This window comes from Apium graveolens, chromosome 5 (assembly GCF_009905375.1).
Source record: "Apium graveolens cultivar Ventura chromosome 5, ASM990537v1, whole genome shotgun sequence".
Lineage (NCBI taxonomy): Eukaryota > Viridiplantae > Streptophyta > Magnoliopsida > Apiales > Apiaceae > Apium > Apium graveolens.
In genome coordinates, this window is record NC_133651.1 from 225,175,746 (window position 1) to 225,247,834 (window position 72,089).

At 34.4% G+C, this 72,089-nt stretch overlaps 2 protein-coding genes across 2 annotated transcripts; one reads left to right on the top strand and one right to left on the bottom strand.

Annotated features, from left to right (window-relative positions):
* The first annotated feature begins 23,346 nt into the window (after positions 1-23,346).
* Positions 23,347-26,912, top strand: LOC141724888 (auxin efflux carrier component 3-like). The gene is made up of 6 exons (XM_074527183.1): positions 23,347-24,841; positions 24,993-25,260; positions 25,412-25,497; positions 25,962-26,119; positions 26,236-26,312; positions 26,413-26,912. Exons 1-6 carry the CDS (start codon positions 23,620-23,622, stop codon positions 26,477-26,479), a joined length of 1,878 nt encoding a protein of 625 aa, XP_074383284.1. The 5' UTR covers positions 23,347-23,619; the 3' UTR covers positions 26,480-26,912.
* Positions 26,913-44,063: 17,151 nt separating this feature from the next.
* On the bottom strand, positions 44,064-46,746 carry LOC141724889 (uncharacterized). The gene is made up of 5 exons (XM_074527184.1): positions 46,508-46,746; positions 46,291-46,378; positions 46,109-46,179; positions 45,960-46,016; positions 44,064-44,617 (listed from the first exon to the last, which is right to left on the bottom strand). The coding sequence occupies exons 1-5, from the start codon at positions 46,613-46,615 to the stop codon at positions 44,402-44,404; spliced, it is 540 nt and encodes a 179-aa protein (XP_074383285.1). The 5' UTR covers positions 46,616-46,746; the 3' UTR covers positions 44,064-44,401.
* Between the last annotated feature and the right edge of the window lie 25,343 nt (positions 46,747-72,089).

The window sequence follows — 72,089 nt, forward strand, 5'->3', positions numbered from 1 at the left end:
CTGCATGAGGCTACTATATAAACAACTCTAGGTCGTTTTAAATAAGTAATCAAGCCAGAGACATATCAAGGAGAGCGTAAGAAGACTGATTTAGCACGAATCAACGAAGACGAAGAAGATCTTGTTTTTACTTGTGAACCTTTGTTTTAAGTTGTATTTGGATGCTAGTTTTCTTATTTGTGAACCTTAATCTTGTTTACTACTTGGTTTTATTTAGTCATTATAAAGACTACGTTTTATATACCATGATATCATCGGAACCCACGTTAATGATGAGTCCGATTATGGGCTAATCGTTATCGTGGGGTTCTAGTGGATTTATTTATGGATTTCTTTAGTTGAATTGTTTGATGCCTTAGTATGTGGTGATTGCACGATATCCTAGTATTGGATGTGCGTAATTGTCTTACGAGCGTCGTGAACTTATAAGATAGTATTTTAATTCTTAATGAAGTGAAAGTGAATTTAAGGATTTAGAACTTGCCATGCTAGCATAGGTTCATGTATTTGATATACATGATTCATAGGTAATTTTAACCATCTTACTTTTCCCTGTGTAATCAAGATAGATAACTTGTGCTTAAACCGTTATATTGTCAAATTCTATAGACATATAGGGTCTCAATATAATTGGTGTCTATTCAGCTTCTATCTATTTTTTGGATGTCTGATAGTATGGTACTCATGCAACGAAAGTTGGCGTTTATCAGTTTCATGTTGTCTGATTAGTGTCATCACCATTGCATGCTAAGGTTATGAATAATAAGACTATAAAATAAAGTATTTAATGAAGTTAGAATCCCATGTTTGTCATATATATTAATTCAATCAATCTTATTCTCGTAGTTATAATCATTAGCTTAATTCTTAGTTATAAACAACCTCAATTTTTCATCGTCTTGGCATTGAATAATAACCATACATTGTTGCTTAAGTGTGTAAATTGATTAGTTAGCCAGTAAAGTCTCTGTGGGAACAAACTAGGAAAGATTCTATGTGACGGCCTCAACCCCGGGGTCAGGGGCTGACGTCACCAAAAAATATGATAAACTATAACAAAAACTACTAAATATATTTTATTATAATACACGACTCCAACCAGGAGCCGAGACAGGTTCAAGTATTATTTAGGATACAACACACACACTAACTTATTCAAAACCAGACATCCTCACTTATTACAGCAACTCATCAAACCTCAAGGCCTGATACAAACTACCTCAGAGGAGCCGGGACTGGAGGCTGACACTCTACGCTGACCTGGTCTTCTAGACATCTGCAATAAATAAATATAAAACAAGCTGCAAGGGTGAGCAATCCATTGCCCAACAGTACCTCTATATGAATAACCAGTAACAGGATGTATAAAACAGTATAGGAACAAATATTAAACTAGTATACGAAAAATCCGTAAAACAGGTATAAATTGGATATCAAAACTAGCATGTTTTGCAAAATAACATCATTTGTAGTGTCTTGTGTAAAAATACCAGAGTTCAATTTTAGCATGCTATTTATTTTCCAAAACCACTATCCATTGCTGGACCCATAAATCACCTGTCTTGTTACGGGGACCATAAACCATTTATTCCGTTTCGGGAACCATTAAACCTTTATCAGATATAAAAGAGGATGAATTCTAGGGACAGCTGATCAGTCTATCCCACCACAAATTTCGTTCCAAAACTCAAAGACTAGCTAGGTCTCTGTCAAGCTGGACTAAGCAGTCTACCAGTGCGCGCATCTGACTTAGCCTCTTATGCAACCATGCTGGGACGTTACCTAATAACGGACCTCTTACGCCACTGACCATCCAATATCTGATTTATTTTTTATCCAGTTTCCAAAATTATCTACACCTATCTCTTTTTAAACGATTACAGCACACATTTAAAAATCCTTTTTCAATTTTAATCACAATCTAGAGATAGGCATTTTCAGAAGTTACTTTTTCCCCAAAACCTCGTTCAGTAAAACATATTTAAATACGGGGAATACGTAACTTAAAACGTTCTGTTCCAGTACGTAATTTAAATTAATAACTATTCATATATACTGAACTGTAAAAGATTAGTTCAGGGGTACTTGCCTTGTGAAGCTTTGCACTAACTCTAGCTTAACTCTAATTGACTTCAACTACTGGGTCCTTTGACTCGAACCTACGAAATCGAAACAACCTAGGTTAAACGACCGATTATGCTTGACTTTTCCTCACTAATTAATAACCCAACGACATAATTCCCGACTCACATGCATATTAAGAATAATAACATATACGCAATAATAGTGCACATAACAATCAGGGGTTAATTTGTATTAAACGAGATATATATACTCGAATTATAATTTAAGGTAATTTTTAGAAAAATTTGGACAATGACTCCTCTGTTTATAGGCCTATCCGTCGAAACATCAATCGACGTCAATTCCCAACCAAACTAATTCGAATCATCACACAATTAAATTTTTAGTCCCGAAAACAATTTATACAAATTTTATTTATTAAAATATTTAGGACTCAGAACAGGGTCATCACCGTCCACCGCGCGCTCGTAAAATTCATCGCGCGCGGTGGCAAAATTATTGGTGCCCGAAAATATACGGGTTTTCAAATAATTTCACCGATTCTTTTAAAAAAAAATATTTTCCGCACCCACTGAATTTAATATCACGAAATCACTCAACAAAAATTCTGCAGGAAATTAAAATTTGCAAATCAGTAACCAAACAACAGGGCCAAAGATACAACCAAACCAACACAGCACAAACACGCGCACACACGCGCCACCGCACGCGCCACATACACACACGCATACACTGTGCATACACACTCACACACACATAAACACACACATGCACATACAAATAACACTGTATGTATATATATAAGGACGAACACAAACGGAACCCACCGGAAACCGAAGGCGGCGGCCGGAAATCCGCAGAACAACGGCGGAAGGAAAAGAAAAAGAAGAAGGGGAAGAAAGAGAGAAGAAAGAGAGGTGGGAAGAGAGTGTTACAGAGAGAGGGAGGAAGAGAGTTGAGAGAGAGAGTCGGAGAGATTCCGAGAGAGAGAGACGAACGGGGTCAAGAATAGGGGAAGGGGGAGGTTTTCCTCCACTTTCTTCTTTTTTTTGTTAGATTAATCCAGCTGCAGCCACGTATCAACATGTGAAACCACAATTTGACACGTGTCCTTGCCCTGCATTTGTAAAAATTTTGGCACGTTCCTGACTAAAATAACGTACCAGCTACTGGCTAAAATATCCCGAAAAATTTACAAAAGTTATACCAGAATTCTCGAAATATTCAGAAGTTAATAAAAATAAAATTTTCATAATTTTTAAAACACTTTACACACACAACTTATACCCGCATTAAATGAAATAACGAAACAACACGCGAGTAAAATTAATCATGAAAATTACCAGAATAATTTTAAAATTCTCATAATATTATAAACATAATAAAATATGAGTTTCATAATTTTTGAAGAATCCAAGAATTAAATATGGATTTTTCAGTTTAAATGAATTCAGAAAATCATTTAAGAATAAATAAATAACAGAATATTGATTTGTAAATTTTGTAAAATTCCAAAAATAATTAGCAAGATTATAAAATCATAAAAACAATTTTGGAGACAACCCGAATAATTTTGGAAATAGAATTGTCATAAAATCACTTTTTTTTAAAAGTGAAACAAAAATAACATTGTGCAGCAGCTAATCATAAAAACACACCACGCAATCCAGCAATCACATAGAAACAATACTAATTAAACACAGAGACCATAAATACTATAACTTTTTTATTAATTATCTACGCAATAATTACATATTTAAATATTATAGAATTATACGAGTCGTTAATCCTTCCCCCCTTAAAAAGATTATGTCCTCGGTATCTCTACTAATTAAATAAGTGAGGATATTTGTCAAGCATATATGATTCTAGTTCCCAGATAGACTCTTCTACCCTAGGGTTTCTCCAAAGTACTTTAACTATAGGGATATATTTATTCCTAAGTACACGCTCCTTACGGTCTAATATCTGGATTGGTTGCTCCACATAGGATAAATCCGATTGAAGCTTGATCGGTTCATAATCAATTACTTGATTCGAGGCAGGAATGTACGGCTTCAACATGGACACATGAAATACATTATGGATATGCTGCCACTGCGGGGGTAAAGCTATTTCGTATGCAACTTTTTCTATTTGCTTTAAAACTTCGAATGGTCCTATATATGTCGGACTCAATTTACCTTTCTGACCAAATCGAACCAATCCCTTCCATGGCAAAACTTTTAGTAATACCAGTGATCCTATTTCAAAGCTTATGTCCTTTCGATGCAAATCTGCATTCTTTTTTTGTCTATTCTGAGTGGCTTCCAATCTTTTTCGAATTAACACCACTGCTTCTTTTGTCTGCTGTACTAATTCAGGTCCTAACACTTTCTTTTCTCCTACCTCATCCCAGTATAGAGGTGATCTACACTTTTCTCCATATAAAGCTTCATAGGGTGGCATTCCAATGCTGGCGTGGTAGCTGTTATTATAAGAAAATTCTATTAACGGTAAATGATCGTCCCAACTTCCCTTGAAATCCAAAGCACATACCCTTAACATTTCTTCGATCGTCTGAATCGTTCTTTCACTTTGGCCATCAGTTTGAGGATGATAAGCGGTGCTCTTATTTAATTTAGTTCCTAAACACTCTTGAAACTTTGTCCAAAACCTTGAATTAAATCTTGGATCTCGATCCAATACTATAGACACAGGTACCCCATGCTTGGCAACTATCTCATCTAAATATTTTTTAACTAGCTTTTCCAGAGAATACTTTTCATTAATCGGAAGGAAATGCGCTGATTTGGTCAATCTATCAATGATCACCCAAATGGCATCGTGATTCGATCTTGTCCTCGGCAAGCCTACCACAAAATCCATTGCAATTTCTTCCCATTTCCACTGTGGAATCTCCAAAGGCTGCAACAATCCACTGGGCCTTTGGTGCTCTGTTTTTACCCTCTGACACACGTGACACTTACTAACCCACTCCGTAATCTATTTCTTCATTCCTGGCCACCAGAAGTGCTTCTTTAAATCTTGGTACATCTTCATGCTACCAGGGTGAATAGAAAACCTGGAATTGTGTGCTTCATGCAATATTTCATTCTTCAGTTCTGCTACATTAGGAATCCAGGTGCGAGAGGAAAACTTATATAAACCATGGTTATCCTTTTGAGTACATAATTATTCTCCTGTCAGATCTTCCAATTCTCGTTCCAAGACTCCTTCTTAACATCTTTTAATCTTTTCCATTAACGCTGGCTGGAAAGTAATCTCGTATAGCGTTTCCCGATCTTCACCTGATACTCGAATCTCGATTTCCATCTTTTCTAAGTCTCGGGCTAATTCATCCGCGATACGGGCCATATTTAATTTCTCTTTTCTACTTAGGGCATCAGCTACCATATTAGCCTTACCTGGGTGATAATTAATCGAACAGTCATAGTCCTTAATCAACTCTAACCATCTTCTTTGTCTCATGTTTAAGTCCTTTTGGGTGAATATGTACTTTAAGCTTTTATGATCCGTGTAGATATCACATTTCTCTCCGTACAAGTAATGACGCCATAACTTCAAAGCAAACACTATAGCCGCCAACTCAAGATCATGAACTGGATATTTCTGCTCATGGGGCTTTAATTGCCTAGACGCATACGCAATAACCTTATCATGTTGCATTAGCACACAGCCTAATCCTTTAAGAGAAGCATCACTATAAATTACGAAATTCCCGGTTTCATCTGGTAATGCTAACACTGGTGCTGTCACTAGTCTTTTCTTTAGCTCTTGGAAGCTTTCTTCACATTTCTCCGTCCAAACAAATCTCTCATTCTTCCGGGTCAGCTTGGTTAACGGGTTTGTAATCTTGGCAAAGTCCTTCACAAATCTTCGGTAATAGCCTGCTAATCCAAGAAAACTTCTAATTTCCGTTGGGGTCTTCGGTTGTTCCCATCTGGATACCGCTTCAATCTTTGCAGGGTCTACCTTAATACCATCCTTACCAACTATGTGACCTAAAAACTGGACTTCCTCCAACCAAAATTCACACTTTGAGAACTTAGCATATAATCATTTTTCTCTCAACCTTTGTAATGCAGTCCTTAGATGTCCGACATGGTCGTCTTTGGTCTTTGAGTAGATGAGGATGTCATCAATAAATACAATAACAACTTATCCAGGTACTCCTTATACACCCGGTTCATTAAATCCATAAAAGCCGCAGGCGCATTAGTCAACCCGAATGACATCACTAGAAACTCATAATGGCCATACCTGGTTCGAAAAGCAGTCTTCGGTATATCTTCAGGCTTGATCTTCAACTGATGATAGCCCGATCTTAAGTCGATCTTGGAAAAACAATATGCTCCCTTCAGTTGATCAAATAAATCATCAATCCTGGGGAGAGGATACTTATTCTTGATGGTTAACTTATTCAATTCTCGGTATTCAATACACAATCTCATGCTTCCCTCCATCTTTTTCACAAACAATACTGGCGCGCCCCACGGGGATACACTTGGTCTAATTATCCCTTTATCCAAAAGTTCCTGGAGTTGTTTAGCTAGTTATTTCATTTTTACTGGGGCCATACGGTAAGGTGCCTTTGAAACTGGTTCTACTCCCGGAATCAAATACATTAAAAACTCAATCTCTCGATCTGGTGGTAATCCTGGTAACTCGTCTGGAAATACATCTGAAAATTCATTACCTACGGGAATCTCCTCCAATCCGGGTACTCTCTTCTCAGTGTCCACAATATGGGCTAAATACGCTTCACATCCTTATCTCAATAACCTCTTCGCTTCCAAGATAGAAAGAAATTTCTTGTCCTGCTTCTGTCCTTGATAAACTATTCTTTTATCGTCTTCTGAATATAACAAAAATTTCTTTTTCTTACAATCAATATTTGCCTTATGCTGAGACAACCAATCCAATCCTAAAATTACATCAAACTCTCCTAACTGAAAAGGTATTAAATCCACCAAAAAGAGATGCCCATAGATTTCTATTTGACATCTAGGGCAAAACTGGTTTACTGAAACTTTATCCTGATTAGATACCTCTATCAACAAGGGCTCATCTAGATCTTTCAACATCAAATTCATTTTAATTACACATCCTTTAGATATAAAAGACTTAGATGCTCCCGAATCAAATAAAACCTTAACAGGCACGGAATTTAAAGAAAGCGTACCTGCAACCACATCTGAATCTTGAGCATTAGATTTCTTGGTCATTTTAAAGGTTCTGGCTCTTGCTGTGCTAGTTGCTGGTCCTTGAGATTCATTCCCTCATACACTACCTTGAGTAGCCGTTTTGCAATTTCTGGAGATGTGCCCAACCTTACCAACTTGAAGCAAGTGACTCCGATGTTTCCTGGGTTACATTTTGACGCATAATGACCCTTTTTATCGCATTTAAAACACTGGACATCCTTCCGGCACTGACCACTATACTTTTTACCACATAACTTACAATCCACAACTGGCTTAGTGGACTGGACTGGGGTGGAGGAAACCGAGGTGACACCGGAATTTGTATGAGCCATGTCTTGCCTTCTAAATCTCCTATTCTTATTCCGGCCAAACTTCCTTGGGAACTTCTGACTAGACTCCTCCTGGATTGCATTACATGTACCACCTTCAAACTTTCTCTTCCGATCACCCATTTCCTTGGAAGCCAACTTCTGATCACTCTCAATCACCAGGGCGGCTTGAACTACAGAGGTATATGTTTTAAGTTGTAGGGCCACCACTCCACTACGAATTTCCGGCTTTAATCCTTGCTGAAATCTCCTAGCTTTCTGAATCTCAGTGTTCACATATCCATGGGCTAGTCGAGCCAACTCCGTAAACTTGGCCTCATACTCAACCACGCTCTTTTCTCCTTGCTTTAATTCCAAAAACTCTACTTCCAACTGACTCTGCAAACAATCTGGAAAATACTTCTCTAGAAATAACTCCGTAAATCTGGCCCAAGAAACAGGGCCTTCTCCTTCTAAGGCACGCGCAGACCAAAAACTTGCTTCACCTTTAAGAAAATAACTAGCATAATCTGACTTAGAATCATCACTCACCTGAATAAGGGTGAAGGCTTTCTCTATTTCTTTAAACCAAATTCTAGCAGCAATCGGGTCTACCTCGCCCTTAAACTCTAGGGGTTTAACTGACTGGAAAGACTTGAAACTAACAGTCTGGTTCAACTCTTTTGGCTGGGGTTGTTGTTGAAGCTGTAACTGTTGTTGGATTTGTTGATGTTGTTGTTGTATAAATTGTTGCTGCTGTTGTTGCTGCTGTTGTAGGAATTGTTGTTGCTGCTGCTGGAATTGTTTTTGCTGCTGAGCCATCTGATTAGACTGTTGGCGCAGCAAATCTAGTAATCCATCTATGACTGGGCCCCCTTCAGAGTTCCTGCTGGAGGAATTGGACGGGAAATTTTTCTTGGGAGGCATTCTCCTGAAACACAACAAAAAGGTTTTATATGAAAATTATGCCCCCGGGTAGCAACAGCTTTATGCATCAGGAGAATGCGGTCATAATTAAATATTCCCTTCCTTGTTTATTTGGGGTCCACCCATGATGCATAACTAAATTCAACAAATCCAGCAACGAATACAACAATAACAATAACACCAATAACAAAAGTGCAATAGAATAAAACCGACAACCATAATATCAGAAAAATAATAGTACAACAACAATACAAATCCATCTAACAACTACAGTACAACACCCATAATATATTAAGTACACAACAAAATTGGCTGTCATAGCAGCCCCGCCTAATACAAGCTGCAATATATAGAAAACATACATAAGAAAAGCATCTACAGAACTCCTACAACTAACTCCGAGCTCTGTATCTCACTGCAGCAACTCTAATCTAGCCACTGCCACTGCCACCAATGGATCCTAACTTAAATACCAACCAGTTCAAGAGATCCTGGTACTGAACAGCTCTAAACTCAGAGCTAATGAAACGATCAATGGTCCGAGCTCTCTCTACTGCAGCCTGAGTCAAGGATCGCACTCTCTCCTGTACATCTGGGGAAGGGGCAGGAATACCCTGGAAAGGCCCGACCGGAATCTGGTCAAGCTGAGCTGCTAACCCTGGGCTCTGCTCTCTGATCAAAGACTGGTTCACCGCTCGGTGAACATGGTAAGGGATTGGGGAGGATGCACCTGAAGGAACAGAGGGAGGAACAGGTGGTCTCGAGGTGGAGGAATTGGGACCACATCCTGAGGGAAATTTCTACCAGCCGACACTGACCTTCGTACCCAGCGAGGACGGATACTAGGTCCTCACACACCTCCTGATATAACTGGAGGAACAGGTGGAGGAGGCATGGGAGTCTCCTCGGCTACAACATCCAAGGTTCGCTCAGAATCTGAATCATCTAAGTCTGACGGGTTTCTCCGAGAAGGAGAACTGGAGATCACTATAGGCCACTGCCAACCATAACAATATACAGGAAAGACATAACAAGGTTAAGGAAAGTCTATTAAGATGTTAATAGATGCTAGGGTAACGCTGTCGGAACCCTCGACTGACACTTAAGGTTGCTCCTCGACATGAGTTGCTGACTCACACTATAGGACATACTTCCTACACCTTACTGACTCAACTCTTAACCTAAATTAGGGACTTGAACATGTAGCTCTGATACCAACTGTGACGGCCTCAACCCCGGGATCAGGGGCTGACGTCACCAAAAAATATGATAAACTATAACAAAAACTACTAAATATATTTTATTATAATACACGACCCCAACCAGGAGCCGAGACAGGTTCAGGTATTATTTAGGTTACAACACACACACTAACTTATTCAAAACCAAACATCCTCACTTATTACAGCAACTCATCAGACCTCAAGGCCTGATACAAACTACCTCAGAGGAGCCAGGATCGGAGGCTGACACTCTACACTGACCTGGTCTTCTAGACATCTGCAATAAATAAATACAAAACAAGCTACAAGGGTGAGCAATCCATTGCCCAACAGTACCTCTATATGAATAACCAGTAACAGGATGTATAAAACAGTATAGGAACAGATATTAAACTAGTATACGAAAAATCCGTAAAACAGGTATAAACTGGATATCAAAACTAGCATGCTTTGCAAAATAACATCATCTGTAGTGTGCTGTGTAAAAATACCAGAGTTCAATTTTAGCATGCTATTTCTTTTCCAAAACCACTGTCCATTGCTGGACCCATAAATCACCTGTCCTGTTACGGGGACCGTAAACCATTTGTTCCGTTTCGGGAACCATTAAACCTTTATCAGATATAAAAGAGGATGAATTCTAGGGACAGCTGATCAGTCTATCCCACCACAAATTTCATTCCGAAACTCAGAGACTAGCTAGGTCTCTGTCAAGCTGGACTAAGCGGTCTACCAGTGCGCGCATCCGACTTAGCCTCTTACGCAACCATGCTGAGCCGTTACCTAATAACGGACCTCTTACGCCATTTATTTTTATCCAGTTTCTAAAATTATTTACACCTATCTCTTTTTAAACAATTACAGCACACATTTAAAAATCCTTTTTCAATTTTAATCACAATCTAGAGATAGGCATTTTCAGAAGTTACTTTTTCCCCAAAACCTCGTTTAGTCAAACATATTTAAATATGGGGAATACGTAACTTAAAACGTTATGTTCCAGTACGTAATTTAAATCAATAACTATTATGTTAGGTCACACACACTGTAGAGGGGGTGAATACAGTGTAAAGTACAATCAAATCGAACTTTTAATAACTCAAGTAACAGAAAACAAACTTTATTGAAACAATAAACTCTGTTACAGTATGGAACTGTTACCTCTCAGTGATGAACAAATATCACGAGAGGTGCTAGGGTTACAATTAATAATCTTCTCGAATATGATAACACAGTGTAAACCCTATGTCTGTGTTTATATACTACACAGTTACAAGATAATCGCTAATTGATATGGAATATAATTCTGCTTCCTAAAATATATCAATCAGATATCTTTTCTTCCAAGCATTCTATTCTTCATAGAACTCCTTCTTCATGCATATCTCTTCTTATGTTTATCTCGATCTTCTTTCCTTTAATCAGCTGATGTCCTTATCTGAACATCCTTCAGTACTTAAGTTCTGATATCCATCTTCTGATGATTATCTCCTGATAATATAAGTGCTGATATCCTTAAGTCCTGACTTCCAGTAAGTACTGATTTATCCTATTTAAGTAAGATCTGAAAACTAAATATAAATCATATTAGCCATGACATTATCAAATATATCTAACATATTCATATATACTGAACTGTAAAAGATTAGTTCAGGGGTACTTGCCTTGCAAAGCTTTGCACTAACTCTGGCTTAACTCTAATTGACTTCAACTACTGGGTCCCTTGACTCGAACCTACGAAATCGAAACAACCTAGGTTAAACGACCGATTATGCTTGACTTTTCCTCACTAATTAATTACCCAACGACATAATTCCCAACTCGCATGCATATTAAGAATAATGACATATACACAATAATAGTGCACATAATAATCAGGGGTTAATTTGTATTAAACGAGATATATATATACTCGATTTATATTTTAAGGTAATTTTTAGAAAAATTTGGACAGCGACTCCTCTGTTTATAGGCCTATCCGTCGAAACATCAATCGACATCAATTCCCAACCAAACTAATTCGAATCGTCACCCAATTAAATTTTTAGTCCCGAAAACAATTTATATAAATTTTATTTATTAAAATATTTAGGACTCAGAATAGGGTCATCACCGTCCACCGCGCGCTCGTAAAATTCATCGCGCGTGGCGGCAAAATTAATGGTGCCCAAAAATATACGGGTTTCCAAATAATTTCACCGATTCTTTTAAAAAAAATTATTTTCCGTACCCACCAAATTTAATATCACGAAATCCCTCAACAAAAATTCTGCAGGAAATCAAAATTTGCAAATCAGTAACCAAACAACAGGGCCAAAGATAAAACCAAATCAACACAGCACAACACTACACAAACACGCGCGCACACCACCGCACGCGCCACCGCACGCGCCATACACACACACGCACACACTGTGCACACACACTCACACACGCATAAAAACACACATGCACATACAAATAACACTGTATGTATATATATAAGGACAAACACAAACGGAACCCACCGGAAACCGAAGGCGGCGGCCGGAAATCCGCAGAACAACGGCGGAAGGAAAAGAAAACGAAGAAGGGGAAGAAAGAGAGAAGAAAGAGAGGTGGGAAGAGAGTGTTACAGAGAGAGGGATGAAGAGAGTTGAGAGAGAGAGTCGGAGAGATTCCGAGAGAGAGAGAGACGAACGGGGTCAAGAACAGGGGAAGGCGGAGGTTTTCCTCCTCTTTCTTCTTTTTTTTATTAGATTAATCCAGCTGCAGCCACGTATCAACATGTGAAACCACAATTTGACACGTATCCCTGCCCTGCATTTGTAAAAATTTTGGCTCGTTCCTGACTAAAATAACGTACCAGCTACTGGCTAAAATATCCCGAAAAATTTACAAAATTTATACCAGTATTCTCGAAATATTCGGAAGTTAATAAAAATAAAATTTTCATAATTTTTAAAACACTTTACACACACAATTTATACCCGCATTAAATGAAATAACGAAACAACACGCGAGTAAAATTAATCTCGAAAATTACCAGAGTAATTTTAAAATTCTCAGAATATTATAAAGATAATAAAATTTGAGTTTCATAATTTTTGAAGAATCCAAGAATTAAATATGAATTTTTCAGTTTAAATGAATTCAGAAAATCATTTAAGTATAAATAAATAACAGAATATTGATTAGTAAATTTTGTAAAATCCCAAAAATAATTAGCAAGATTATAAAATCATAAAAACAATTTTGGAGATAACCCAAATATTTTTGGCAATAGAACTGTCATAAAGTCACTTTTTTTAAAAGTGAAACAAAAATAACATTGTGCACCAGCTAATCATAAAAACACACCACGCAATCCAGCAATCACATATAAATAATAATAATTAAACACAGAGACCATAAATACTATAATTTCTTTATTAATTACCTACGCAATAATTACATATTTAAATATTACAGAAATATACGAGTCGTTATATTCTATACTAATTGTAAACTCGTATACTTGCGTGTAATATTAGCGCGTGTTTAGCGACTAACATCCCTCAATCTTCTTTATGTATTCAATGATGAAGTGTGGAGTTTCATCTTTTGAATACATAAATTCCATCAAAGTGTACCTTGAGTAGTCATCCACCATCATCAATGCATACTTCTTTCTAGATATGGACATGACATTCACAAGACCAAATAAGTCCATATGGATGAGTTGTAGTGGAGCATTAATGGAGTTCAAAGATTTGCTCTTATGGCTCAATCTCTTCATTTTGCCTTTTTGACAAGCTTTACAAACTTTATTTTGATCAAATTCCAAAGCTCACATATCTCTTACCAATTCAATATTCACAAGAGTATTGATTTCTCTGTAATTTAGGTGAGAGAGCTTCTTGTGCTAGAGTTTGCTTTGCTCACTTGATGCCTTGGTGTAGAAGCAACATATCTTGTCCTTGTTTGCTGAGTTCATGTCTTCAACAAATATGCTTCCTTTTTTCACTCCTTTCAGAGCAACTTCACTAGTCTTCTTGCTTGTGATTGAACAATCTTCTTTTTCAAAAATAACCTTGAAACCTTTGTCTGTAAATTGACTGACACTTAGAATTCACTTCAAGACCTAAAATCAGTGCTACATCCTCGATGATAACATTTCCATGAACCAAACTGTCATATCCCATTGTGAATCCCTTGTTGTTGTCTCCCTAAGGTCACCAAGGGGCAAGCCATCTCCTCAAACTATGATAAGAGGACTTTATCACCTATCATGATCCTGGAGAATCCACTATCAATGATTCACATGACTTTATTCTTCTTGCCTTGCACACAATGAGGTTTAAGTGTGTTTAGCTACCCAAGCAATGTTGGGCACTTTCTTCTTCTTGACAAAGTTAGCAAAAGTAGAAATTGAACATTAAAAAAAACAGCTTTCTTAGTTTGATTAACATTTTCTTCTTTGATTACATATCTAAAATTAACTTTTTTTAGATCTTGTCTCTACTTATGACAGCTAGTCATAACTTTCATATTGCATGGAATGCAATAAACTTGTCACGGAAAGAATAAGGATCATTAGCTTAAGCTTCATTATACTTGCAGGCTCCATACTTTGGCTCACTAACAATCTTTTTACAAAGATGAGTTATGTGATTTATTGAACCACATCTCTGACATTGTTTCCTGGGAGCATCAGCAACATAGGCATAGTTGTTTCTTTTATTGACACCTATCTTTCCATTTCTGTTCCTTTTCTTCTTTCCCGTGCTTTCATTTTTTACTTCAGTTACATGTGTCTTGATGACTGGACTATTTTCAGACTTTTTCTCACACTTAGTGTTATGAGTAAGTTTGGCATTTTTCTTCACTATATCTTCATCCGTAATTTCTTACTTGATGATTAGCTCTTCTTCACTGAAGTTCACATCACAGACTTTGAACAAGGGTATTTTCACCTTTTTAAGCACATCAGGAACTTCTTTGTTCACACTTTCCTTTACCTTGTCAATCTGACTTTTCTTTTGAGATGCACTAGCCTCATAGTTCAATCCAATAGCGATGTTAGCTCATGGCTTGTTCTTTTCATGGTATTGACCAACCAATTTAGATGCATTCCTAAATGACTTAAGCTTAAGATCATTTTCTCAATTTTGTGTCTCAACACAACTTCTACTTTCTCTACACATTTCAGCTTGTTTTTGAGATATTCATTTTCTTTTCTAATGGATGCTAGATTAACAAGCTGTAACTCTAGATCTTGTTTCTCAATTTCAAGTTTTTTATTCACTTTTGAACGCCTACTCACTTCCTCAGTAGCAGCCACCATGCTTGTGTGAATGTAAAACATTTCTACACTCATCTTTTCAACAGTTTTCTTATATTATGAAGTATTCAAATCAATGGTGGTTAGGATAGGTACCTCAGATTTTGATGCAGATGACTCTCGTTCCTCCAATTCCATGAGAGCATAATTTTCATATTCTTCATTGTCATCTTCATCATCTGTGTCATCCCAACTCTTTCCTTCAATAATATAAGCTTTTTCTTGTTGTTTCTTCAGAAGTGCTTCATACTTAGCTTCAAGCTCCAAATATGCCTTATCCTTCTTCACCTTCTTTGGATTCCTGCATTTTGTGGCAAAGTGACCAAGTTCATCATAATTATAGCATCTAATTTTTTATCTTTCCACAGATCCTGACTTGTAGCCACCATTTCCAATTACATTTTTCTGAGTCTTTCCTTTTCAGTTGTTATTGTAAGTGGTTTGACCTTAACCCTTAAAATACCTAGGATTTTTAACTCTTATGTTTGAAAATGTTCTTGCTAGGTAAGCCATAGACTGGTCCATTTCATCAAACTCATCAAGAATATAGTACTCATCCTCTTCCAACTCCAGAATGACTTGTTTTTAGGTTCCTTGTGCTTCTGCTCAACAGCTTGAATAACTTGAGTCCGGGATTCAGTTTTATCATCAGTTATTTTCTTGTCATTTGCTATGAAGGCACTTGACACATCCAAAACATGTCCTTGAATCACTTTCATAACTTTCACTGCATCATTTCCCGCTCATAGGTTTTAAGAATGCCATATAAAATCTTCAAAGTTATTCTCCCTAAATCTCTCCTTCTCTTATTGCAGATATCTTTTGTTCTAGATGGTCAGGGAGAGTAAGCATGAACTTTAGGTTAGCCTCCTCAGCTTCATAGTACTTGTCGTGAAGCTGCAAGTCATTTATCAACTTGTTAAATCTTTCAAAGACCTCAATAATGTCTTCTTTAGGTTTAGCCATGAAACCCTCGTATTGTGAGACTAGAATCCTTCTTTGGTTTGACCTCACTTCTTCAGTACCTTCACACAGAATCTCTATCTTTTCTCAGATGTGCTTGGCTGACTCACAGTTGATAATGTTGTTATACATGACATTATTAAGAGATTCAATAAGAATGAGTTGCAAGCTACTATCAAGTGAAACTTTCGCCTTTTCAAGTTCAGTATATGTAGATGGACCTTTAGAAGCAAAGTGACCAGGAATGACCATATCACCATATGTTGCTTCATGCACCCTTACCATAGGAATGAAAGGTTCATACTTGAGAGTTTCAATATGTAGTGGATTGGCCATCCTGATGAACAGTATCATCTTTTTCTTCCATATAGTGTAGTTCACTTTGTCCAAGACAGGGATCTTAATACTGCTAAGTTTCTGTGTACTCCTACTTCCAAGATCTAATCTGTTTACTTTTAGATTTTGCTCTGATACCACTTGTTAGATATGAAGTGCAACACAGGGGGTGAATATGTTTTCTTGTTTTCTTTGATTAATTATGATTGTTAGTGGCTTTAGGAACTTAACAGCTAGATGAATTTGCAGTGATAAAAGACTAAATGTAAAGACACTAGTAATTTATCAAAAACTCACTTGATTTCTATTAAATCAAATTTGTTTGTGCTACAAATCTGTGTTCTTGAAAATAAGAACTCAACTACTTCTCTTGAAAGAATATAAGATTCTGTAGATCAGTTTTGTTACTTCTAAATAAAGGACCCGTTATATGTTTTATAGATTAACATGCATGGTTTTCAGAGCTTGCACTAAAATAGACTAACACCATTTATAAAGCTTAGTTGTTTGTTTCTTCTTCTAGTTCAGCATATCTGTGTAGAATCTACTAGTTCTGTGACCCTCCTTTGTCCAGTTCATTTGGGCCCTCGATCTTGTATTCTCCCAGCTGCATTTGTAATCTTTCCAATTCAGTGATAGAATTTTTTGTTGACTGATAATCTTGGATCTTCAAGTTGTCTGAATTCTAAATTATGAAGTTATTGTCGAGATCTCTTTTACTGTGTAGAGAAGTCACATATAAGTAAAATGACTTATCGATATCTCTACTTCTCGATAAGTATAATGATTTGTCAAGGTCTTCAGTTCTCTATAAGTAGATTGACTTGTCGATATCTCCAGTTCTCTACATAAGCTTTTGACTTGTCGATATCTCCAGTTCTTTACAAGTAAATTTTGACTTGTCGATATCTCCAATTCTCTACAAGTATATTTTGACTTACTAATATCTCTAGTTCTCTGTATGGACTTTTTGACTTGTCGATATCTCTAGTTCTCTATAGGAAGATTGACTTGTTAATATCTCTTGGGACTTTTCTACAAGCCATTTTTGACTTCTCGACATACATCTCTATATTCCTTGATTCGTGACTTGTCGATATCTGACTTATATTATTTTTTTCTAGAACGATATTTTTCAACTCCAACCTTCCACACTACTCTTTAAGGCATGATCAAGATTGATCGTCTTTCAGAGTTTATTCCTTAACTTGATAGTTGTTCATAGAATAATCCTCCAGTCTAATCTACTTAGCATTTTTACAGACTCAACAATATAAATATTGAATATAATAGGATTATCATACAACTTATCCTTAGGGTTGTCAAGGTGACTTATTCGTGTTATGTACATGCATGACTTGCACAACACATATCATTATATATTTATACAAAATATGGTATCTAGTAGTAGAAAAATGAAATATACACATATAAAAGTGTTTGATTTCAAATCATAACATATTCGTTATAATACATTATTGGCCAAAATATAACATACAACCAAAATATGGCTAACAAAAAGGAAGGCTAGAAGCCTTAAAATCATCTATTACATAACCAACAACAAAATGATAGAAAAAAGATGACTCGTTTAAGTGTAGCCATATCAAATGCCAACTAACAACCCCAACCACAAAAGATAACAGTCATAAATATGTTCACCTACGTTACTTCTAAACCATTATTCTTGTCAAACAAACCACAACCACAACCATAAGACATGACATTCATCTATTCCTCTTTGGATAGTTTTTCCTAGTCTATTCTTTAAAGGCAGAGGTTGAGCTACCTTGGGTTTTATAGTTCTATTTGTCTTCATGTTGCTGCACAGTTTTGTTGCATATTTTGCAGACACAAGTTGACTTGATTATACTAGGCACAGTTCCCTCCTCATCTACTTTTTTTATTGCATCATTCTTATGAAAACTTTCATTGAATGTTAGTAAGTCTTGAAATTGCATGATAATTTTACATGAAAATAACCAGTAAAGATTACTTTGGCAAAACAAATCCTAGCATTGTGCCCCCTTTCTTTGCAGTAATTACAATTCATAACTGTTCCTACCTTGCTTATTTTGTGGGATCAGAAGGGATGTCATTCTTTGTAACCCTTTTCTTCTTTGACCTTCCTGCAGGGGCTTAACATTTGAAAGTAAGAGCCTTGATTCAGTAATTTTTTGCCAAAATTCAGGTCCTACAATAGGGTCCATTGTACAACTGTAGAGCTGTTTAATAAATGAAATAGTTTATATCAGTAAAATGAGTACTAATTATTTGTGATGGTACATTTTTGTATATATATTTTCTGTGACTACATACCCTCACGGACTCTTTCTTGTTGTAACATTTATGTATATGCATTTTCCTTGTTCCATTCTTAACAGCTATATATGCACAATTATGATACCATTGGATCTCAGTAAGATCCCATTTTCTGCAATTACATATTTTGTTATGTAGGTCAACCACCAGCTCATGACCCTCATCTGTGCAAGTTAACAAATATCTTGTTCCTTTAGACCATGAAACTACACAATTCAAAACATATTGAATTACTCTACATATAAGTGATGACACAAAATATTAGAACAAATATTTAATATAAGGCTAACAAGGGGCATAAAAATTGTCAAGGGAGTACTTACTTTTCCAATTTCTTAAGTGCACTATAACATATCACTGATTTTCTTGAAGCCAACTTCTTTCTCTTCCTTGGATTCTTTTTATCACTGACTTTTGCAACTCCCTGAACATGGTAGGCAAGTCCTTGAACTTCCTTATGAAGCTATTAAACACTTCTTAGTGATTGTTAATAAATATATCATATCACAATGAGTATATGTTTTCAAAGCAGCCCTTGTTCACTGTATTTTGGGCTTGGTCATTAGCCAATCATGACACTTAACAACAAGCTATGTTATAGTGATATAACTATAATAGAAATTTCAGACAGAATTTAAAGAGAAGCTACTAAAATAACTATAATGACATTTGTATCTCCTTCATCTTGATCATATGCAAATTGAACTTTCAACCAGTGCTAGATCTAGCATCCTTCCACAAGAGTTGTCTCAATATCACTCCTTTGAATTTCTTGTGTATATTTTGGTACAAATGTATAACACAGAATCTATATTCTGCATTTGGTACCACCCTCTCTGATGCATGTATAAGTCCCTGCATAATTCTTAAAAAAAATTATTATGTTGCATTAATCTGTATTTGTTCATATTTATTGAAAATTAGTAAAAAAAAACACATACCTTCTGTCTATCAAAGATGATGGCCCATTCTGCATCATCTTGAATCTTCAAGCCTAGGCAATTGGATACATGCCATAACTGACATCTACCCCGACTACTGTCAAGAGTTGCCCATTAAATGGCATGTTAAGGTGGCAACTATCCAGGCCTACTAAATATCTGCAGAATTGAACAAAAGCTTTCTTCAATGGTCCCAAGCATATATATATTCTTATAACTCTCCCACTCTATTCACCTAGCTCAGGATCCTCATACAATATCTTGACAATGTTTTCAGAAAAAATCTTTTTCACTTTATTTGCATAATCTCATACCTGACCAGATTATGATTTTTGATTTGCATTGATCTTTAAGAGTGTTATAGTCTTATCCCTATAAACAACATGTTTTGAGACTTGACATTTCAAGTCATTGAATATATTTTTATAAAAAGCTTTAGCCATCCATGGTTCATCCTGATTTTCTTTTCATAATGTTCTTCAAGCCAAACTGAATTAATTTATTTTTATTGAAATGTAGGCATGCAAGTGTGTTTTTTGACCAGTGTTCTTATCTGAGAAGTTGGAGTCTTATTAAGGGAGAAGTATATATAGTGCATTTTCAAGAATTTTTGCTCACATATTTGAGATTCTTTTCATAGTTTTTAACAAGCTCAATTGGTCTTCTCTCCATGATTGTATTATTTCTTATAGCTTTCCTAAAAATCTAAGAGCCTTTGAACAACATCCCAAGCTCAAAGACTTGTATTTACATATCCACATCTTCATTGAATTCTGAAAAATTTGGCTCATCTTCATTTGTAGGATTAGGTGTCATCCTCTCATCATCGCTCCCATTATAGACACTATCATCATCTATACCCACACTTTCATCATTTTCAGGCTCCTCGTCATGGGTGTCATGATCTTTAAACACCATTTTATAAAAAAAAATCAAACACCGGTTCATCCTCACTCTTATCCTTATTTGAGCCATCCGAGTCTAAAACTCATTATCACTGTCTCTCGTATTCAATTCATACTCATCACTATCCTCAGGATATGAGAAATCTTTGATTAAAACCCTTTATTTCTCTTATCTCTTGTTTCTCATCCATTTCTTGTTGTGTAGATTGTCCAAAGGGATTGTCCATATTAATTTCTTCTTGGCTAAGAACAATCTCTAATGCTCAAGTGGTTGGGTGATAAATAACAGTACATAACTATTAAGTATAGGTTTTTTCTTGTTAGATATCAATGTACACATTATTATTTTTCATTGTTCCCGATATCTTATATTACATTTCATAATACCCACCCTTTTATCCATCTCCGGCTAGCATACTTTTAATTTATAGTAGATTAATAACATCATTATCACAAAAGTCCACATATACAAAAAAAAATCATTAGTATATCTCTTAGGGTTATCGAGCAGTTCACAATCATAATACATTTGAATTGAAAAAAAAGCTCGTTATCAGACATAATAATTCACCGAAAACCCAATAAATAAGTAAACAAAACCATTTTATGAACAATCAAACACAACTAAATAATTAGTTCAAATATACACCTATAACATTATGATATCGGATCAGTTGTAAGAAAATAAGTACAAAAAAGTACTTAACATACGAAAAACCATTACATACACATTCATCGAATAAAAAAAAAACAAAATCCCGATGAAAATTTTATGATCATTAATACTCTTAATGGAATATGCATGCACTTAAAGGAGAATATAAATTACAAGTATATTCGGGACATTGATAAGGTTTGAAAACATCTTCATCTTCCTTCGACCTTAGTCTTCACGACATTTTTGCTCCGATTTTGCTCCGATTGAGGTATCAGTTTGTCTTTAATTTAGGGTTTTCCAGAGCGATCATAGGGAATTGGGATAATTTTTTTAGAAGGAAATTATATGGTCGATGTGACAATAATAAAAGGGTTATGTGAGTAAAAATTAAGATCTCATCAACCTCTTTTTAATTAAAAAAATCAGAATATATAACATTTATTAGATACTAACTTATAAGTTGTAAATTTGACTTATAAATTGGGTCGAAAAATAATTCTCTCGATAAGTTATTATGAGATTATAAGTAATAAGTAATTTAAAACTCAGTGGCCAAAGTATATGTATGACGCAATTATTCGTAAATATCAAGAGCAATTATCATATTCGAATAAAAACATCTAATACATGAGTGTAGTTTGAGGGATGTGTATGATGAATTTGATTAGAATATTTATGATTGATCAACAAGAAGAGATCGAGAGCCACAAACAACAATGACCGGAACAAACAACAAAGATACACAATTAACATGCATGCATGTGCACTAGTCAAGTCTGGGTTTGACAGAGATGAAACATTCCTACTTCCATCTTCTTCATTTTTAGATTTTAGTCCTTGCCCTCCCATCCCTTGTATTATCCATCTTTCAACCCCTGCTTTTATTATTATTATAGGTACTGGTCAGGCTTATGGACCCTTTTCTTTGACAAACATACACAAATTTATATAATTACCAGATATCAACATCCCCCACGAACGGAACAAAGCGCTGTCCCTGCACATGTACACCTGCTCATATATCCGGCCTCTAATTTACTTATATGTTTATAAGTATTTATTGATGATTATTTGTTGATCTGTCTTTTAAGTTAAATTTATAATTTATAAGTTGGTAAATTAATTGTTATTAAGATATATTTTTTCTTAATTTATTTTATATTTTTGCTTTTTTATTAACTTTAGTTTTAAAATATATATATATTAAAATGTTTTCATGATATAAAATTCACGAATTAAAATATTTATTTTAAAAATTATTTATTTTAGTTCATCTAAATAAAAAAATTCTTACTTATAAATAAATTTATTCAAACACTTATATTACTTATAAGTATTCGTTTAATTAGTTCTTATTTATAAATCGTATATTCATTTTGAGTAATAAATTACTTATTTTAAAATTTATCAAACCGGCACATTATATAAACTCGACATGCTACATACTTGTTTACGTAGTTCAGATTGTTATGATGATGAGTTTAACTTGATGCAGTCTGTGACTAATTCTCGTAAACAACAACATTTTTTTGCATTTTTATTTAGGAAGTAGGTTCGAATATAAATTGGATCATGTTCGGAAACTGATAAATTTACGACTTCCGATCAGTTGAGATATATCAGAAGATATGTACTATAATGGATAATTGTGTAATAGTTTCCTACATTGTGTCCATTCTTCTCAAAGTACTGTCTAATTTAAAATATTCAGAAAAGTATTCAATATGTAAACTAAATATCAACTCTAATTTGAAAATTAGCAAAAAAAATACTCTAATTTGAACGAAAAACATTTTTTTTAAGATTATATAAAAATGACAAAAATCGATAAAAGGATGTTAGAAACTTAGAATTGGATTCGAGCTTTACTCAATGCTCATGCAGCCTTTAGCTAGCTAAATGCTTTTAATTAAGTTTTAATATCGTTGTATTTTCTTCTCTTAAACATGGTCAATCATGACCACCACTATCAGTGAAACATTTGGAAAAGCATAACGATATTTGCAATGCCAAGTATGACTTTTGCTTTGAACATCCCCATCTAAACTCCGTCCAAGGACAAATACTAATGTTTGACTTTGTGACCTCTAATTTAAGAGATTGAAGAATCGTATCTAGTTATAATAAAAAAATTGTGTGTTTCAGTAAAAGATTTCTTCTTTATCAACTTAAAGTAAGTGCTAAAGAATCCAATTTAGAGAGATGCTTGCTTTCATCTAGAAATACAATCATTCACTACATTTCACTTTTTTCGATCAGCCTCGTATAAAAAAGTCTTCATTACTTATAAAATAAACAAACGCATATAATCTTTCCATTATATTCCTAGAATCTCAGCATGCAGCTGCACAATAACAGTACTTGTGGCAGCAGCACTAACTAGACCAGCTTGTAAAAACTACAGAAACATATATATTCTTCTGGTAATTATAGATTATAACCATGATTTCTTGGCACGATCTTTACACTGTCTTGACCGCGGTTTTTCCTCTTTACGTGGCCATGATTTTGGCCTACGGTTCGGTCCGGTGGTGGAAAATTTTCTCACCGGACCAGTGTTCCGGCATAAACCGCTTCGTCGCGATTTTTGCAGTCCCTCTTTTGTCCTTCCACTTCATTTCCACCAACAATCCATATGAAATGAATTTTCGGTTCATTGCAGCTGACACGTTACAAAAAATTATTATGCTTGTTGTTTTAGGCCTCTGGGCCAAGTTCAGCAAGAAAGGAAAATTGGATTGGATGATTACGATTTTCTCTCTTTCGACACTTCCAAATACACTTGTCATGGGAATTCCTCTCTTGATTGCCATGTACGGTGACTACTCAGGTAGTTTAATGGTTCAAGTTGTAGTATTGCAATGCATAATTTGGTATACACTCCTACTCTTTTTGTTCGAATATCGAGGCGCTAAGATGCTGATAATGGAACAGTTTCCGGAAACTGCTGCTTCAATTGTCTCATTTAAGGTTGATTCAGATGTTGTTTCATTGGACGGTCATGATTTTCTGGAGACTGATGCAGAAATTGGAAATGATGGGAAGCTTCATGTAACGGTGAGAAAATCGAATACTTCTCGAAGATGTTTAGGTTTAGGTTCGATTTCTGGAGTGACACCAAGGCCTTCTAATCTTACTGGAGCTGAGATTTATAGCTTGAGCTCTACTCCTAGAGGTTCGAATTTTAACCTCAATGATTTTTATTCGATGATGGGATTTCCAGGCGGTAGGCTTTCGAATTTTGGCCCGGCTGAAGTGTACTCAGTCCAATCTTCTCGAGGTCCAACTCCGAGGCCATCGAATTTTGAAGAGAATTGTACTCTGCCAATAACTGCTCCCAGGTTAGGGTTTTACCCTGCACAGCAAGCGCCTACTTACCCTGCTCCAAATCCAGATATTGCCTCAACTGGTAACAACAAATTTGCGAAACCTCATGTGATGCCACTGCCACAAGAACAAAAACAGATATTGTCCCAGAGAAGCAATGATGAAAAGGAACTACACATGTTTGTGTGGAGCTCAAGTGCGTCGCCTGTTTCTGAAGGCGGCGCCATCCACGTATATGGCAGTGATGGGACTGCTCAACAATCTGGACGGTCAGATAACGGTGCCAAAGAAATGAAGTTGTTGGCTGCTGATCATTCACAAAATTGGGAATTCAAAGGTACTAATATGTTTTTCTTCACTATTTTTTACTACTTGTTTTTTTTATCATTATTAGTCCCAATAGTATAGAAAGAACATGTTCGCGTGTTAGGAGTTTGTTAACTTATTGATTGTCTCTGCTCTTGATATCATATCTGAAACTACTCCAGAACCTGAGGAGTTTATTACTGATACTACGAGCTTCAACGGTGGTAGTAAAGGTGGTAGTAACATGGGAGTATCAAGATTGGGGTCAAGCTCTAGTTCGGCCCTCCATTCTAAAGTCCCTACAGACCATGATACTGGCACCGGTAAAATTATGCCTCCGACAAGCGTTATGACCCGTTTAATATTGATTATGGTGTGGCGTAAGCTTATACGAAACCCGAATACTTACTCCAGCCTCATTGGTCTAATTTGGGCTCTGGTCTCCTACAGGTAATCAGTCAATCACAAAGTAACACCACACTCTTATAAATCATGTTAGTGATATGATTTTATTGAAAATTAAAGTTTCATAAAGTGTTATTGCATATTTTTTATGATGAAGTTTGTACTTATATAATGGTTCGATTTGATTAAATTATAGGTGGGATGTTACAATGCCAAAGATAGTAGACAAGTCCATCTCTATATTATCTGATGCCGGTCTTGGAATGGCTATGTTTAGCTTAGGTGAGGAATCTGTTTATTAGTAACTACTGCATCCATATCAACGGACTGTATACGTATACTATTTGCATATATTTTAAGGTTTCCATAAAGTATAGTTTCATAATATTTTTTTGTAATTTTTTATTTAAAGTTTAAACATAAAACTTTTATTTAGAAAAAAAATATTTTTTAAAAAAATTATAGAATTACACTTTAAACGAGTATTGAAAAGCGTGTCAAAAAGTAATGTATAGAATTGAATGAGACATGGGGAGTAACTAATTATGCTTGATGTCTTGGTCATCCTGCAAATGCTCCAATTTCAAGTGTAAAGGGGTCAGGGGACCAGTGTTCATGCAGTTTTGATAAGTGGGGATCACATAGTTGGATATGTCGTTCATTCTAAGCCGAAAGATTAGAAGTACTCGGATATGTTTACATTTGTGTCTTACGAATTTTACTTTTTCTTTCGATATTTTTTAAAGGTTTGTTCATGGCCCTTCAACCCAAGATAATTGCTTGCGGTAAATCAGTCGCCACCATTGCTATGGCAGTAAGGTTTCTTGTTGGCCCAGTGGTGATGACAGCAGCTTCTATCGCTGTTGGCCTTCGCGGTACTCTGCTTCATGTTGCAATTGTGCAGGTGATGAAACAACTTAAGTTCTCTAATTTAAACCCAAATTATATGAAATGACTTGTCATTATTTTAGTGAACATATGTTTATGAATTCTTCATATATATGTCTTTAAATTTGACAGGCAGCACTTCCACAAGGGATTGTCCCGTTCGTGTTTGCGAAAGAATACAATGTTTATCCGGCCATACTTAGCACAGCGTAAGTGCTGAATCTGCATTTCGAATTCGACCTCAGAAACTAATTACTTTTTGTGGAATTATTTTAATATCGAACTCATTATTTTCTTTGAATGTTTCAGGGTTATCTTCGGAATGTTAATAGCATTACCAATCACTCTTGTATACTACATTATCCTTGGTTTGTGATGAGATGAGTTACATAATCTCCGGGCATCAATATGAAATTATGCGCGACCTCAACAAGACGAAGTTTAGGTTGAAAAGTTTGGAAGGGGAAATGATCATTGCACAAGGTTGAAAAAAAAGGAAGAGGTGGTACTCTTAAGAGACAGAGGTTTCGTGGCATTTCGGGGTTTAGGTAGTCTTAGTTTGACATGAGTAAAAACCCTGGTATATATGAGGATCATTAGTATTTAGTAGTAATATGATATATATATAAAAGGTAGATGTTGAAGCTTGGAGATAGTTAGTTTGTGGAAGCTTGTTAAATTAGTGGCACCAAGGCCAGAAGGGAGTCGGATGAACAATGAGATGAGTTTACTGACGACATCAGTTCCAGCAATTTATTACTAAATTTTACTTGCGTAAAAGCTACAGCAAATTTAAATCTATTTTCTGATATTTGGAATTATTGTTAAAATTATAGTGTCGTGAGACAAAATTTAATACAAAAAATGCGGTTGAGAAAATTACTGTAACAAAAATCAAGAGGCTTGTTTAGTAATATTCATAATCGATTTTCTGGTTTAAAACATTACAAGATGTTTTTCCATACACTCCGTCTTTTAATATGCATCTATTTTGATGTAAAATAGAAAAAGAGCAACAATTTTCGTGAGATTTAATGATGAATTGTTTCCCATAAAATTAGATTTTTAAAAAGACAAATTATTCAGGGCCAACTTGACTGAAATAAATCAGCAGCAATGAAACACTGCAGTTGCCGTAATGAAACATTGTTATAGGTGAGAGTTACCGCAATGGAATATTACGACTTCTATATTTCGTACAACAATGACCGTTGATAAGTTCACTTTTAAAAATATAGTATGATATGTTCTCTCCTAAAACAGTTTTTAGGATAAAAATGTATTATAGACGGACATATTTTTAATTTTATAAATAATTTTTTGACAGATTTATGCAATGCCAACACACCCGCATTCCATGATGTGAACTTTTGTGATTAAAAGCCATATCATTGTTCCCTTATATGATGATGTAAACTCTAATGATTAAAAGCCTGTCTCATTGTTCACTCCTAACTACTCGACGCGTCAAAAATTTATCGACCGTATATTAATATATCCATTCAATTTCGGGATAAAAAAATTTATTATCATACAACGATGACATAAATTTAGTGGACATTTGGATGATTGTGTGAATGAGAATTGGATATGAAAATGGAAGATATAAGAATATAATTGAATGAGAATGAGAATTAAATAAAAATTTAAGGGGGTTATAAATTTATGGTCGGTTTGATTCACCTAAAAAAAAATGAAGTCCCACTATACATCATTATTAATTCAAACATTATTACATGAATTTAAAATTTCATTTCATTAACCATACACATTAACTATCAACCAACCAAATAAGTCCCGATTGAGCGGTGTTCGTGTGAAATTCACTTCGCAGGAGTACAAATTATTGAAAAAGTGGAACCAGCTGTAGGCTTTGTAGTGGGAAAATAAATCAGGCAGCAAAGCTTTTGTGCAAATACAAGTAACATGTCATGTCATTTCTCTTCTAGTTAGAAATCTTCACAGACACTACGACTTGTTTCTACTATAGGGGGAACAGTTTTCCAACTTACTACAAACGAGTAGTATAATAATGTTTTAAAAGAGTAGTTAATTATTACAATATCAACTTAATTTTTTAAAAGAGTAGCTAAGTATTACTTAATCTTAAACTTACATGAATTTTAAAAGAATAGCAAGTTATTTTTTGTTAGTTATTAAATTTTTATTTGATATGTTGATTTAATATCTACTTAATTATAAAGTATTAGTTACTTTGTACTTAATTATAGCAAACTAATATTAATAACACATCAAATTTTAAAAATAATAGCGTATATCATTTTTGAAAAAAATAATAATAGTTTAATGGGTGTATATAAATTAGAATCTGAGTACACTAATTATGAATACCAACGATATACCGATGATCGTACAATTTGAGAATCCATACTAATGAAATGTGGCGTAGATTATAAATTAAATGATAAACTGAGAATTAATTGAAATTATTTATAAGGAGTAATCAGATTTTAAAGACAAAATCGTAAAAATAAACGAGAGTTTGCGAAAAGTTAAATATTTTTAGAATAATATATTAAATATGTTAGAAAATGGTAAAGTTCAAAATACTAATCAGATATGTTCTTAAAATTGTCGCAAACTAACAAATGAATATTGTTCCTTTGCATAAGAACGTAAACTTTCGTATTTGGATTTAAAACATGTTCTTAGTGTAATTTATAAAGAAATGAAAAAAAAATTGACTATTTGTATAAATGTTGTTTTAGTTTTAGTTGACAAGTGAGTTGTGAATTCTCTTGACATACTCATGGTACTTGAATGTAAACTCAGAGATTGTGAGTGTGAAAATTTGTGAACGGATTATTTCTGGACTATTTTATCATGTTAGTAATATTGCGACAATTCATCATAGCGTAAGTGGGGTAATAATCTATTCAATAACAGTCAAGTCTTCTCGAGAGCTTGACGACTCAGCTTTTTCTCGAATTCAGATAGAACTATGTAGAGTTAAGTGATAACCTATTTTCTCGTTTTAATATGGTTGCTGATTATAACTCGTTTCGACCTTTTTGATTATTTTGTTGTTTGATTTTATTTGTATGATCTTCTTATTTTGCGTTATATAAATATTTTATTGTTACGCATTTAGTTAATATTCCCAATAAAATTTATCTTCGTAATAAAAAAATTTGAGCAAAGGACAACAATGTAAGCATTTTATAAACGAAAGGTTATAATTATGTTGAACTAGACTCATAGTCATAGCTAGTAAAGTTCCGGTTCACAAATACGTGGACAAAACATGTAAGGTCCACGGTCACATCGTATATGGACACCCATACTCCGTTCATGTGGTACTAGCTAGTAGCTAGGTCTAATAAAACACAGACACTGGATTATTATAACACACACTATACAGGAAGAGACACGGCTCATAAGGTATAGCTATTAGCTGGGTAATGTGAAATTTGTGTTTGTTTTTGCATAATGAAAACATTATTGCCGGAAAGCATTGCAACTACAGGGTGTGTAGGGACTTGATACTGAATCTTCTGTTCTGCCTATAAAATTTATTAGACGTTTTATTCTTAATATATGAATATTTGTAGTCTTAGTTTTAAAGGATTATAGAGTTAATTTTAAAAAATTGAAATTAACTTATAGGTAAATCATAGTACATAAACAGATCATTATCGTATTAAATAATCAAATTTTAAGTTTGAAAATATGTCTCGTATCATTTTAATATAAAAATAAATTCAAATATACATAAAATTAATTTTTTTTTTAAAATACTGAAAATTGAATTCCTTGTATATAAAGAATCTATAATAACTTAGAACACGCGCGATGCACAATTTTTTTCTAATGTCATATAATTATTTAAATATAATTTGAATTAAAATTTTTAAAATGCGAAATTTGTTTGTTCAGATTTTTTATATGATATGATACTAATTATACATAGACACACACACATATATATATTTGATCTTTTTATTTAGAGATATTTAAATCGTAAAAGAATAATATTATTAATTGAAACATATATATATATATATATATTGACTCAATCCAACTAATTTATTTAGTTTGATTTTAATATTGTTTAATGTCGGACAAATAGTATACTTTTGTTTAACCCAGATGAATGGAATATATATTTTTTGTTTTAGCTAGTCGACTTTTTTTATTTAAATTATGTTTTACCGTGGATCAGTTTTATAATTTTTTTATCACGGATGAATATTATATTTTGCTTTGTTTTATGCTGACTATATTATACCGATCGAAAAATTTCTGGTACAATAATATTTTTTTAGAAAAAATTATAGTATTTATTATTTTGTTTTAGCCGGAAATCCATTATACCGACCAAATCCAACTAATTATACTTAATTTGATTTTAAATTTATTTTAAACTCGACCAACAATATAATTTGGTTTTAGTCATGAAGAATTGTATATATTATTTTGTCTTATTTCAAGTTCATTACACCGACGAATTAATTATGCATGTTTAGGTTTTGAAAAATGTAGCATAAATAACTTAGATTCAAAAGTAATCACTTGTATAATATAAAACTAAGTACATACCGACTGGCCGACTATCAATTTTTTAATGTTTGGGTGTGCAATGTACGAATGTTATTTTAACAAATATTTATTAATTTGAAATAGTTAAAAAAGAGTCAAATTTGTTCAAACAAATAAAAATATTATCGAATTTCGTTTGATTTTATTTCGGCTCTAACTTGAGTTCTATAAATCAGATTTTAACGATTTCATAGTTCAAGCGAGGCTCACAAAATAATATTTAATTTAGAGATGGTTTAAAAAAAATTCGAAGACATGTTATTCAAAAATTTAAGAAAAATAATTTTAAATTTTGAATTATTATTTTATTCAATTTATGATTCCTACTTCTTTTTAGTTTAACTCATTGAAAAGTTGATATTCTATTCAATTTAGAATACCTACCTACGGTTGGTTATGGAATATTGCCTTATTTTGTATTCAACGGCTATGATAAATTTGTTTAAAGATTTAACGGTCCTTATGAAATTGATAGTACATGGACCGTGAATACCAAAAATTTGGATAAAATTCCCTATATGCATATCAATTTTTTTAGATAGGTTAGATGTAACTCCCCCAAATCCAGGGTCAGATGATTTGATCGTCATACTGGAATCTAAATCCAAAACAAATTATTTAATCATAAACAATTACCAGCAGTTGAAATATAGTATCAACGACCCCAAACTAAACCAAGATCATTTTAGATTATAGTTCTGGAAACAAGATTTCCAAATCCAACTATTTATATATAAAAAATAATCCATATGATTTCTATTGAACAAAGGACACATAGAAAAATAATCCATATGATTTCTCTCGTTGGCGGCTTCACTATCACGACGGATGAAAGATCGCCAACTTACTGAACCAAGATAACCTTGTTCTTATTGATTATAATTTGTTTGTACATATTCACAGCTACTCTGCGTTATCATTTGAACCTGCACATTCTCTTCATCATCGGAAGAGTTTTTATCAAAAGCAACTCTATTTATCTTTTTTTCAAGTACCTCATGTTAACAGAGGAATTTGGTTAACAGAGATTTGAGGTTCGCGGTCGGAATCAGGATCTGGTGCGGTGATCGGTGATCGGAAAAATCACCGGAGTGCGTTGATTTTTGCTTAAGAAATGGCTGAGATTGTTGGGGTTTATGTTTGCCTTCTCATAGCTCTCAAACACGTGCGCCTCAAAATGTGCCTACGTACCTCCTTTTATAGAGGATCAAGCCATACTTAGTTCCTTGGGAATAAGAAACCTAGATGGACTTGGCTTCTCATTCCCTGGCCCAATAGGAGTTGTCGAACCAACTTCCTATTATAACTCGAACATTTATTTACTTTAAGAGTGTCCAACGATGCGGCCTAGTCACAAAGACCCAAGGCTCGTTTAAAACTCCGGGACTTCACGGACAAGGAAATTCCCCGGCCGAAGGATATCCTCATCCGCTATCGCTACTTCCGTCGATCATAACCGCAAGTATAGCCATGACTTACCACAAATGTCAAAGCGCATCCTTGCCCCCCGATGAGGATAACCCACCAAACTACATGAAGCGTAGAAGTGCAAAGTGCAAGATAAACCCAAATTCTCCCTTCGAGGACAACCTGACGAATACGGAGACAGGGCTCTTAAAGCACACACTAGATGTTTACGACCATTCCCCTATGAGGATAACCCGTAATACTACAGAACGACGCTTTCGACATGTTTTTCGGGATGAATGGCTCCCGAAGGGCCCTTTTCCGTCACGGGGCACGCCCTGTGTAGGGTTGGAGCCTTTCGAAGTGCTCCCTCGTGCCTAGGCCGTGCCTTAAGCATGGAGAGGCCCTCCGGGGACTCCTCTTGTGCGATTCTTATGCTTTGTTAACTTCTCAATTTAGTTGTGCGAGCAACCTCCTCGTTAATCATCCCTTGTCACTGTGCTTGTGTTGCAGATCGGCCACCCCATGCGGCCATATAACACGAGGCGCACCCTATAAGGGTCCGAGGATATTTTTCCGGAGCCCGGGTCGTTCTTCATTTCTTGATCGCTTCGCTCCTTCTCCCTTGACTTTGATATCATCTTCTATAGGCTCCTTATCAATACTTGCTCGTCGTCATCGTCTTCCCTTATAGCGACCGTCGTGGTACCGTCATCGTAGCGGTCGTCGCACACTTCCTCCACCATGGTTGTCGTAATCCTCCATCGTAATGATCATCGTAGACCTTCATATATAACTTCATCAATTGTCGTCGTAACTTCTCATCGTCAATTGTAGTCATAAGCGACTCCCATATAGGGAGCGTCGTAGAAGGAGCGCCCTGTGATCGTCGTAAGCGTCCCCCGTAAAGGGCATCTCCGGAGCTCGTCCATCCTCTTACTCGGCTGACGCGATTTTCTGGTATAACACCTCATATTTTAAAATAAAAGGTGCAAGAAATGAAAGTTTAAAAAATGAAACATGTTGAAATCAAGAATTAGATAGTATAGGCAGGTGACGATTAGTTAAATATACATCTATTATGTTCCGTTTTGAATCTACTAATTATAGTATAAGTTTTATTTTGGTATAAAAAAATATTTTTAATTTCAAATAATAATAATTATTATATCTATTTTAGCATCATCATTGACTTACTCCTAGGTGCACCTGCATCATAGTTTTGAGAGCTGTTTAGCTAGCGTGGTAAAATAACATTCGTATTAAACAAAATTGGAACGAGATGGATATATCTAATACATTTGAATTGACATTAATATATGGAGAAAGTTGTGATTTTGATTAATCTAGGGAGAAATAGATACATTGGGCTTGGGCCCAGTACAATAATGGCAATTTGGGACCATGTAAAGAGTTACGTGGGGGACTTATCTGCTCCATTTTTTCATATTCTTTTTCTTTCTTTTGGTCCTATTTTCATATTCTTTTTCTAGTTATATTAGTATTGGGTAGCAATGTTTCCTTAGACCGTTCCTATGAATTAAAATTGATGTTTAATTTCCGAAAATCTTTGCATCTACTTGAATCCAAATTAGGAAATAAAAAAAATGAATACTTATTTTGATTTTCATATAAACCTTTGATCAAGATCACATCGACATGATATTGAGATGGACCATTTGGTTAGCTAGCGGATCAATCAACTGGACAACCACAAATTGGTGGCCGCGAAATCAAGTCCGTGTTTATTAGATCAGCAGGTGGGTCCAGCCCCAGGAAGAAGCCTGTATGAATATATTCTCATTTTTGGGAATATTATTCTTGTCAGAATTTTGCGGTAATAGCAAAGGTTCATAAAAATATTTTATGAAAAATCTACATTTTCAAAGCCGTTTCTGAAACCGTCTCGAATGACGAGTTGTTATTGTGTTATTCGATATTTACTTATAAATAAAATGGATACTTAGTATATTAATATGAATCATAAGAATAAAAAGATTACAACTATCATTTTGAAAAAGTTTTTGAATTATTTTTGTATATGTTTGACTATTAGGGAATGACAAGTCCTTTTAAAATAATTTTATAATACCCCTGAATTTACTTGCCCTTTTTCTATTGCTACCCCTCAATCCACTTCTCCAGGCACTGCAATCAGTTCTCCAATTTTTGGTTGGATTAATAAGATTCTACTCCTTTAGAAATAAAAAAACAACTACTTGGTTTTTGAATTAAAGATAGTTTTCGAGTGAAAGATAAAAATATCAGGCCTGGACGTGATTTGGTGCAAAGGTCACTGGCAGACTATTTCAGGTCCATTAGAGCAGTATTTTGCGTTCCTTAAAGTATTAATATCCACCAAAGGACTTTTGGTGGATACTTTGTTACGGTTGTATCTGCTGGCTTGACGATACTCAGCGGCGGAGCTACATGTGGAACTATAACCCTCACTAGGATTAAAATAAATTTACTCTTAATTTTTTTAGCCCCCGCTAGAACTGAAAAATCTTATATAATTATTTATATTTCATATTGTAATTTTTCTATCTTTTTATGTGTATATAATTCGTACAAATTTTAAATTTTCTTTTAATAATTTATTGAGTCTCCCATTAAATATCTAAACATTAAAATAAAAATTAGAAATTTTATACAATATATTTAAATCTTATTTTTTTTACATTTTGACATGTATATATATATACTATTATATTAAAACGAAATATTAAAAATTAGGTTGTTGGTCACTTAATCTGAAACCGTCAGATTAAATTGATGAGAACGGTTCGATATAATTTAAAAAAATATTATTGAAGTGATATAAGATCGAATAATACAAACAACATATTATTAAAATTATAATTTATAATAAATATTGATAAAAACGACCGGTATCGCACGAGTTATATATTAGTATATATATATATATATATATATATATATATATATATCGCATATCACATATTAATTTTGACTTTATAATGTCTTATTTTTTCATCTTAACAACACTAAAAATATACTAAAACATTTTAATTTTATATTACCAAAAACTTTTACCTTATAAATTCACTATTATGAAAAGTATTTTCTACTCTTTTAAAAAGTTGCTATATTTTGTGGTAAATTTAATTTTTTTTAACAATTTTAGTGTATAAATATTTCAACCTGCAATTTTTTTTTAATAATTTTTAGTTTAGCCCCCAGCTGAATTTTTCTAGCTCCCCTACTCACGATACTTTCTGTTTCATGAAAATATTGCATTACACGAAGAAATAAATGTAATGTCGCCCAGGGGAGAATAGATTGAACAGTTTCTGAGTGAAGAGGATCATTTTATGGGCCATCATATATATAACGCGCAAATAAATTATGAACCTTCATTAAACATTAATAACCTAATGTAAACTTTATCATTTAAAGATGAAGAGAAGTCTACATATAATACGGGCTGAAATCCTAGTTATAATCAAGGATGTGGAGACTACATCCATGAAAGGATACAAATTATCATCATCTGTCACTTGCATGGAATCTCAGATGTACATGCTTCACCATTCTTCTGATCATAATCATCTTCAAATGCAAATCTAGTGCACAACTTCACTTTATTATACAGTGTGAGCAAAAGTGGATAAAAAAGAAAAGAAAAACAAGGAGAATTTGCGACCCAATCACAACCGTCCGTGTCGCAGTAGAAGTTGATGAAGACTGATCAATGTCACGATTAGTAGGCCTCTTGCTGTAATATGGATACCAAGGCACTACAGAGTCAGGAGATGGTAGAGCTACACTGCTGACACGATCAGGCGGCGTAGGGGAATTCGGTACTAAACCCTCTGGTGCTGGTGGAGGGTAGACAGAACCACCTGCGGGTAGCGGTGGTGATAGGGCTCCTACACTTTCGGACCCTGTTGGCGGTGAAGGATTGCAGGGGTAGGGACACTCTGTTTCTGATGACGATGTTTTCGGAAAATGTCCGAAATTTATGAGGACCAAGAAGGCCAGGAGTATGCGCTGGTTGAGTTGTGAAGACATGAGTGTTTGAGAAAGGAGTAGAAGTGAAAATGGAGTGAAGTGATATCAGTACAGAGAGAAGTTAAAAGATGATGTTTTTGTGGCTGAATGAAGTGTCTGCTAGAAGAACAAATGAGTGGAGTTTGATCAGAAAAAAGGAGCCTAGCTAGCTAACACTTTCGGCTTATTTAGAAAATGGCATTTCTTTTTTTACATTTCAAAATGATGGATGAATTTTCCAAGTAATACAGCTCTATAATATTGGATAAAGACTAAAGCATGTTGGATGGGGAATGCATTTGCTTGATCTAGAAAATTCAGAATCATAAAAAGAGTGAACCAATAATGCTGCGCCATACCACCATTCAGAATATGCCTACACATCAGGATGCAGGCTGGAATGGAAATGGTGGCTAGCAGCTATTAGAACTGCTACTTTTTACTACTCACTTAGTCCCGTTCATTTTTATACACTTTCTTTTTTAGAATATGTCATTCAATTCTATGCATTTCAAAACTTATCAAAAATAGTAAAAATTTTATAATATAAAAATTAAATACACACACTATTTTTTTCCACTACACTAACTTTATATATTTAATATTGATTAACCCCACCACTTTACCCATTTTTCTTATTTTTTCTTAATACATTCTACTTTTTTTTACACTACAAGAAAACAAGGCTAAATACAACCGCACAAATACAACCCACATCAAATTCAACCGTTTTCGGTTGAAATTAAGGGCGCGGCTAAATACAACCGCATGCGGTCGTATTTAAATACGGTCGTATTTACGCGGTCGAATTTAGTACTAATTACAACCGAATGAATACAACCGTATATATATACAACCGTATACGGTTGAGTTTAGGCGTGCTCCTAAATTCAACCGCATTCAGTCGAATTTAGCCTTACTAATTACAACCGAATAAATACAACCGTATTTATATACAACCGTATACGGTTGAGTTTAGACGTGCTCCTAAATTCAACCGTATTCGGTCGAATTTAGCCTTGCCAAAAAATGGAGGGAATTTTCCCGCCAACGAATTTTGTACTAAATTCAACCGATTCAGTCAAATTATTTTTAAAAATGCCGGAAAATTTCTGGGAAAAAATATATAATAAATTTACACGAAATTTATATTTTAGTTCTTGCGAAAAAAATTATTATGGTAGTTAAATATTTATCGTTCAATTAATAATTATAGTTTGAGTTTCAATTTATTTTGTATTTATTTTAAATTATAATCCAACCATACGGATATGAAAATTGTCAAAAAAAAAAGTTTACGAAAAAATGTAAGTAATTTTAATATTTAAATTTTAACTATTTTGACATCCGTACGGTTTGATCATTCATTAATATTTTTAAAATATCGAAACATCAATATGAGATTAAAAACTAGTTAGAAGTACTGGTCAAACTACTCTCTGACTCTTAAAAAGGCAAACCAAATATATTTATTTTTTTCTAAAATTTTTGTCATATAACAAAAATATACAGATATTGACATCCGTACGGTTGGATCATTCATTAATATTTTTAAAAATATCGAAACATCAATATGGGATTAAACACTAGTTGGAAGTACTGGTCAAACTACTCTTTGACTATTAAAAAGGCAAACCAAAGATATTTATTTTTTTCTAAATTTTTTGTCATATCACTAAAATATACAGATCTTGACATCCGTACGGTTGGATCATTCATTAATATTTTTAAAACTATCAAATCATCAATATGGGATTAAACACTAGTTAGAAGTACGGGTCAAATTACTAGTTGACTGTTAAAAAAGCAAACCAAATATATTTATTTTTTTCTAAAATTTTTGTCATATCACAAATATATACAGATCTTGATATCCGTACGATTGGATCATTCATTAATATTTTTAAAAATATCGAATCATCAATATGAGATTAAACACTAGTTAGAAGTACAGGTCAAATTACTAGTTGACTGTTAATAAAACAAACCAAATATATTTTTTTTCTAAAATTTTGTCATATCACAAAAATATACAGATCTTGACATCCGTACAGTTGGATCATTCATTAATATTTTTAAAAATATTGAATCATCAATATGGGATTAAACACTAGTTAGAAGTACAGGTCAAACTACTCTTTGACTATTAAAAAGGCAAACCAAAGATATTTATTTTTTTCTAAAATTTTTGTCATATCACTAAAATATACAGATCTTGACATCCGTACGGTTGGATCATTCATTAATATTTTTAAAACTATCAAATCATCAATATGGGATTAAACACTAGTTAGAAGTACGGGTCAAATTACTAGTTGACTGTTAAAAAAGCAAACTAAATATATTCATTTTTTTCTAAAATTTTTGTCATATCACTAAAATATACAGATCTTGATATCCGTACGATTGGATCATTCATTAATATTTTTAAAAATATCGAATCATCAATATGGGATTAAACACTAGTTAGAAGTACAGGTCAAATTACTAGTTGACTGTTAATAAAACAAACCAAATATATTTTTTTTCTAAAATTTTGTCATATCACAAAAATATACAGATCTTGACATCCGTACAGTTGGATCATTCATTAATATTTTTAAAAATATTGAATCATCAATATGGGATTAAACACTAGTTAGAAGTACAGGTCAAACTACTCTTTGACTATTAAAAAGGCAAACCAAAGATATTTATTTTTTTCTAAATTTTTTGTCATATCACTAAAATATACAGATCTTGACATCCGTACGGTTGGATCATTCATTAATATTTTTAAAAATATCAAATCATCAATATGGGATTAAACACTAGTTAGAAGTACGGGTCAAATTACTAGTTGACTGTTAAAAAAGCAAACCAAATATATTTATTTTTTTCTAAAATTTTTGTCATATCACTAAAATATACAAATCTTGATATCGGTACGATTGGATCATTCATTAATATTTTTAAAAATATCGAATCATCAATATGAGATTAAACACTAGTTAGAAGTACAGGTCAAATTACTAGTTGACTGTTAATAAAGCAAATCAAATATATTTTTTTTCTAAAATTTTTGTCATATAACTAAAATATACAGATCTTAACATCCGTACGGTTGGATCATTCATTAATATTTTTAAAAATATCAAAATATCAATATGGGATTAAACACTAGTTAAAAGTACGAGTCAAATTACTAGTTGACTGCTAAAAAAGCAAACCAAATATATTTATTTTTTCTAAAATTTTGTCATAACACTAAAATATACTGATTTTGACATCCGTACGGTTGGATCATTCATTAATATTTTCAAAAATATCGAAACATCAATATGAGATTAAACACTAGTTAGAAGTACGGGTCAAATTACTAGTTGACAGTTAAAAAAGCAAACCAAATATATTTATTTTTTTCTAAAATTTTGGTCATATCACTAAAATATAATGATTTTGACATCCGTACGGTTGGATCATTTATTAATATTTTTAAAAATATCAAAACATCAATATGGGATTAAACACTAGTTAGAAGTACAGGTCAAACTACTCTTTGACTATTAAAAAGGCAAACTAAATATATTTATTTTTCTCTAAAATTTTTGTCATATCACTACAATATACATATCTTAACATCCGTACGGTTGGATCATTCATTAATATTTTTAAAAATATCGAAACATTAATATGGGATTAAACACTAGTTAGAAGTACGGGTCAAACTACTCTTTGACTATTAAAAATATTAGAGTATTTGGGATAATTTTAAATTTTTTTAGTTAAAAATAATTTATTTTTATCAGATAAAATTATAATTTATTTTATTAGATAGAAGTAATATTTTATTTATTGTGGAGATCAAATGACTTGATGGGTTAGGGAAGAGTAACTTGAATTATAATACTGGTAAATTATTTGCCATGGATCACGTGGCAAGTTATAATTGGATAAAATCATAGCATCCGGATCATTACCATAATATGAATTGACAGCCCTTCGATTAAAGGAAGGAGAGATCTGAATCGTTGACTTAAAGGAGAGAAGGAGAACCATCTGACATCACCTCTGTCTATCTTTCTACCACTAATAAACAATACCATTTGCCTTCCTTATTACTCACTGTGCACAGCAATACCACCCCTTTCCGGCGAAAATTTCACAACCCCTCCCTGACCTCTCTTCTAATTATTTTTTATTAATCAATCATACACTCCTCTTCTGATTCTTTTTTATTAACCAATCATGAACCCTTTTCCTTCTTGTACTTCCATCTCTCACTCGTTAATATATACATATACATACAAGCAACGGCGAACATAGCACCCGAAATCGGAAAACGCCGGCGTTTTGGTGAAGAACCACGCAAGCAGAAGAATAAGAAAGGAGCCGACCCCCTTCCCCTGCTTCTTTTCGGGACAAACTCACATCCCCCTTCCCCTTTCTTTTAATGATTTTTGTGTTTATCGGCCGCCACAGTTCTTGAGTCATTGTTGTTTTAATATTTAGTATAAAATATTTGTATGATGTCGTTATTGCTTTCTTATGTTGCTTGATTAAATTTTGATTCAAATTTGTGATTGCCGAAATTTTGTTGTCGGAGTTTGGTCGGATGTTGTGCTACGTTGTTCAGTTATATTTTCTGTTAGCATGATATTATAGATCGTCGAAAAATATAATTGTCACATTAATTTGGTAGTTGTTTGGCTAGTTTTTAGATTCGCCGGATTCTGATTCACCGGAGAAGACTGGCGGAAAATTTTAGATTCAAGATTCCGGTGATGGGTTTTATTTTATTTTTTTTAATTTGTTGTTTATTAATTTGACCGAATGCGGTTGAATTTAGAACCAGATTTTCAACTATATACAATCGAATTTATATTTTAGGCGGGTGTTTTGAATTTTTACAAAAAATTAAATTTTTCAGGGGGATTTTCAAATTGAAATTGAAAAATCAAATTTGACCGGGTGCGGTTGTATTTAGCCGGTTGTATTTAAGCGGTTGTATTTAGCCGCGGTTGTATTTAATATAAATATAACCGATTTACTAAATATTACTCGAGCGAATACAACCGGTTCAAAAACCGGTTGTATTTAGTTAAATACGACCGGATTCGATTGTATTTAGCTAAATACAACCGTTTTTTGACCGGTTGTATTTAGCCGTTTTTTTTGTAGTGTTAATCTCCGTACCCAAATCAAACGTATACAATTTAACGGGACGTTGGGAATATATAATAATAACTTATAATTAAAACTTAAATAAGAGATGTATTTTCGTGTAGTGTATTTTCATATTTCGTATACTTGAAGGACAAACACAAAACCGGCATGTTTAGTGTTCGTGTACATTCGTGTTCGTGTACTTTCATTTCGTATCGTTTCGTGTCGTGTATGTCGTGTTAATTGAATTTTAATATATATTAAATTTAATATTAATATAAATAAAAATAAAAAAATTTAGGTAAAAAAATTATAAAATATATGAAAAATATATATTTAGATCTCATATCTATACAATATAATGAAATCAAATAATATTTTAACAATAAATATGCATACATTTATTATAATTTTACACATATTCATAAAAAATATTAAAATTTAATTATAACATTTATTTATGTCGTATACTTCATGTCGTGTCGTGTGAAGGTTAAATACAAAATCGACACTAAATCTCGACCGTTTACTTTCGTGTTCATGTACTTCCGTGTTCGTATACTTTCGTGTCGTATACTAAAAATGCAAACACAAATACTAAATTTTCGTGTCATTTCGTGTGATGTAAGTCAGTGTCGTGTCGTGTCCAAAATTGTCGGGTCTAATTATGAGTATGTTGCTAAGTCTGTTATCTTCCCTCTCTTGCAATATTCCCCCAACTTATTTTATTACGTTAACGACAAGTTCGAATGCGCTCTTTTTTTCTTTTTTACTCATTAACAATACACATATATTATAACTTGATCAAAATATATTAGACCTCGATTGATGCACCAATTTTTTGTTGACTAATGCCGCTTTCATTTAATGTACCTAGAGCAAACTTTTCAAAAAAAAAATTGAAATTTTTTCATTAAAAACTGATTGAAACTCTATGATTCGGAATAATTTTCAAGGCAGTGAACTTTTCAAAAAAAAAAAATCCCCTCAAAATTAAAAGAACTTGTTCCCTATAGCAAGAATGAGAATCAATTTGTAGAGCAAAATTTAAATAGTACTCTAAAGACTGGTGGTTAGAACCACATATAAATTACAACTCAGAAATAATGAAATGATATAATAAATAAACTAAAATTGGTTGAACACCGATCATTCGTTTGAAATTTTACAAACAAAAGTTAAGGATATATAAGAAATGTAGAAGATTCGATTGGTTAGATTGAATGATATAAGCATCCAACTAGTAGCATGCAACATGTTAGTTATGATCAAAATTAAATTGGTACATGTCAAACTTTATAAAACTTATTTCCTTGGATCTGAAGCTACTTACAAGAAATTCATAACTATAAAACTTTATTCCTTGGATCTGAAGCTAGCTACTTACACAGAAATTCCCTCTACTTGTTGATATCTTACAAAACCATTGAATTCAAAGCCAGGAAGCTCAAGACTCCAACACCAACTAAAAGTGGTAATCCCGCCAGCAAAGTCCCGGAGCCATTCGAATAATTTTGATCAACTGGATACAAATTTCCAGGAGGTCCTGTCATGTATATATATGATCCTGGAGGAGGAGGACAGTTTGAGCTAGGTTTCGATGGTTTTTTGGGAGAAGGTGGCGGCGGTGGCAGCGAGGGAGGACTTTGAGTACACGGCGTGTTGCAAGATGGACAACCACCGCACTTGGTTCCGCTGTTGGGATCGACAGGCACTGAGCTTTCTTGGAGCTTCCTCGAGTCATTGATTATTCCATTTGTTGGAGCTGCAACAAAATATATAACAAGAAATATGGCTACAAGTGATGACATATTATATAAATTTTGTTATCACTGAATTATAGTAATACAATTCTTGAGGACTGGAATATGTATTGTTTATATTAAGCTTATTATTGGTGATGATTTAGAAACAGAAATTTAAATGACAATTGACAGGACAGAGTTTGGGAGGACTCTTATTAAGCTACTAGGTGGGGGCAAAGGCCAGTGGATCAAGAACAACTGAACGAAAGTGATATCAATGAATAATATGATGTTAGGCTTCGTCTGTTAAATGTAAGGTGCCCTTACATCAATAGTTGTGATTAAGCTTAATATGCAATGGCATGTTAATGTGGTTAAAATCAGGGCCCACCACGTGAAGTCTTGTTTCTAATTTCTGTTTACCTTTGCTTAATTAAGTCTCATTATATTTGCTTAGTCTCATTATATGTAGCAAAGAAAGTGCTGAATGACACGAAATAAAGAAAGATAATGGGATGTTAGGATGAATCTTATACATTCAGCTAACCTGCGAAATGACCAAAAATCAATCCTACAGTTGGAGGAACAGAGGAAGGGAGAAGGAAACAAAGAAGAGGGCACACATCACTTGGGAATCAAATGAGTTTAAAAAAGAATTTATTTGGTTTGGGTGATAGAAAAGGCTTAACCAGCAAGCACCGTCCCATATGCCTTCTCTTTAGCATCATCCAACTACCTTCCACCATTCATAACATTCTGCTACTTTTAACAGTTGCATCACTTTAACAATCTTGCAATACAATCTCAATAGGAAGGAGGGAATGAGCCCAGATTCAACTTATGCACTCCCTCATTTCACTTTCATTTAAAACATGAGCTTCTAAACTCCCATCTCCAAAGCGAAGGAGTGCCCCTTCATAATCACCCTCTAGATTACCGAGTTTCGCCTTTTATTAATTCCAGGAGTCCCCTTCCTGGCTGTTGTATATATGCATGTCTCCAGGATTCTCCAAATTAACAGCTATTCTGTACTCAAAACCCAGGCTACACACTTACACAAGCTCAAATTACAAACAATATATATGAAAATTCGAAAGAAAAACAAAAACAATTTTTACTTCCACATGTTGAAAAAGTCTAATCTAATGCCATTACACCTTCAAAGAGAAAGAACTACTACATCAACTGTCATTAGTATCATCCAACACATGGATTCAACTTTCTTTACTTAAGTTCTAATACCCCTTCACTGATGCTTTACAACGCGCTTCGTGTAATTGCTTTGGACTATCAGCCCTGTAAAGAACTCTGTGGCAAAGATAAAACTGTAAGCATGATCTGTACAATCGCCTTGTTCCATACACTTGTCCCATGTCTTAAGGTTTTGTTGATTGTAAGCGCACAAATTTAGGTCTCTGAAATGTGATTTAGGTTGCACGAGCCCTTTTTGAGGACCTGTTTGTACTATCAATAGGGGTCTGCCAACAATACCACTGAGAATACTCATAATTTAGCTCCTGGTATTGTGGATTATTGAACCAACTAGTCTGTTGCTCTGAAGAAGTAGACAACTCCTGAATCTCAAAACTTTGGGCCATGTCCCAAAACATACTCTGTAGTTCCCCCATGCTGTATTGCTTTTCCTGCATATTGAATAATGACATGCATAAACTCTAATCAGTTAACCTAATTGGACACCGCTCATATATTCAGCAACATTTGGAACAACATTGTAATAGCAAGGTATCCCCTTCATATGATAAAAATCAAATATAAAGGAATTAGAAAGTATCGGTACACACTTGAAATAAACGAAGATGACTTCTAGCACCCTATTTCTCATGTATTAAGTAACTATCCAGCAGCAAATAGTTCATACTACTCTATGCCTTCTTGTCCTATTGCGGGTATAGTGCTACTAGTTTTCCTCCCGCACCAAACTGCTATTTTGTTGTTAACCAGCATATGCCCAACGTTGTTTAACAACCTTCTCTTTGTATTATCAATGCACATTTTGAGGTTGCGACTGAAGATAATTATTTTGTAAACAATCCTCTTATAGTCACTCTAAAAATCTCAAACTATCACCAAACGCCTTAACAATTTCCCCTAAAAGACCGATACACCTAAAAAACCTTTTCTTGGTCACTAACTATTATATAAAGTGCAAACTGCTGTTTCGTTGTTGTAGGTGCCAACATTTCAAAGACAATATTCATGTCACAAGCTCCAAGTTGTAGCAAAATACTAATATGAATAACACCGGTCACCGAAAACCATTAATAAGCATACAATTAAATGAATATTTTCGTTCACCAACATTATCCTACATTACCTGATGTAAAGTTTATGTCCAACGAATCAGATTAAACAGTTAACGAATCAGATTGACTAAGAACCTAGAACAATGTGCCTACTTTTCAAGAAGATACTACATTACTCTTGTGAGGCATAAGTTCTATAAAAGGGTGCATAAAATTCCGGATATTATTCGGATTAATGCTTAGATCAACCTCCTCAAATTTGAATTTTAGATATCACTTCAGGATTTTCCAAACACCTACCAGCATTTAGCCAAACGCAACACCATAGAGTAAACAAATCCAGCAGGCCAGAAAGTATTAAAGAAGCACAGATTTGTGTTGAGCTTATTGTCACTCATATTAATTTACACTCTGCACTTATGAACACGTTTGCGGGTGCTAACATGGGAAATGATCAGCTTACTCCATTTCACTTTAGTTTTCTTTTACTCTACCAGAATTCTATCGAAATCTTTTATGTCATCTATGATCAACGGAAATTAATTTTGAGGCTACATCATGCAGAATAAAATCTAATTTGGGCACAAGCTACACCGGGACAACACAATAATAACAAAACAGCTAAACAAGCATTGAACATTACTAACATAGAAATAACAGGAAAAGGAATATAAATGCTAAGAAATTACAAACTGAAGATTTAAAGCAAGTGTAAATGTACCTCTCTTCTAGTCTTGTCTATAAGAGATGCCATTTCCCCTACAAAATCAGCAAACCCCTGAAAAATTAATTCAAAACGTAGTTAGAATTCCACACTAACAAAACCAAAGAACAGGGGATAAGGACAACATAACAGAATTATTAACACACCTCATCCTCTTCTTCATCAGAATTGTACAATCCTAAATCATACATTCTCCGCTTCTTCGAATCCGATAATACTACAAAAATCAAACACAATACATTACCAGACAAGCACCTAACTTATATCAACCAAATTTATATCTATTAACACATTCCACCCTAAACATGTAACAAAATTTATATATTACCTGAATAAGCTTCTTGAATTTGCTGAAATTTACGCTTCGCTACACCACAAAGTTCAGGCGATTTTGTCCACTTATCAGGATGCCATTGCTGCAAAATCAACAACATAACAAATTAACAAAGTCTCAAAATATTTAATACCCTAATAAATATTAACACGAGATACAACAGATAAGCAACTCAACACAAAAGCAACAAAAATAAAACAAATTATTTTACCATAGCTAGTTTGCGATAGGCACGTCGAATATCATGATCAGACGAGTCAGAACAGAGGCCAAGAACTTTGTAGTAATTTTCCGGCACTATCTTATCAGAAACCTCCATCGTATATTACAAAATCTTTACGTAGTAATGTTAATGTTATTTATATGCAAGAGTTGTAACCAAACTAAAGGTGAAACAGGTATGATGATCAAGTTGTCAGAGATGCAAACAAAGTCGGTTTGTTGATAAGCTTGTATATATAAGCCACAGGAGATATTTATATTGTAGTAAAAGGTGTGATTGGATTTTTTAAAGCCAATAAGATACTAAGAGCGAGCGAGAATGTTCTGGATGTTACTTATTCGCTCGGGATGCTCCACGTGTAACTTCTATTTAGATATTTTCTTCTGGAGGTCGCTCGCATTTAGATATTTTTTCGAGATGTAGTGTGCGCACCAAATACGTAATTAATTTTTAAAGTTACTTTAGTTTTTTTAGCTGAAGCACGAATATTTGAATTTAAAAATTAAGGTTCGCATTATAATAGCATAAATCATATATGAGTTTCAATTTCGTACTTGCGATTACATGATAACATTGTGACGAACTACAAATTTTTTCAGCTACAACAATTGTAAGTAACATGCACCAAATATTGTGAAAATTGTTGTAAATAACGTGTTATAAATCTTAAATTACTTGATTATGAATAATTTAATAATTGTACATATAAAGAGAATAAAAGTTGAATAGAGAATTATATTTCAGTGTGTCTGATTTTAATAACTGAAAGTACTATTTATAGAGGTTGGTTGACAAATATTAATTAAGTTATCTAAGTCTTCTTTGATAAGTATCGTAATTTTTCATTAGTAAGTTTCGTAAGTTTTCCTTAATAAGGTTTACAATTCTTACTTACAAGTTTCTTCTCTAAGAAGCTGCGCAAATCTTCCTCGATAAGTATTGAGAGATTTTCATTTATAAGCTTGTATGAGTCTTCTTGATTAAGTTTTGACAATTATTATTACATTATTATTCCCTAACAATATAACAACAGAAATACAGAAGGGGGCTCGAATGAAATTCTGGTTCCTTTTTAAAAACGTTGAAAAATTCTTACAAAAATATATAACTTGAATATGCTTAAGTGCGGATAAACAATAATAGTATTCAAGAACACAAAGTAAATAAACAGATGTTTAAAAACTTTTTAGTGGATTGATATTTACCAGAAATATATATATATATTGAGAAGATTACTCTCTGATGCTAATAGCACACAACTGCTTACAAATTTTTACAAACTTAGAACTAGAGAGACTAAAGATACAACTTTCTTGCTCTTTTTGTTCTAAAACAAAATTGTGATTCTTAACTCCTAAACACTTGCTACTATTGGTTCATATAACCTCCTCTTTCAACGGATACATAATGTGGTCATCCGTTGAAAGGTACAATTCATTTAACTTATCTACTTATGGTGTTTTGGTAAGTTATCATCAAGTCTACAACATATTCCTTACAATCTCCCCCAATTTATGTCTAATTGAATTATAGATATATATTTAGGTTAACTTGATTGTTAGGTCTGTAATCAACTGTAGAGAAGGAGGGGGGGGGGGGGTGAATACTATTTATGCAAATAATTCGACAAAACTTCAACAGAATCAACAGTTTTTATACAGATAAAAACTGATTACAAACGTACTCTCTCAAAAGGATGAACAAATATCATTGAGAGCTGCTAAGTTATGCGAATGATATAACAATGTTGGCAATGCTTATAGCATGAACCTAATCTATATTTTATATAGAGCACAGTTACACAATCAATAAGGAATCATATTCTATTACAATAAGAAAACATATTACATATTCATGTATGATTACTTCTGAGATAAAATCCTTCATGCCTTGAATTCCTGCTTTCATTTTCCTCCTCGAAAATCTACTGAGGTGACAAATCCTGATGACATCATTTTAAGGTCATCAAGTACTGATATAAGTACTGATGACGTCAATCTTCAGTAAATACTGATTTAAGTCCTGATAAGAATTTCTGGTAGTTTCTGTCCAGATATCATCAATTATATTTAACATTGATGATAACAAAACACCCTATAAAAACTATTATATTAAAAGTAGATAAACTGCAAAATACTTCAATTAAAAAATTGAACAAAAAAGTAAAGATTATTTACATGTCATTTTCAAGGTGCTCCTCTAGACTGAGCTGATTATTTCTTTTTCCTTGAATCCTTTGTCCTCTTTCCCTTCTTCTCATTATTCTCCTCAATCTGGTGTTAATTTTTTTTATTGAATTCAACTTCATTTTCATTGTTGGTATCTAGCTTCTCCCGCATTTCGTTGAGAGTATCATTGCTTGATATTTGAAGCTGGTCTTCAAGTCTGAAAAATCTTCTGACAAATTTTTTATCTCTAAACTCCATCATCCAATAAGGTCTCAAATGCACTCTATCACCAATATATGAGATAGTCAAAACTCTAGGTAGTGCATTTGGATCTCTCCATCTTTGTCTGATTTGGCTGATCTTTCTAAGTACTTCTGATTTGGCTACTTTGGTGAATCCAAAATATTTCTTCAATGCAGAGAACACCTTCACTAGGACATTGTAGCCTTCACTGAGAATCCTGTAGAGAGGCCATGTAATCTCCTTATGACCCTTATATCTAAACACCAATCTTTGTGGAAGCTTGTATGAAGCATCAATCCCCCTTATTTCTTCTAGCTCATCCAGATAAAGATTGATGTCTGAGAATTCTTTGATGTCATAAATGAAGAGTTGATCCTCCTTGTTGACAGTTGACTTGGGTTTTGAGATGGTTTTGAGATTGTTTTGAATTGATCTGGGTTAAACTTGATACCCATTTTCTTTCTTATTGGAGTCTTTTTCTTAACCGGTAGTGGTAGATTTAGCTCATGTATAGGTAAACTGTCTCAATCTATGGGTTCGTCCTTAGGTACAATTGGCACACCATGAAAATTGACACCTGGATGAACCTTGAATTCAACTGGCTCCACAGTAGGCACGGTTGGTTGACTTGAAGTGGTATATTGAATTGGCTCAATTTCCATTTCTATATAACTACTTGGCCTTTTTGCTTTGGCCTTTACTCCGTTCCTTTTAGCCCACTTTGGCTTGAGTTCTTCTTCATTCAATTGCTTCTCACTTCAGTTGTGGTAACATGCTTCTCACTTTTCTGTTGAGCTTCTTTGGCAGCCTGCTTTTTCTTAGATTTTAATCTTAGCTTCTCTTCCTTTTTGGCTTCTCCAAACTAAGAATGACCACTCATCACACAGATCAAACTTCCATATATGTAGATTTTTTCCATCCTTTTCTTCAGTATGGGGTCTTTGGTAGTTTTGAAGCTTGCAATTGATTTACCCAATAGCTTCATTTCATCAGATCTAGAAGGTGAATAGGCTTGGTCCATTAGATTTTTACTTGAGAAATTGGAGGAATGATTTTAAGCTTCAAAACCACAATGGACTGTTGTTGTTTTTCATAAAAGTTTATCCCATTTCACAATTCCCTAGCTTCATTTCTTCTAAAGTAATTGGTTTCAATTATGTGGAATGCCTCATAGATTTTTCTTGAGTAGCAGTTGAATCAAATACTTGTGCAATCTTTGCATCAATCGATTTCCTTTTTTCTTTCAAATTGAGCTCAGCTGCTGTAAGATGTGACGTCCCTCAAATACGAGGGTCTGGATTTGATGTCATCACACGAAAATCACATTTTAAAACAATTTTGAGAACCTGTCTTTTTAAAAAGATAATAAAAACCAAAGCATTTAAAAATCTGAACATATTGAAAAGAATTCAAAAGAAAACAGTTTAACCCCCTAAAAACATGATCGCATACAGATTACATCATTGAAATTAGAATCAACCACTATTATTAATCAACAATATCTTTTACAACTTCAAGTCATCTTCGATAAGAAGAATCACTACTACTTTATTTACAAACCTAATTTACAATTGAGTTGCAATAACCAACTCTAACTTGAACCTTCTTCCCTAATCCTTAAATACCTTCTTTTGACTTCTGGATAACTTAACCACTTATACTCTTTGCACAACCTTAGTCTTAAATGCTATCGAACTCGAGTAACTCATTTTTAAGCCTTTCTGAAATGATTATAAGAAAAGCAAGGGTGAGCAACAATGCTCAGCAAGTACCGATATAACAACAACAATTCAAAATAGTTTAACAAGAGTTCACAATCCCAGGGTAGTATTTACATCAATTGAAAACTGGAAATTTAATCATTCAAATGAATTATTGAATTGGACTTATCTCATTTTGACTAAAAACCAAAGGTTAGACTGCTGATCAGTCAAGCACTAACCCCGAACATGGCATAAAGTCTTGTTCTCTATACTGGATCCAAGGCACACATTGACCTACATTTGACCAAGAATCTGGTCTGCCCACGAATCTGGTCCACATATTAAAAAAAATCCAATTCTAATAATTCAATTCAATAAAAACATTCATTTCCATAAATAGAATCATAATCAACAGTTATAAAACATTTAAGTCCAAACAACATTTGCATTTGATAATCAGATCATATGAGACGAGAGTTTCGACCTTGCAATAACATAGGTTTGGTATTTATGAAAAGAAATAAGGTACACAAGGGTGTGTATTCAATAAATGAAAGGTATCTGGTGACATTGAATTGGTATCGTAGCATATGATAAGTGTTTGGCTATTCAGAACTTAAAGGTAGAAAGAAATCATGGGTTTCATTCTCAGAAGTAAAGGTTTACCAGGTGTGGTTCACAGCATAAACATAATACCATAATCATGAGAGAGATATCAAATCATTGCAACATATATAAGAAAGGCTTTAGGAACTTGCCTTAAATTCGGTTTCCAACTCACAACTCAGTCTCATACTTTAGACTTCACAATCTACGCATATCAACTCCCCGATAACCTCTGACTATCGTCTATTTATAACACATCATTGATTTCTCGACTTGTTCCTTATTCTCTTTGCGACATCATTTGACCTTCTGTATGTCGTCGATATTGCACGTCTCGTCTAGATCCTTTACGAGAATAAGTCAATACTATAATCACTAAATAGTCTACCGACTTTAACTTATAACTATCAAACCCCGTATCTATACCCTCTTCACATATACATATCACATATACTGGTAAACACTTAACACATAATCACAAGTCAACCTATATAACCCTTATGACTTACCAATTCTCAGTTAACACATACTCATGCTCTGACTCTATCTTATCATCAAACCAATTTAAACACAATATTCTATAAATCAATATAAATATAAATCATATCAAAAATCTAACATTATCTCGTCTATTTATTCGACTATCCCACTGTTATTCTATTTCAATCAACAACCAATCAATCAAACTGAACTCCAATATCAATCTGAACACTACATTATATTACTCAATTCACTTGTCACGTTCTTAACACCATAAATACATATATACTTCACATTTCTCATAAATATATATTTCACATAAATACTCGTTAATTAATATATACTCAGATCACATATAATCACATTATGCATATGCAATGACATGTACTCACATTTCTGATTCAATCATTTTATTACAAAATATCAAAATAGACAATATAAGCTTATAATCATTTCTCGTTTCGTATGAATCCGAATTACGGACCAGAAGATACGATTAAATCAGTTTTCTGACACTCTTATCAGCTCATAATTCATATAACATGTAAACACATGTTCCACGTATCACATAATTCATATAGCATATGACTCAGTTTATTACAACATTCGACTTTGTACTTTTAAAACTGAAATCGGGTCGAAATATAACTTTTCTGATACTTACGCGATTGAGAAATGTTTATAAAATCAAGCGACCCTTAGAAACAAAAAATTTTGTGTCTAGAAATATTTTTTATAGATGCAGAATATTTTTCTGAGTCTAGACGCGTTCGTTTCGTATTAAACGGACGAACAATCTATTTTCTACAATTAAAATAAGAATAATTTAATTAATAATAATATTAATTGAATATTTATTACCTTTATATAATTTTAAAATCTGAAAATAATTTTAAAATATTATTCGGCATAATTATAAATAATTACATTTTATTCAATTATTTATAAATAAAATTAATTGATTAAATTAATTAATCAATTAATTAAATGAATAAGTAATTAATCAAAATAAATTATAAATAATTAAATCAAATTATAATTTTCAAAAATAATAAAAGATATTAATTTGAAATTAAAATAAATATTTTTAAAATATATTCGAAATAACGTATTTGTAAAACAGACTTTTCCCAAGGTCAGAGCCCCTCAAAATCAATCTCAAACAATACAATCCAACTATACTCTAATAAAATCAATAAATTTAAAAAATACGATAATTAATATTTGGATGTATAAAACAAGAGAAATGAAAAATACGGTCAAAGCGACTTCAACAACAACTTCTAAAAATTATGAAACAAATATGTATACACTAACATGCGATAATATACCCAAATACAAAAGCGAAATCTCGGAATCTTATCCAAAATAAATTCTGATCACCCCAAGAGATAATCTGATGGGCGCAAAATATTTTCAGAAAAATCCGAAATTAATAGTCATAAACATACACATGCTGAAACACCATGTGGAGTAATCAACACCGCCAGACTCCTTTTCTATGCCCCGAAATAAATCAAAACGGAAATATGCGCCGCAAATTTTCTTCTCAAAACCTTGCAACATATATACCTATGCGTAGATATCGAAGTTTTGATCATTTCCATATGTAGCAATTGAAATTTGGAAGAACGAATTGTGAGATATAAATTTTTGAAAGGTAAAAATATATAAATATATGAGAGAGAGGAGAGAGACAGAGAGAGGGAGAAGGGAGTAATATGGGGGGAAAGAAAGAAATGGATATGGGGGAAGGGACTATACGCGGGTGGGGGTAGGTGGCAGGGGGTGGGATGGGTAGGTTAGGTTGCTGCCACATTTTTGTTTTGTTCTTTTTTGGAAAAAAAGTAGCACCTACCACGTATCAGTGGAAATATGAGAGCTTGACACGTATATTCAAGTCATAGCACCCCCCGACAACCAGGTTTTGTTCCGCATTTTGCTTTTTAAAGAACAAAAATGCGGCCGAACAAAATTCAAAAAATTACCAAAATAATTTTAAAATTTTCGAAATATTCAAAAATAAGTAAAATATAAATTTCGTAATTTTTAATATATTTCTGAATCTAACATCAGAATCGCATTTCACGATTTAACGAACAACTTGCGAGTGAAACTAACTCAAAAAATTACCGAAATACTTCTAAAATTCTCGAAATATTTAAAAACTAATAAAATAAAATTTTCATAATTTTTTAAAACATTGTTGAATTGTGCATCATACCCATATTTTACGATTTAACGGACAAACGTACGGGTGAATATAATCCGAAAGATTTCCAAAACAATTTTAAAATTCTCGAAATATTCAAAACTTAAAAAAATATAAGTTTCATGATTTTTTGAAACATTCTTGAATTTAATACTAAACTTACACTTAAATACAATCAGGAAATCATTTACATATAATTTCAAAGAAATTTCGCATACACTTACATAATATTTATAAATTATCCCAACTAATCATACAATCGAAACCAAACGTACCACTTAATCGCATAACACTTATACTCACATAAACAATATATGAACTTTAGTTTAGAAAGAAATTCATACATCGACAATACAATAACCCGAAATTTAAATTTAAAATTTTGAAAACTATTTATACTAGAATAAAATATTTAATTTCATTCCTCTCTTTTTAATAAAAATAATTTTATAATGATAAACAAATTTTGAAAAGTCCATGTCATTATATAAAATTTATGAGATCAATACTATCCAAGACTGGTGGCTTTGAGATAGTCTTAGCTGGAACTATTACTTTACTGACTTGGATATGCACATCCTTCTCCCCCTTTTTGTTATCATCAAGTACAACATGGTTTGAAGTTTAAGCAGCCACCGGCTGTTGAAGGAGTTGAGTCTGTTTGTCTTGTCTTTTCAGTATCTTGGCCACATAGTTTTCAACTTTAGATAGTCTGTCAGTGAGGGCCTCAACCTTTCTTGTCAAATCACTTTGTTTTCTCAACTTCAGTTGTACTTCCCTTACTGTTGCTTCTTGAAGTTTTTCCTCAATCTTCTCATACAGACTTTTCTTCACTCCCTCAGTTGAGTTCTTCATATCATCCATATCTTGATTTTGTTTAAGAGTTTGAATTTTGTGCAGCTATAGAGACTCAAGATGGGCTTCAAGTAGAGCTTTGGTGCTGGCATTTGTAGTGGCTTGAATGGCTAACTGAGTTTGGTTGATTAATTTGAACATAGTTAAATTGAAGTGATGATAGCTGCATTCCTTATTAAGCATCCATTCTGGAGTTTGTGTAGAAGAACTAGGGCCTTCATCTCCCCCTAAGTTGGTGTCAAATTCATCATCAAAATCATCTTCAAACTCAGAATCAGCATTAGCTCCAAAATTTGAGTCCACATCAGTTGTAGGAGTTAGAGAGGACAAAACATCTTTAGCCTTTTACATTGATGCGGTTGTGTACTAGATTAAGTGTTCTTTCTGCCTCCTCATTGCCTTGAAGAGCTAGTGTTTGATAGCCTGTGACAGGGTGAGTAAATGTCTCAGCATCCAGGGAAATAGAATATATAACAACTCTGTATTCTTGCTGATATAGTCTTTTCCTTTCAGCCTCATTGACATTCACGGACTCACTTGCAATGGTTGTCATTCTTATATCACTAGTACTTACTTTTCTCTCATTATCTCTCTGTTCTTGCATCAAGGGCTCCACTTGGCTCACCACCCTCGCACCCTCACCTTCACCATCTAAGGCAGGACTCTTCTCACTCTCTTTTTCCATGCTGGAAGAAATAGCACACATATGTTCACTCTTTTCCTCTCTTTTTTTATGGGAGCAACGCAGCCTCTCACTCAATTCACTCCCTTCCCTCAAACCTAAGAGTGATTGAACAACTACTAAATCATCTGCACTTGTAATAGATTTTGAGATGTCAAGTTGTGTAGTGATATTCAATGAATGTGAAATATCCGTTGAAAGAGTAGTTGTGATATTCAACAGATGGCTGATGTGAAGCATACCCGTTGAAAGACAATCACTTATCAACGGATGATGAATATCCATTAAGAAAGTAAAAATAAAAAGAATAGAAGTTGAAACTATTGTTGAGTCTGTGAAGATTGATTTTAGATTTTATTGCACAGACTCTTCAATAGTTTGAGAAAGAATTGGCAAGTGATCCAACAAATCATCAACTAGATGATGATCACTTGTTTGAGTAGTTGGCTCCTCCATGAATTTGAGAGTTGGAGAATCAAGAATTAAGGTGTTGATCATATCTACATCCTGAGAATTTTTTGGAGAATTATGTGTGTGTGGTGTTTCGATTATGAGAGAATTTGGTTGTGACTCCACATTTATTGGAGCCACATCAAGCTGAATTTGTGAAGGTACAGTAATTGAGTCTTTGACTGCAGTTGGCACTGTGTGTGTGCACCCTGTGACTCCCCCACATGTTTAGCCTTCTTCTTTCTTATATAAGGTTGTGTTTGGTCAGTGTCCCTACCCCTCTTGTTCTGTGCTCCTGGTTGTGAGCTTGTTTCAACAGTTAAATCCTTTTGGGAAGATGCAACTAGAAATATGGTGATTTCCTTTTGAACATCTACAGTCTTTTGGGAGACTACAGTGAGGATGACTTGGGTAACACTTTCCTCACCATCCTTATTCTTTTATTTTCACCCCTTCCCTCACCATGCCCATTACCCTGTACACTCCCCTCAAGTGTTATGGTAGTTTTTACAACTGGTGCCTTTTGAGAGACACTAGAGGTTGATTTCTTTGCTTTGTGTTTTGAAATTTTTGGTTTGATGGTTTTGGTAAGAATCTGTTTAGTCACTTTCATAGATTCCATAGCCACACTAGAAGGAAAATAAATTTGTGGTTAGGAAAAGATAGGAATAGAAACATTTACCTCACTTACCCGAGGTGCCTCAATGATTGAAAGATAGTTGAGGGGCACCTCACTGTTTAGGTTGAACCTGAACAAATCTGCAACAACTCAATATTCTTGAACCCAACAATTAAGCTTGTTGTTTGGATTTCAATTAGAAGATCCTTAGGAACATGGTTAGCTATCATCATTAAAAATCTAGCATAGTACATATACCTAGGTCTTTTCTGAATGTCTACTAGATTATAACCTATTTCTAGCATGAATAGTTGCTAAAATTAAAATATTTATCAGATAAGAGCATATAGAGCATGTTAATCAAAGAAGAAATAATGGCATCAAAATGACTGATTTTTCCAGAAAATACCTTAATGAAAGCATCACACAGATAACTCCGCTTTTTTCGAAGTCCTTTCCTCTTAATACTACTTAAACTAGCAGTATCTAGAGAGTAACCCATGGAATTGAGCATATTAACCACATCAATATCAGTGTGCGAAACATTTGTGTTATTTTTAGGCAATTTAAAACATGACTGAATGGTATCAGAATTAACACAATATGTTAGGTCCAAAAGGTACAGACAGGGGGAGGGGGGTGAATGTATATTTTTCATTTTTTAAATTTAATTGCAGCGGAATATCAAAATTAAAATGAAATAAACACACAAAGAGATTCTCGGTAAATATTCTTTTTATTAAAAAGGATAAATACCCGGAGGTTTTCTTACAACTCCAAATACAAATATTCAGAGCAACAAATATAAAAAGAACCAATGCAATGTTCTATCAATCTAGGGTTCTTTTTATCACTCTAAAAACCCATAGCTCCTTTACCAAATGATAATCAATACACACAAAGAGGCTACAAATAATGAATGTTATAATATGTAAGACTTGGATGTGGTGTAAATCAAATTGGGCAACAATTCTTTCCTTAATTTCAATAAATGAAATCAAAAAATTCTCCGAGAGTAAATTTCTGCAGAGCTTCGTTTCTTGAATGTGCTGAGAAGTTATATACCAATCTGCTGAAAATTTGGTTATATAGAATGTAGATTGTGGAGGAAAAATGGGAGGAACACATGGCTGATTTGAGTCCATACATTTTGAATTGAACAACTTACAAATCATAACCTGCGACCAGAAAGTATTCTAACCTGCGACCCTTTGAAATGCAACCTGTGACTAGTTGAATAATAAAAAGACTTGGTTTTCTTTTTATTTTGATAACCAACTGGCGACCAAATCCTGACCATAACCTGTTACTTAGTTTCTTTGGATTGTACAATCGACGACTTAGAATGTAGAGATAGAACAAAGACATGCCAATTTTTCTTAGTAATAACCAGCGACTTGGTTGTCAACCTGCGACTTGAGTGGCCTGTAGTGCAAAGACTTCATTTCTTTTCTTTCTGTGATTACACAAGTAAAAGCAGTACACTTGCATTATTTATTCAATCAACATGAACCAAAGCAAAGAAAGCCAGGAGAGACGTTGTGCTGCACGCGCGCCACTTTGTTTCTTTACACCGCGAGTTCGTGAGATTCACGCGTTGAAACACTGAGCAAAGGAAGACATTCCTTTCTCCTTTCTGTTTTGTACTATATGAGCTGTGATTTCTTCTGTTTAAAATACTAAACAAAATACTGCCATTTTTGTGTAAACTAAATACAGTCCTCTGTCTCGTTTAATTTAGTAAACTTGCATGCATGCAGGAATAGACCGGCTGGATTTTTAAGGATAAATATAAATTAATATTTGATATTAACTAAATAAATAAATGAGTTTGATTTCATTTATTTATTTTATTGAAAATCAAATATTAATTAATTTATTTAAAATCAATTATTGATGTAAAATAAATAAATAAATGAATTAATTTTCATTTATTCATTTAATAGAAAATCAGTCATTGATTTAAAATAAATCCTGTAAATCCTTGAGCTGTACTCCTTTGAATCTTCTAGCATTTTAATCTCCGGGTTTTCGTACCTTAAAATATTTCCAGTCTCCTCGAGTACAAAAACCACTTAACAGTATTTCTAAAAATAATTATCCGTTTCCTTTCACGGATCACTAACATCTAGTGCACGGGTCTGGTTCACAGACGACTAGTTCCGCTCTCAGGCCTTCATATTATAATACCCGTACAAACCACTGTTAAGTCTTCTATCAAATATAACTAATTTCACTAGGAATCCTTAAGGTCTCCACACCGATTCTGATAACTGCTTCGAATGACTCCAACCTTATTCCTCCGATGCCTAAACATATTAATGAACTTCATACAGATCACTGTTGATGTCTTCTTCACTGCATCTAACAAAACCTTTTGTGTATATGCCCAATAAACAATCTATACTGATTCTAGTGGAACATAGAATATTTCAAAGTCCTTGTTCTATGTTGAGTTATCCAAACCAGTATTGTTGAGTTATACATACAGCTTCAATCTTGCTCAACAATCTCCCCCTATTTGACTGTTATACATGACAGTCAAATAATAATGGAGAAGCAACAGTTTGTAGGATAACTCAACTAACCATAACCAAAAATCTTCAATCATCTTTCAACTTTCAACTTTCATTCCCGGACTTGGAAATAACACTATCTCATGATACACATTCAGCTTCAGCAGAGAACATATTCTTCTCTCCTTTATGTAAAGTTGCAGATAGATACGTCTTCCAAATACTGTCTTCAGTAACCTTCAGATCTTCCCATAAAGCACATAAAAAACATTTGGGAATCCAGATTTGAAACCCAATAATCTCTCCCCCTAAGATGAAGAATCCCCTTCTTAGTACAATAAAGTTATAAATCCCTCTTCCTAGTTTCAGAAAGACTATTAGTTCATAATCTCTTTATAATCTCTCCCCCTTAGTTAAGTAATCCTTTAAAATATATTCATAGTAGAACCTTATGATCAACCAACCAAGTGAAGAAATTATTTGGTAACCATTTCTAACAATGCAAGTGTGTGATTTCTATTTAGTGATCTCACATTATGTTTCACTTCACTCTACACTAAAGTGTTTGTCACTCAGTCTTACAGTGTGTCACTCACTCAAAGCTCCAAACATCCAAGTGTACCTGCGAGAAAGTCCTTTTCATAGAAAAGTTGCCTTCCACCTTCAAGGATGGAAACTCTCAGTCAAGAGATTCATAAATGTTCCTTCTGAGAGGGGAAATTAGAATTCTTTTAAGTGGCAGAATTCCTGATATCCCTCAACTTCCATGAAGAAGTATACCTCATAAACTCGTTAGATAATATCTGAGTCCTTATTTATGAGCTGCATGTTCCTTCTGAGAGGGGAAATTAGAATTCTTTTAAGTGACAGAATTCCTGATATCCCTCAACTTCTATGAAGAAGCATACCTCATAAACTCGTTAGATAATATCTGAGTCCTTATTTACGAGTTGCAATTTTGACAAAGTCAAAATCATTTCCAAATTTGAATTCTGGGAAGATAACCAATGATCAAGGATATCCCATTAGAAATCATAGATTTCTTTTAAAGTCTGTAAGGACTTATCAAAGTCTCCAAGATCTTAATCCAAAAGATCAGAGTCCAAGATCATTTCACATATCATAGACTAGTATATGAGAATTAAGATCGAGCAACTTTCAGGATCCTAGGTTCTCATTCAAGATTAGAGATAAAGAGCAGAAACATGATCCAGGATTTCAACCATTGCCATTGACCTTGATATGGTTTGACAACGATTGTTGCGTCAATACCTTTCTTGTGTGTGTGAATCTCACATATGCATTGGAAACATTTTAATCAAGGGGTAGTGACTCTTATAAAGATTTCCGGCTGACAGTCGAATTTTCAATAAATAATATTCTGTTGGGAGAATGTACCTAGTAACTGTTTATATGCCTTTTTTCAGCTCTATATTCTTTTGAGAGAATACAGATGGGCTTACAGATGTCTCAGGTTATAAATACTCCACTTCTTTATGAGAGACAGAGCTATAGGGTTGACCTTTCCTTCCTTATGTGGTGCTTCTTGGCACTATCTCCCTCATTCTCAACACAACTCCAAAACCAAATGGTAATTTTGTCTGATCACTGAGTTGACATCTCAAGAAAATTAAGCAAATCAAAACAAAATATGGGGGATATATTAGAGTAAGGTAATGGAATACTGTTTGAGAAGTGTTTGATTCTAATGACTTGGGTTAGAGCCTATAAGGTTTGATAGGCTCTTAGTCAGTTCCTAAAACCACTGAGGGTGTTGAAGATCACAAACATCCGAAGTACAATATTAGAGAATTTAATGATCAAGAACATAGTGATTTTAGAACCAGAGATCTTTTTACCTTTACTTACCACAATATGGATTCATGAAGGATGTCTCAGATGATCATGCTTTCTGATTCTTTTGACAATGCTTGTTATTCCTAGAGGACTAACAATGAGATTTACAGAAGGGGGGTTGAATGTAAATCTCAAAACTTTTTCAGGTTTTGAGAAGTTTATTAAAGCAGTGTGTTCTAGATGAACAAGTGTATGAATTGCTTTGAGCTAATGCAGACAGATATATATTCAAACACAAAATGTAAAGAACACAACAAACTTTAAAAACTTTTCTGGTGGATTTGTTGTTCCACCAGAGATGGTATATTAGAAAATCTGTGTTCAACAATGTTGATCACAGCTGCATCCTAGTACAAACTAGATGAATTTTCTCTCAAGATATTTCTTAACAGCTCTGGAAAATCTCACTCTAATTACTAGCTTCTTCTTGGTTTATATATTACCAAGTGTACAAGTGAAAAACAATATAAAATTACAATAGTAAAATAAGTTCTTCACTTGCTTCTTTTCCTGTTCACTCCAGTACTTTGTTGACTATTGCATCTTTGTACTAAAGAAGAACGGCTGCTTTTTCTGTTGATCCTGAAATTCGGCTACCACATCTCAGTTTTCTCTGTCAACCCATGTGCCTCTGTCTGTAGGTACAACTACCACTTATCAACGGCTAATTAGCAGAACATCCGTTGAAGCTTTCATCCGTTAATGACTTCATCCGTTGAAGGATGTTATCCGTTGAAGCTTTCATCCGTTGATGCATTTATCCGTTGATGCTCTCATCCGTTGAAGGATGTTATCCGTTGAAGCTTTAGAGACATCCGTTGAAGCTTAGCTTCTCATCCGTTGAAGGTCTTTAAGTCATCCGTTGATACCACTTCATTTATACAAAATTACAAGGCATGAAATATTTACAATTGGCCTTCCTATCTGCATATCATCTAGTAGTCAACATGACTTATAGTTTCTCTCAACTTCTAAGAATTACATTTTAAATACAGAGACTGAAATATGCTACAATACTAGACTTATTTCTAAGTAAAGCTACACCATCAACGGATAGCCAAAGTGGTCTTATCCGTTGAGGCTACTGACACTAAATTTCTACTTAAGTATTTTGTTAAACATATCATCAAACTAATGCACATATATTCCTAACAATCTCCCCCTATTTATGTCTATAAGAATTGTAGGCATAAATTCAGGGTTAACTTGATGATAACAAAACACTTAACAAATATTTGAATTGAAACTAAGTAGAAATATAAAAGTGCTGCAAAAGTGTATGTACTAGGAGGTAATTGAAGATTTACAGTATTTCCAAGGGTGCTCCTCTAGCCTGAGCAAATCATTATTTTCTTCTTTGTTCCCTGGTTTTCTTTCCTAGCCCTTTGTCATTTTCCTCAAATTGGAGTTGGAGTTGTCTGAAGAATTCAGCTTCATCTTCATCACTGATATCCAACTTAGATTGCATTTCTTTGAGAGTTTCATTGCTGGCAATCTTGAGTTGGTCTTCAAGTCTGAAAAATCTTCTGACTCCTTTGTCATCTCTAAATTCCATCAACCAATGAGGTGATTTGTGAATTTTAGTTCCCCTTTCTTGTATGAGTAAGGTTCTGGGCAAAGCATTTGGTTCCCTCCAAGTCTTCCTTATGTTGGCAATCTTGTTGAGAATTTCAGTCTTGGCTGTTCTGGTAAAGCCAGAATCCTTTTTGATGGCTGAAAAGACTCTGATCAAGGTAGAGTAGCCTTCATTTAGAATCCTGTAGAGAGGCCATGTTCTTTCCCCAGCTCCCTTATATCTGAAAACCAATCTCTCTGGTAGCTGTCTGTAGGCAGCTATTCCCCTTACTTCCTCCAGCTCATCCAGATAGAGATTAATGTCTGAAGCTTCTTTTATGTCACAGATGTGAACATAATCATCTTTAGAAATGGGTGGCTTAGGGTTAGGTTTTTGTTTTTGAGTGAATTTCTTAGAGGTTAGGGGAGGTGTAGATTTAGATTTTCTTTTCTGTTTCTTTGGTAGTGGTAGAGTGGTTAAAAAGGTAGGCAATGTGATGTTGTCCCAATCAATAGGTTCCTCTTTTGGAATGATTGGTTCACCATGGATATTTATAGAGGGATCAGCAACAAAAGGTTTAGGTATGGAAGGTAGTGGTTTATATATAGATTTGGTATCTTCAGGGTTATCTTCACTCCTTCTGTGTGCCTTGGCCTTTCTTCTGTTTCCCTTCTGCCATTCCTCTCTTTCTTCCATATTTTCACCAAATATGCTCCCAAGAACCTCATCTAAGTTAGCAATCTTTTCTTCACCCCTGACTTCAATTCCTTTCATTTCTTCAACTTGGCTTGACTTTAGCTGTTTTTCAAGCTTTGCTTGTGCTCTTTTGTCAGCCTTGAGTTTTACAGCTTCTTTCTTCAACCTTCTGGTTTCTTCCCTTTTGGCCTTTAGAAATTTGGGATGTCCTTGCATCACACAGATACTCTTTCCCTCTCTATAGATAAAGGCCATGTCCATTCTCTCACCCTTGTCCTTGGTCTCCTTCTTCTTTATGATGCTTGCACTTAGAACTTTGTCTCCATCAGGTTTTGGAAGAGGAAAGTCTACTTCCTGCATCTGAGCAAAGTCTAGGGGATTCTTTGTGGAGTCCATACTGGATCTAGTGTTAGGCTTTAGAACCATAGGTTTTAAATTCTTGAAAGAGGTCTCTCCAACCTTATTTCTCCCTACTGGCTTGAGCTCCATGTTGATTGGTTCAATCTTTGTGCTAAATTTCACAGATGTTGATTTATTTTGTGTAGAACCAAACACCAATTGCAACCTTTCATCAATTCTCCTCCATTGTTCTTTCATTTGTATTTCAGCTGCTGCTAGCTGAATCAAATCAATTCCATCAGGTTTTCCCTTGATTTGAATGATTGGAGAGGTAGTGATGGCAGGAACTAGCACTTTAGATATCTGAATCTTTGTAGAGGGCTCTCCTTCCCCTTCCCTTTTATTCTCCCCCTTTTTGTTATCATCAAGGAGAGGGGTCAAGCCTTGTGCTTTTGCCAGCTGCATTAGGAGATTGGTTTGAGATTGTTGGTTGAGAAGAAGGGTGGCCACAGAATCTTCAATTCCTTGAACTCTGTCTTCCAACTTGGCCAGCCTTTGTTCAGTAACTGATTCCTTTTTCAATCTCGAAACCAAGTCCTGCAAAGTACCATAGGGCATGACTGAATCCAATTTTTCTGAAGTGAAGGATTTCAAGTCAGCAATATCTTTCCTGAGATCATCTAGACTCATATCTTGCTTTACTTTCTGCAACTTCATGAGATGCAGTGAGTCCAGGTGAGCTTGGAGGATAGCCTTGATATTTGCATTTGAAGTGTTCTGAATGGCCTGTTGAATAGTGATGATTTGTTTGACCAAGTGGACATTGAATTCACCTGTTCTATGCTCCTTAGTCAAGGCCCATTCAGGTAGATTAGGAATGGAATTAGGGTCTTCATCTCCCCCTATGTTCATGCTTCCATCAGAAGAAATAGAGTCATCATCATCAGAATTTACTCCAAATTCCTCAGATGGCTCACCAGCTGTAGAAGGCATCCTGTTAATAGCAGCTTTATCCCTTTGAAGAGATTCTGTTGAGTGCACTAGATGTAGTGTCCTCTCTGCCTCCTCATTGCCCTGAGCAGCCAACAGTTGATAGGCTGTCACAGGATGAGTAAAAGTGTCAGCATCCAAGGAAATGTTATCAATTACAGCTTTGTAATGTTGCTGAAATTGTCTTTCCTTTTCAGCATCATCCACAATCATTGACTCATGAGCAATGGCTGGTTCCACCCTTGTATCAACTGTACCTGCTTTTCTCTCTTTTTCTCTATGTTCTTGCATCAGGGGCTCCCCCTGGCTCACACATCTCACTCCCTCACCTTCACCTTCTAAGGTGGTACTCCACTCACTGACTTTTGCCATGCTGGAAGAAATAGCATGCATTTTTGTGCTCTCAATCTCTCCTTTTGCCTGGGAGCAACCCAGCCTCTCACTCAAATTTTCACTCCCTGCCCTCAATCCTAAAAGTGATTGCACAGTATTCATGTCTTCTACACTTGGAATCATTTCAGTTATTTGTGTAGAGACTATCAACGGATGTGGAATATCCGTTGAAGTTGAAACTGTTGTTATCAACGGATAACTGCTGTTAAGCTTATCCGTTGAAGAGCAACCACTTGTCAACGGATGAGTGATATCCGTTGAAGAAGGAAAAGAAGATGAAATTGAAAGTGATATAATTGTTGAATCTGTATAGATTGATTTGATATGTGTTGATACAGATCCTTCAATTATATCTGAAAGAATTTGCGGGTGATCCAACAAATCATCTAAAAGATGATGATCACCTGTATTTGAGTGGGGCTCCTCCCTGAGTTGTAAAGAGGGAGAATCAGGAATTGATGGGAATAACATATCCACATCCAGAGATGGTGAAGAAGTATTTGGTGATTGATGTGTAGTTATTGTGAGAGAATGGGGCTGTGACTCCACATTTATTGGAGTCACATCAAACTGAGTTTGAGAAGGCACAGAGACAGATGGATGTATCTGTGCAGTGTGTGCACCCTGTGTAGAAGATTGGGTTCTAGCCTTCTTCCTTCTAATAAAAGCTTTTGTAGGTGAGTGTTTGGCTTTAGTGTCCCTCCCTCTTTTGTTCTGTGTTCCTGGTTGGGAACTCTTTTCAATAGTAACATCCTTTTGGGAGGATGCTACTAGGGATGTGCTAGAAACCTTTTCAACCACCACAGCTTTTTGAGAAACTGGGGCTTGGCTAGCTTGGGAAGCACTCAACTCTCCTTCCTTATCCTGGGGGTTTCTTTGATGTTTACCCCTCCCCTCACCACTCACACCCTGTTCACTTCCCTCAGGGTTAATGGTTGTTGTTACAACTGTTGTCTTTTGAGAAACAACAGAGGTGGTTTTCTTTGTCTTGGATTTTGAAAGTTTAGATTTGGTGACCTTGGTAGAAATCTGTTGGGGCATTGACACAGATTTCATGGCCACACTAGAAGATAAAGAAATAGAGGGGTTGGAAGAAGTAGGAGTTGTAGAAGCAATTACCTCACCTACCTGGGGTGCATTCATGATTGGTAAATATACCAATTGCACACTGCTGTTTAGATCCATTCTCTTCAAGTCTGCAAGAACTCTTTTCTCTTGTGCCCAGCACTTGAGTTTATTATTCTCATTGATTATGACTAAACCTTCATCAACATGGTTAGCCAATAACATAAAGAATCTAGCATAATAGATGTTATTAGGTCTATTAGCTTTGTTACCTAATCTAGTACCTAATTCTAGCATCACATAGTTGCTAAAGTTAAAGTACCTATCAGAAACAAGCATATAGAACATATTAACAAGAGATGAAGTTATGGCATCAAAATTACTAATTTTCCCAGAGAAAACCTTTATGAAGGCATCCCCAAGAAAACTCCATTCTTTCCTAAGGCCTTTTCGTCTAATACCCCCTAAATTAGCAGAGTTAAGAGAGTAACCTATGGAATCTAACATGCTGGATACATCACTATCAGTGTGTGGTGTCATGGCATTGTTCTCAGGTAATTTAAAACATGCTTGTAAGTCATCACAGTTAATACAGTGATTTTTACCTTTGAGAGTGAAGGAGATAGTCATATCCATGGAGTTGAACTCAGCAGTTGTCCAAATCTCCTCAACTACTTCACAGAAAATCGTTGGGGCTTCCAGCATTGCATAGCTAAGTTTACAGTTTTTGATGAAGTCCATCATTTTGTGATAATCTGATTGGGCTTCATTCTTTTCTACCAGAGCTATGAAATTGTTCTTCTCGTAGATGAACCCAGATTGAGACATAATCTTCACGACTGGTGCCATTGTTGTGAGTAGAAATTGCAGAGAATAACTTGAAGGTTTTGCAGAGAGAAAATGGTAAATGCTTGAAATTCTAAGAAAGCGTAAAGTAATAATGAACAATCAGAAGGGCTTATATGCTTTCAAAGAAAAAGAAATAACTAAAGGATTAATCAATAAGTAGGTGTTAGTGAATTTCAGCCGTTTAAGAATAAACTGTAAGTATTCTAATAACTACCTTTAAAACCAATACATACAGATGTATGTATGGTATCAACGGTTAAGAAAATAGAATCAACGGCTGTGAAACACCTCAAACGTCTGATGTGACATTTCAACGGATAATGTAAATTGTCATCCGTTGAAAGGTACTTCAGCTTTATCCGTTGACGGATAAAAGTTCCAGAGATATACTTGTCTTTCAACGGATAATGAATATCCGTTGATAGAGCAATTTTGACTTTCAACGGATAGGGAACATCCGTTGATGGAATAAACTTTGTTAAAAGTCAAATTTGTTCTAGCAACTAATATATTTCAGGCTTCTCATCAAATTGCAAAGAAGACATGAATTTTAAGAGTAATTAAGCATACCTAGCTCACTTACCAATCTTGTGAATGTTGATTCATCAAGTGGCTTGGTAAATATGTCAGCAATTTGTTGTTCACTTGGAACAAAATGTAGTTCCACTGTACCATTCATGACATGCTCCCTAATGAAGTGGTACTTGATATCAATGTGCTTGGTCCTTGAGTGCTGTACAGGATTCTCTGTTATGGCTATGGCACTTGTGTTGTCACAAAAGATAGGTATTCTATCAACATGAAGTCCATAATCAAGGAGTTGATTCCTCATCCATAACATTTGAGAACAGCAACTTCCAGCAGCAATGTATTCAGCCTCAGCTGTAGAAGTAGAGACTGAATTTTGCTTTTTGCTAAACCATGATACAAGCTTGTTTCCCAGGAATTGGCAGGAGCCTGTTGTACTTTTCCTGTCTATTTTGCAACCTGCATAGTCTGCATCTGAATAACCAATTAGATCAAAGCCAGATTCTCTAGGATACCAAATTCCTAAATTTGGTGTACCCTTGAGATATCTGAAAATTCTCTTGATAGCAATTAAGTGAGACTCCCTAGGATCAGCTTGAAATCTAGCACACAGACATGTAGCAAACATTATATCTGGTCTGCTAGCAGTTAAATATAAAAGTGAGCCAACCATGCCTCTATAACTTGTAATGTCCACAGACCTTTCAGTCTTATTTAATTCAAGTTTGGTGGCAGTGGCCATGGGAGTTTTTGCAGATGAGCATTCCATTAAGTCAAACTTCTTTAAAAGATCATAAATATATTTAGTTTGACTAATGAAAATTCCATCACTAACTTGTTTAACTTGTAAACCAAGAAAATAGGTTAGTTCTCCCATTAGGCTCATTTCATATTTACTTTGCATTAGCTTAGCAAACTTTTTGCAAAGTTTATCATCTATAGAGCCAAATATTATGTCATCTACATAAATTTGAACAAGTATACTAGAGCCATTAACATCCCTAAAGAAGAGAGTTTTATCAACAGTACCTCTAGTGAAGTGATTCTCCAAAAGAAATTTTGATAAGGTTTCATACCAGGCTCTAGGTGCTTGCTTCAGTCCATAGAGTGCTTTCAACAGATAATACACATAGTCTGGAAAATTTGGATCTTCAAATCCTGGAGGTTGACTTACATAGACTTCTTCCTCTAATTTCCCATTTAGAAATGCACTCTTGACATCCATTTGATAGACTTTGAAATTGGCATGGGCTGCATGGGCTAGAAATATTCTGATGGCTTCAAGTCTTGCAACAGGAGCATATGTTTCATCAAAATCTATTCCCTCTTGCTGAGAATAGCCTTTAGCAACCAGTCTGGCTTTATTCTTTATGATAATGCCATTTTCATCCATCTTGTTTCTGAATACCCACTTTGTGTCAATAGGACTCTTGTTCTTTGGTTTGGGTACCAGCTTCCAAACTTGGTTTCTCTCAAATTGGTTTAGCTCTTCCTGCATAGCTAATATCCAATCTGGATCCAATAGAGCTTCTTCCACTTTCTTAGGTTCCTCCTGAGATAGAAAACTACTGTACAGACATTCATCTTGAGTAGCTCTTCTTGTTTGCACTTTAGATGATGCATCACCAATGATCAGTTCAAAGGGATGATTCTTGGTCCATTTCCTTTGTGGTGGAAGATGTGCTCTAGATGAGGTGGCCTCAGTATTGTCATGATGTGAGACAGAGTGTTGACTAGTTGAAACTCCCCCTGAGTTGTTGGTCCTTTGCAGGGAACTTGGAGTTCTATCAACTGATGATGTAAATCGATTATCCGTTGATGAACTATGATCAACGGATGCTTCATTTTGTACTTCAACGGATGGTGCACTATGTCTTTCAACGGATACTGCATTGCTTCTATCAATGGATGCAGTATTTTGTGCATTATCCAGGGGCATGTTTTGAATCCCTTTTGAAGTGTCATCTCCATCAGTCTCCTCTTCACTATCATCACAATATATCTCAATATTGTCAAATTTGAGTCTCTCATTATGTCCCTCATCTGTTAGTCCATCAATCTTTTTATCATCAAACACAACATGCACAGATTCCATAACAATGTTGGTTCTTAGATTGTAGACCCTATAAGATTTTCCAGCTGAATAACCAACAAATATTCCTTCATCAGCCTTTGCATCAAACTTCCCTTTATGGTCAGATTGATTCCTCAGTATAAAGCATTTACATCCAAAGACATGAAGAAAGTTTAGAGTTGGTTTTCTTCTCTTGAACAACTGATAAGGAGTCATGCCTTTAGCTTGATTGATCAAAGAAATATTCTGAGTGAAGCAGGCACAATTAACAGCTTCAGCCCAGAAATATGTTGGTAACTTTGATTCTTCAAGCATTGTTCTGGCAGCTTCAATTAAAGATCTGTTCTTTCTTTCAACAACCCCATTTTGCTGAGGTGTTCTTGGAGCTGAGAACTCATGCATGATTCCATTTTCTTCACAGAACAGCCTTAATGTCAAATTCTTGAACTCAGTTCCATTGTCACTCCTGATATTTCTAACCTTCAAGTCAGGATGATTGTTGACTTGCCTGATGTGATTGATAATGATTTCACTTGCTTCATCCTTTGATCCAAGAAAACAGACCCATGAGAACTTAGAGAAATCATCTACAATCACTAAGCAATATCTTTTTCTTGCTATTGACAATACATTGACTGGTCCAAACAAATCCATATGTAGCAGCTGTAATGGTTCATCAATTGTTGTTTCAAGCTTCTTCTGAAATGATGCTTTCCTTTGTTTGCCTTTCTGACAAGCATCACACAGACCATCCCTTGAGAATTCAACAAGAGGAATTCCTCTTACTAAGTCCTTTTTGACTAGATCATTCATTGTTTTGAAATTCAAATGGGATAGCTTCTTGTGCCATAGCCAACTCTCAACTGAACTTGCTTTGCTGAAGAGACAAGTAATAGATTCTGCATCTGTAGAGTTGAAGTCAGCTAAGTACACATTTCCTTTTCTAACTCCAGTTAGAACCACTTTGTTGTCTTCCTTACTAGTGACAACACAGGCTTCAGAATTGAAGGAAACTGTATTCCCTCTATCACATAGTTGACTGATACTCAGTAAGTTGTGCTTGAGACCATCAACTAATGCAACTTCTTCAATGATGACATTCCTTGTTGAAATCAAGCCATATCCCATAGTAAACCCTTTGCTGTCATCTCCAAAGGTTATGCTGGGGCCAGCTCTCTCTTTAAACTCTGTGAGCAGGGAGAAATCTCCAGTCATGTGTCTTGAACAGCCACTGTCCAAGTACCATAGATTTCTTCTATTTTCCTGCACACCACAAAATCAATCAATTTGATTTTGGTACCCAAGTTTCCTTGGGTCCATTCTTGTTAGCCTTTCTCCTAGACTTCATTCCTCCTGCATCTTTAGACTTAGGTGAGTTTGAGTCAACCTTGGTCTTAGATGTGGTTGGTTGAGGTGTAGGGTTAGTCACAACATTATCCATCACATTTATAGAATTATTAGGCATGGATTGTGCATACATGTTATTCCACATTGGCATATTGTATGGCATTTGAGGCATACTGAATGCAGCAAGATAAGGATTGTTAAAATATGGCATGTTTGCAAAATGTGCATAAGGATTTTGTTGAGACATAACAGGCATAGCATGTAGAGGTGATACAGACATGTTAGGCATGGAAGAGGGTACAGTTATGGGAGATTTCTTAATAGATTTACAGTTAGCAGATAGATGATTAACACTACTACAATGCACACAGCTTTTTCTAGGAGCATACTTGTCAGGTGTGTAATTGTTATGTTTGTTAACTCCTACCTTCCCATTTCTGTTGGATTTCCTTTTGGATTCCTTTTTATCCTCAACCATCTTGAGCCTATTGTTTAACTGTTCTAAGGTCATGTGCCCTACATTCACCTTTCTGACATCTTTGGATGTGCTTGCTCCTTCTTTGACAAAGTTCTTTGAAGTTGAACCAAACTTTTTGTTGAGTTTCTTTAGATTTTCTCTTTTAGAAACATCTGCCTGTTTTAATTGAGGAACCTTCAACGGATGTTCCTTTTCTTCCTTCAATGGATAACTTTCATCATCCGTTGATTCCACATCCGTTGACAGTCCATCAATTAATTCCAGTTTCTTTTTATTTTTATCCCAGGCAGTTTCACAGAATGATTCAATTCCTTGGACTTTGGCAATTTGAGCACTTACATCCCTAGATGTTTTCCAGGCTTTAATCACCTCTTGCTCTTTCTCTAATTGATTGGAAAGTATTTCTACTTTCTTAACAGATTCAGCTAGTTCATTTTCAACAGATATACAATGCAATTTGGTTTTCTCTAGGTCAATCAACTTATTTTCTAACACAGTATTTCTATTACTTAAAAACAGATTGTTCTCTTTGATCCTACTATTTTCTTTAGCAAGAGATTTAAGAGACACACGCAAATGATACAATTCAGTAGACATGTCATTGAAAGCATCATTGCACTCTTCTTTAGTAAGCTGTGTTAAATCAGTAGTGATTACCTGATTGCTTGATGAACTAACTTCGTTTTCTTCAGAATCAGCCATGAGAGCAAGGTTGACATAATCCACATCTTCATCCTCTTCATCTCCATCAGCTGCCCAGTCCTTTTCTTGAGTGATGAAAGCCCTTTCCTTCTGTTTGAGTAGATCAAAATATTTCTTTTTGTAATCTACTTGTTCAAATTTCTTCTTTTCAGAGGTTGGCTTT

Excerpts from the sequence above, each read along its gene's own strand:
- LOC141724888 (XM_074527183.1), top strand. The coding sequence starts at position 23,620 with ATGATTTCTTGGCACGATCTTTACACTGTCTTGACCGCGGTTTTTCCT. Across the intron at positions 25,261-25,411 it reads TGGGCTCTGGTCTCCTACAG|GTGGGATGTTACAATGCCAA; the intron begins GTAATCAGTCAA and ends ATTAAATTATAG. Across the intron at positions 26,120-26,235 it reads TTCATGTTGCAATTGTGCAG|GCAGCACTTCCACAAGGGAT; the intron begins GTGATGAAACAA and ends TAAATTTGACAG.
- LOC141724889 (XM_074527184.1), bottom strand. The coding sequence starts at position 46,615 with ATGGAGGTTTCTGATAAGATAGTGCCGGAAAATTACTACAAAGTTCTT. Across the intron at positions 46,379-46,507 it reads CCTATCGCAAACTAGCTATG|CAATGGCATCCTGATAAGTG; the intron begins GTAAAATAATTT and ends TTGATTTTGCAG. Across the intron at positions 44,618-45,959 it reads TAGACAAGACTAGAAGAGAG|GAAAAGCAATACAGCATGGG; the intron begins GTACATTTACAC and ends TTCAATATGCAG.